This window comes from Oncorhynchus mykiss, chromosome 19 (assembly GCF_013265735.2).
Source record: "Oncorhynchus mykiss isolate Arlee chromosome 19, USDA_OmykA_1.1, whole genome shotgun sequence".
NCBI classification, from domain to species: Eukaryota; Metazoa; Chordata; class Actinopteri; order Salmoniformes; family Salmonidae; genus Oncorhynchus; species Oncorhynchus mykiss.
The window spans coordinates 22,329,599-22,401,687 of record NC_048583.1 but is presented as its reverse complement, the minus strand read 5'-3'; the positions used below and the strand labels follow the sequence as shown (position 1 = coordinate 22,401,687).

General features: G+C 42.0%; 3 protein-coding genes across 4 annotated transcripts; 1 reads left to right on the top strand and 2 right to left on the bottom strand.

The window, feature by feature from the left end:
• Positions 1-872: 872 nt before the first annotated feature.
• LOC110497499 (storkhead-box protein 1) lies at positions 873-7,182 on the bottom strand. The gene is made up of 2 exons (XM_021573631.2): positions 5,906-7,182; positions 873-1,325 (listed from the first exon to the last, which is right to left on the bottom strand). The coding sequence occupies exons 1-2, from the start codon at positions 6,225-6,227 to the stop codon at positions 1,318-1,320; spliced, it is 330 nt and encodes a 109-aa protein (XP_021429306.2). The 5' UTR covers positions 6,228-7,182; the 3' UTR covers positions 873-1,317.
• A 12,768-nt stretch (positions 7,183-19,950) lies between these two features.
• LOC110497502 (pre-mRNA-splicing factor ATP-dependent RNA helicase DHX15) lies at positions 19,951-35,896 on the bottom strand. 2 transcript variants are annotated; one of them, XM_021573633.2, is made up of 14 exons: positions 35,709-35,896; positions 34,110-34,446; positions 33,214-33,407; positions 32,449-32,608; positions 31,078-31,296; positions 30,666-30,833; positions 30,285-30,371; positions 24,158-24,307; positions 23,773-23,881; positions 23,355-23,546; positions 21,551-21,673; positions 21,002-21,192; positions 20,675-20,844; positions 19,951-20,470 (listed from the first exon to the last, which is right to left on the bottom strand). In XM_021573633.2, the coding sequence occupies exons 1-14, from the start codon at positions 35,768-35,770 to the stop codon at positions 20,353-20,355; spliced, it is 2,280 nt and encodes a 759-aa protein (XP_021429308.1). In that variant the 5' UTR covers positions 35,771-35,896; the 3' UTR covers positions 19,951-20,352. The 2 variants fall into 2 exon arrangements, with proteins under 2 accessions (XP_021429308.1, XP_021429309.1); XM_021573634.2 differs by having other exon boundaries at positions 35,818-35,836.
• Positions 35,897-43,294: 7,398 nt separating this feature from the next.
• Positions 43,295-70,611, top strand: LOC110497500 (uncharacterized protein C4orf54-like). Its single transcript, XM_021573632.2, has 2 exons — positions 43,295-48,331; positions 68,050-70,611. The coding sequence occupies exon 1, from the start codon at positions 43,677-43,679 to the stop codon at positions 48,309-48,311; it is 4,635 nt and encodes a 1,544-aa protein (XP_021429307.2). The 5' UTR covers positions 43,295-43,676; the 3' UTR covers positions 48,312-48,331; positions 68,050-70,611.
• The last annotated feature ends 1,478 nt before the right edge of the window (positions 70,612-72,089 follow it).

Sequence of the window (72,089 nt, the reverse complement as noted above, 5' to 3'; positions counted from 1 at the left end):
CCCTGCCTTATCTCAGCTCACTGGTCACCATAGCAGCACCCACCCGTAGCATGCTCTCCAAGCAGGTATATCTCACTGGTCACCCCCAAAGCCAATTCTTCTTTTGGCCGCCTTTCCTTACAGTTCTCTGCTGCCAATGACTGGAACGAATTGCAAAAATCACTGAAGCTGGAGACTCATATCTCCCTCACTAGCTTTAAGCACCAGCTGTCAGAGCAGCTCACAGATCACTGCACCTGTACATAGTCCATCTGTAACGGTCATCGTATGAAGAAGGTGTGGACCAAAGCACAGCGTGGTAAGTGTTCATGTTATTTTTTATTTAAACTGAACACAAAACAAAATAACAAAGATAATGACCGAAACAGTTCTGTCTGGTGCAGACACAAAAACAGAAAACAACTACCCACAACCCATAGTGGGAAAACAGGCTGCCTAAGTATGGTTCTCAATCAGAGACAACGACAGACAGCTGTCCCTGATTGAGATCCATACCCGGCCAAAAACAAAGAAATACAAAAACATAGAAAAAAGAACATAGAACTCCCACCCTAGTCACAACCTGGCCTAACCAAAATAGAGAATAAAAAGCCTCTCTATGGCCAGGGCGTGACACCATCCAACTTCCTCATCCCCATACTGTATGTATTTATTTATCTTGCACCTTTGCACCCCAGTATCTCTACTTGCACATTCATCTTCTGCACATCTACCATTCCAGTGTTTAATTGCTATATTGTAATTACTTCGTCACCATGGCCTATTTATTGCCTTTACGTCCCTTATCCTACCTCATTTGCACACTGTATATAGGCTTTTTCTACTGTATTATTGACTGTATGTTTGTTTATCCCATGTGTAACTCTGTGTTGTATGTGTCGAACTGCTTTGCTTTATCTTGGCCAGGTCGCAGTTGTAAATGAGAACTTGTTCTCAACTAGCCTACCTGGCTAAATAAAGGTGAAATAAAAAATAAAAATAATTAAGCATGTTTCTGGACGGTACCCAGTCTTAAGTTGCAACCCTAGAGAGGAATTCCTCTCAACGCATCAGTGGGGCTCCAACCCACCTCTTGGGAAAATCTGTCAGACTAATTCCTGTCACCCTTTTGGAAATACAGCCAGAGTCATTCCTGTTACCACTTGGGATATACTGCCAGAATAATTTCTGTGATGTCTATCGTTTCCCCCAATTCTCTCTTCCAGGCCCCTCCTCTTCCTTCCATCGGGGAGAGTGCTTCAGTGTTTAGCATGGTTCCTTTCCTGAACAGACACTCGACTTTCCTTCCTGCATGGGACACTTCTCGTAGCCCCTCTGTTAGAAGCCTGTAAATGGAAACAAAGGGCTTTCATTCAATTAAACTTGTAACCAGATTTCCAGTTGAAATGTTGAAAAACAACAGGCTTTCCACACAACGAGAAAAAGCATGTTTCAATCCACTAACAATAGTTTTCTTTTGGTTTCAATCTGAAAACATTGTTTCTTTGAGTACAGGAATGCACATTTTGTTTTGGATGTTGTTTTTTGACTTGACCTGGAAACCAGTTAAAAGGTTTAATCGAATAGGGCCCACAGTCACAGCTTCTATTGGGGTTTCCTGCTGAGGTGGGACGCACCTTTCCTTCCTCAATTCAACGGTTGTGTGTGGGTTTTAACCTTGAGAAAACCAATGACAACATTCTTCCACTATCTCTGTCAAATTGGGACAGATAAATAGAGTCGGAAACGAAGGGTACCTACCCACTGGGCACACACTGGTTGAATCAATGTTGTTTCCAAGTAATTTCAATGAAATTACGTTGAACCAATGTGGAATAGACGTTGAATTTACATCTGTACCCAGCGGGTATGCACATGGAGCAGCTGCATCAACTACGCTCCTCGTTACTCAGTGACTACCACAATGACATGTCAACAGATGCACACACATAATAGCAAAAAACAGTTGCTGCCGGATGCTGCAATCGACAAATCAGATTACATGCAAGAGCTTTGACATTCAAAGAAACACAATGTCCTCTTGGGTGGTATTTAGTTGTTCAGTAGCTTACCAATTCCAGACATGGTTCAGGACTGACGACATCTCAACCCTACAGCAATTTATAAATCAGCCGAATACCATATGACAAACAATTGGCATCAAATATACATTTCAAGTTTTGTCTGGTTAAAGCGAAAATGTAAAAACAATAATTGATTTTCGATCTTCTACAAATGGCAAGCCCACCCCACATGGCTTAAACCCCACATCAACTTAAACCCTTTGATTTTCAGGCCTTCAAATGTCGAGTGCATGGACATCTAATCACATCACCGGTAGGACAATTGATCCTTGATCTGCATCTAATTATTATTGGCCTATTAGATTTATTTGATGTCTGACACGACTATTGTTCACAATTGCACCTAACAGAAACTGACAAAAACAAAAACTCTGGCAGGTGAGATAACCCTTGTTAAAGGGATACTTCAGGATTTTGGCAATGATTAAAAATGATCTACTTCTCAAGAGTCTTGTGGATACCATTTTTATATCTCTGTGTCCAGTATGAAGGTAGTTAGAGGCTGTTTTGCGAGCCAATGCTAACTAGCGTTAGTGCAATGACTGGAAGTCTGTAGGTATCTACTAGCATGCTGTGTGTGTTCAGAATGGAAAGGGGGAGGAACAAGCAGACCTCAGATTTACATGTACAGTGGGGCAAAAAAGTATTTAGTCAGCCACCAATTGTGCAAGTTCTCCCACTTAAAAAGATGAGAGAGGCCTGTCATTTTCATCATAGGTACACTTCAACTATGACAGACAAAATGAGAAAACAAATCCAGAAAATCACATTGTAGGATTTTTAATGAATTTATTTGCAAATTATGGTGGAAAATAAGTATTCAATAACAAAAGTTTATCTCAATACTTTGTTATATACCCTTTGTTGGCAATGACAGAGGTCAAACGTTTTCTGTAAGTCTTCACAAGGTTTTCACACAATGTTGCTGGTATTTTTGCCCATTCCTCCATGCAGATCTCCTCTTGAGCAGTGATGTTTTGGGGCTGTTGCTGGGCAACACGGACTTTCAACTCCCTCCAAAGATTTTCTATGGGGTTGAGATCTGGAGACTGGCTAGGCCACTCCAGGACCTTGAAATGCTTCTTACGAAGCCACTCCTTCGTTGCCCGGGCGGTGTGTTTGGGATCATTGTCATGCTGAAAGACCCAGCCACGTTTCATCTTCAATGCCCTTGCTGATGGAAGGAGGTTTTCACTCAAAATCTCACGATACATGGCCCCATTCATTCTTTCCTTTACACGGATCAGTCGTCCTGGTCCCTTTGCAGAAAAACAGCCCCAAAGCATGATGTTTCCACCCCCACGCTGCACAGTAGGTATGGTGTTCTTTGGATGCAACTCAGCATTCTTTGTCCTCCAAACACGACGGGTTGAGTTTTTACTAAAAAGTTATATTTTGGTTTCATCTGACCATATGACATTCTCCCAATCTTTTCTGGATCATCCAAATGCTCTCTAGCAAACTTCAGACGGGCCTGGACATGTACTGGCTTAAGCAGGGGGACACGTCTGGCACTGCAGGATTTGAGTCCCTGGCGGCGTAGTGTGTTACTGATGGTAGGCTTTGTTACTTTGGTCCCAGCTTTCTGCAGGTCATTCACTAGGTCCCCCCGTGTGGTTCTGGGATTTCCGTTCTTGTGATCATTTTGACCCCACGGGGTGAGATCTTGCGTGGAGCCCCAGATCGAGGGAGATTATCAGTGGTCTTGTATGTCTTCCATTTCCTAATAATTGCTCTCACAGTGGATTTCTTCAAACCAAGCTGCTTACCTATTGCAGATTCAGTCTTCCCAGCCTGGTGCAGGTCTACAATTTTGTTTCTCGTGTCCTTTGACAGCTCTTTGGTCTTGGCCATAGTGGAGTTTGGAGTGTGACTGTTTGAGGTTGTGGACAGGTGTCTTTTATACTGATAACAAGTTCAAACAGGTGCCATTAATACAGGTAATGAGTGGAGGACAGAGGAGCCTCTTAAAGAAGAAGTTACAGGTATGTGAGAGCCTGAAATCTTGCTTGTTTGTAGGTGACCAAATACTTATTTTCCACCATAATTTGCAAATAAATTCATTAAAAATCCTACAATGTGATTTTCTGGATTTTTTTTCTAATTTTGTCTGTCATAGTTGAAGTGTACCTATGATGAAAATGACAGGCCTCTATCATCCTTTTAAGTGGGAGAACTTGCACAATTGGTGGCTGACTAAATACTTTTTTGCCCCACTGTATCCCAAGTAAACAGAAACAACTTTCCTAGACTTCTAACTAGTCTAAGTAACCATGGCCATCCCACACATCTATGGGAGAGGTTTATGCAGAATAAAGTACTGAATGTGATACGTATTGTGGGCTGAAGTACAGCCCACACACACAACACTATCAGAAAATGTCCAACAGAGCCACATACAAAATAGAATGACTTACCATTGGAATTAGAAATATTTGTAAAATTCTGTAATCTGTCAGTGATTATAAACCCCATCTTAGTTTCTCCAGACATGGGAGTATTAGACCAGCTTACTCCAACCAAACGAACTTAATAGGTTAGACCAACTTGTGACTCTGAACTTTGCTATCCAAAGCCAACCATTGTTTTCCATTTCAAAAGCTCTATTTCCTCACCTTTAAGTCAAGTCAATGTGCGTGTGATTATTGACTGTTGTGAATATGAATTCAACTTCCAGCACTCAGTAAGACATGAACCTGATACAGTATGACTGTGTTTTGTCAGATGAAAGGTGTGTCAGCACACAGTCTTCCCCATCCGTAGTATGTTCAGCACTGCGCCGGCCAAGCAAGACTATTAGCACTAGCAACTTGCATGAGCATTAATATAGAGACCTCATTAGATTAGAGACTGTATTTGTCTGTGGATATTTATTAGCTATCAGGGAAACATTCCAAAGCTTAACAGTGCTTGCTGCTTCGATGGTAAGGTCAGGGAGGGCATGGTATCCCCATCCATGGACAAATAAGCACAGAATATCCCACTTTTTCTCAATCAATATTTGACTGTTTGGCAACTTTCCCATCCCTTTGAAATTGTTGATGTGGTCGAGAGAGTGAGTAAGAGAGAGAGATATGTTTACATGGTCCTGAACTTTGTCTCTTCCCAAATCCTGATTTGAGTTAGGAGCAATTGTAACAAAGCAATGGTGTTTCCCGATAGGTATTTGTTTTCTTGCTTACAGTGCATAAAAAAAACACACACAAATAGTCTTACTCTCCCTAAAAGCAGATTTTGTTCAGACTTTCAAAGCATTTATGAGTGAGCGACTAGACACAACCTTGAACTTCACATGTCCCCAAACGTCATCATATACACACACACACCACTGTGCATATCTACTGCTCTGATTGTTTAACTGAAATACAAACATATCTCACTAATTTCAAGACAAACTCCAAAGTCCCATCACACATATTTCCCATACTAGCTGAACAATGGTGAGGAAAGTGGGAATTAAGCAAACCACAGGGAGGGCTATATATTCAAATGTATTTTTACTCTTCTGTTGGTTCTGTCACCCCTCATAGGCGCCATGAGTCTTGCACATTCCATTTGATCACATCCCAATGGGCACAGATGTCAATTCGACCCTTATTCTACAATTACGTGGAAACAACGTTGATTCAACCAGTGTGTGCCCAGTCACAAAGGCCTACTGTTATCCATTAAAGTTGAGCCGCACTATCCTATTGTGCAGAGTGGATCACCACAGTGTTCAGATGACCTGAAATGTACCTTTAGCTACTCAATAAACCAAACAAACAAGTGACAACCTGCCTGGATGGATATTATGATGATAATCACTGGTAGCCTTTAAGATTCATTAAGTACAGTCTTACCGATGCACTTGATCTCGAACCCTCCGGGCGGTTTGAGGGCCCGCCTCGTCCATCCATCTCTGAGCCCCTCGAGGTGGTGTTCCTTCCCTTGGATTAGCAGGACATCCTGGTCAATCCAGCCTAGGAAGAAAGTCTCCGATATCGCATCGGTCACTTTCTTATTCCAGAAGTGCTGCATGTTGACGGCTTTGAAATCGGCAAATATCTCGTAGCCCGTGTGATGTTGCTGGAGCTTGTCAGTTACCGCGGGCGACTCCTCGGCGCCAACCCGAGACAGCACTATGCCCAGGGAGTGAGGCGCGATCTGCAGAAATTTATCCATGTCTCAAATTGCTTCGTTCTCCGCTACACCATGAATGACAACAACGTCCAATTTCTCAGAGCAACATGTTTTACAGTATGTTTTATTCCGTACTTTGATATATTTCCAAAACGAGCACATCTTTCTGATGTTTCAATCTTGATTTAGGTCTATTGAAAACTGTAGGTTACCACACAAACCTGACAGCACACATTTGATCTGCATCACGCAAAATGGAAATGTAGGCTATAGCCTATTCTTACAATAAATGTTGTCACTATCTGTGTCCAAAAACGAATCTCAACATGTCAAACGTTTTTATCAGGCGACAGTAGCATACCAATTGAACAGACAAATTAACTCTCAAACCCAAGCTTTCACATATGGCCTTTCAAAGAAAATAGGTGAACCGATTATTCCATGACCCACTTCCCAAAACGGTGAGAACCCCTCATCTGTGTGTGTACATCGATCGATCAGTGCACAGAGATTATAGCTGCAAGTGCAGGCGATGACTTCATCGTTCTGCCGTTCATGACTTCATTTGGTGCGTAAAGGCAGCCTCCCTCCCATTCAACGAGGGCGCACCGCGTCTCCGCATTCATCCAAAAAGGAATAAATAATCCAAACTGGGTTACACTTTCTTCTGTTCTGTGTAAAACGCCTGACACATAGCCTAGTGTATACCATTCTCATTCAACCCCTCGGTTCTTTGAGAAGATAGAAGCCAATTCGAAGAGGAACAGGACCACCAAATATTTGACCGTAACTCCACCTACAGCCAACCCTCTGAACATGATGAGCTCCATACCGGGGTATTGCAACAGGTGAACATAAAAATATTTGACAGTCAAATGACAGGCGATGGAAGTATAGACTAGCTGTGTAGGCAGACTGGTCTCATAGACTAGACGTAACATAGTAAATGTAAATGTGATATGTTACCGTAGGTATGGTTACATAAAATACAAAATATTTTTATAACTAACCCAAGATAGACCAGATCCTGTCATTTCCAATGGGAGTAAATTAATCATAGTGGGAAGAACAAGCAAGGAGGTGGGTAGAGCCAAGCACGAGCTAGTGAGATCCTATGAATGCGTTCTAGTCTTTATTTGCGAATTTCCATTAGGGAACGCCTACTCTGTGAAATGTGCACGTGCACAATTCGCCCTTGCACTCCTTCTAAACAATGCCTTTTTTAGATACTTTGGCAAAGGGTAAAGTCTACAAAACCAAAACGCGGTATCCTCTGTTTGATACAGATTCTAGTACTGGAAACATTAAATTGTTTGGATATCAAATGTTTAATCTATAAAACAAAATAAATGGCAGAATGTTAGCCAAAATCCATTTTGCTCCATCTTCTCCCACTGCTGGCCACTGGGTTTCCTCTCATCTCCATATTTGGTAGTGAGTGGAAATGCCAACCAGATGATTCACATTTATACATCTGGTGAAAAATCCGTTGCTCTGATGAGGTCATAACTGACCAAATGTGTTAGCCTATATGGCCGAAAATAAAAAGGTGAAATGAGGGAACATCTTTTTGTCATTTCTTGAACTTGGGATTTCGTTTCTTGAACTTGGGATTTCATTTTAAGTTATTGTCATATATGGCAGAGCGCCCAGCTATTAAAGCGAGAGAGCGCACCTGTTACTCACTCCCTAACCTTAGCCCTTTTAGCTGCTAACCCTAACCTTAACCTTAACCCCTTAACCTTAACCCCTAGAGAATGTTAGCCAGCTAGTTAACGTTAGTGACCTAGCCACCTATCTAACGTTAGCCACAACAAATTGGAATTCGTAACATATCATACGTTTTGCGATCATATGAAATGTATATCATATCATATGAAATGGATGATGGACATCCACAATTAATACAAAATGGAGTGTCTCGGATTTACATACAGAATCATATGAAATGCTCTGATTCCATGTTGGTGTAAGCTATGTAGGCTAGTGATGATGTTTACTTAGTAGGCTAGGCTACTGTAGGCTAGTGATGATGTTTACTTAGTAGACTAGGCTACGGTAGGCTGGTGATGATGTTTACTTAGTAGGCTAGGCTACTGTAGGCCAGGCTACTGTAGACTTAGTAATTGCTTGCATATTTGAGCAGTTTTGTAGGGCTACACAAGTGAACTAAGGAATAGTAGGCATATTCCTCTTGTGGAATTACAAAACACAACTCAATTATGCAATTAAAAAGCAATTACTCAACTGAGCAAATTGATCAATATTAGTAGTGGCCGGCCATAATTAATAGCAATTCCATCTATCTGGTCTAAAGAAAAAAAGGTCAAGCTAAAATGCTGAAATATCTGCAGCACTACAGAATTAATGCCTTTGTACGTGAAGGAATTTAATTCCTTGAGAGAAAATATTGAAAAATGGAACATGAAAATGGTGTTTGAAAGTAAAGTTCCTTATTTAAATAAAGGTAAAATAAAATTTACTGTCAGAGTCCACGCCAACCCAGACACTCTCCATTCAAGCAACTGCTTATTCCTGATTCTCTATTGGTTATTGTCCTAGAAATTCTAAACAATATAACAATATTTCACATCATGACCAAAGTTAGAAAGAAGTACTTGCCACTGGCATTCAGGTAGAAAGTATTAAAAAAGTATTCAAGGGGTAGGCTTTATTTCAATAGTTGAGAGTATTTAATACAGTATCTTACAGACGGCATATTTAAAAAGGGATAATTCTTACAAATGCATGAAGTAGCCTCAGGTCACCAGATACGTTTTTAATGAGTTAGGGTTGAAAAAGAAGGAAAGTGTCACTTTGTCCAAAATGTATCACTTCGTTCTAACTTTTTTATGTTAGGTGTGTTCACACATCCCAAGCCTAAGAAATGTTATGTCTCACATTGTGTTTCGACAATACTGTGACCACAACAGCTTATTATAACTTGAAAATCAACAATACAATAGCAATATACTGTATAATAATGTTTATGTATTTAGGTGAAACTCATAGATTATACAATTGGATTGCATTGCATTTATATATCACTTTTCACTAAGTTCCAAACCTTTTATTATTGTAAGAGAGGGACTCTCGTAGTGTAGCGGTCTAACGGTGGTCTAACGGCGATCTAACGGCAGTCTAACGGCGGTCTAACGGCGGTCTAACGGTGGTCTAACGGCGGTCTAACGGCGGTCTAACGGTGGTCTAACAGCGATCTAACTGCAGTCTAACGGCGGTCTAACGGTGGTCTAACGGCGGTCTAACGGTGGTCTAACGGCGGTCTAAGGGTGGTCTAACAGTGGTCTAACGGCGGTCTAACGGTGGTCTAACGGTGGTCTAACAGCGATCTAACGGCAGTCTAACGGCGGTCTAACGGCAGTCTAACGGTGGTCTAACGGCGGTCTAACGGTGGTCTAACGGCGGTCTAAAAGCGGTCTAACGGCGGTCTAACGGCGGTCTAAAAGCGGTCTAACGGCGGTCTAACGGCGGTCTAACGCAGTCTAACGGCGGTCTAACGGCGGTCTAACGGCGGTCTAACGGTGGTCTAACGGCGGTCTAAAAGCGGTCTAACGGCGGTCTAACGGCGGTCTAAAAGCGGTCTAAAAGCGGTCTAACGGCGGTCTAACGGCGGTCTAACGGCGGTCTAACGCAGTCTAACGGCGGTCTAACGGTGGTCTAAAAGCGATCTAACGGTGGTCTAACGGCAGTCTAACGGCGGTCTAACGGTGGTCTAACGGCGGTCTAACGGTGGTCTAACGGCGGTCTAAGGGTGGTCTAACGGTGGTCTAACGGCGGTCTAACGGCGGTCTAACGGTGGTCTAACGGCGGTCTAAGGGTGGTCTAACGGTGGTCTAACGGCGGTCTAACGGTGGTCTAACGGCAGTCTAACGGCGGTCTAACGGTGGTCTAACGGCGGTCTAACGGTGGTCTAACGGCGGTCTAAGGGTGGTCTAACGGTGGTCTAACGGCGGTCTAACGGCGGTCTAACGGTGGTCTAACGGCGGTCTAAGGGTGGTCTAACGGTGGTCTAACGGCGGTCTAACGGTGGTCTAACGGCGGTCTAACGGCGGTCTAACGGTGGTCTAACGGCGGTCTAACGGTGGTCTAACGGTGGTCTAACGGTGGTCTAATAGTCTAAGCCACTGCATCCAGAACACACACTCTCTCCTCTACCTTTCCTCTCTATATCTATCCTATCCAATAAACAAAACAAAGACATGTGACGAGTGCTACTTTCACTGCCAAAAAGAAGCAAAAAAGAAGGGGACTCTCATTCAAAGCAGGAATGTCATTGTGTCCTCAAAAGGAAATAGAGAATATCAGTTGTTCAGTGTTTTGTTTGTTTATAGTAGTGTGGAACCTGATCGTGTTCCTTTTCAGAGTGCTCCTTTTTTGGGGCCACAACAAAAACATGTACTGTTGGGGGAACACTGATATAGAGTGTTCATCTTCCTTTGTTTAGTTTTTTACGTTGATGGTCAGTAGGTCTGCCCCAGATTTTAAATCAGACATACTGTAACTAAACATTCATAACTGTTGTTATTATCTGATCTAACATAATTCATCTAACAATTGGTAATGTGTGCTGTTTTGAAACAAGATTTGAGGAGGGAATAATGATTTGTCAGGTATGATATACACTCAGTGAACAGTAGGATCAAGTTACCTCTGAATAAAGCTGTGGAATGTTTCTCCCTTGATGGACCTTTTTTTTACTATTATTTTTTAATATTAGATTAGTTTTAATATTGCAGATATATTGTAGCTTCCATCAATGTAATTGTCTGCATCACTTCTAATCCACCATTTATTTTTTGGCAAATACAGTGCCTTGCGAAAGTATTCGGCCCCCTTGAACTTTGCGACCTTTTGCCACATTTCAGGCTTCAAACATAAAGATATAAAACTGTATTTTTTGTGAAGAATCAACAACAAGTGGGACACAATCATGAAGTGGAACGACATTTATTGGATATTTCAAACTTTTTTAACAAATCAAAAACTGAAAAATTGGGCGTTCAAAATTATTCAGCCCCTTTACTTTCAGTGCAGCAAACTCTCTCCAGAAGTTCAGTGAGGATCTCTGAATGATCCAATGTTGACCTAAATGACTAATGTTGATAAATACAATCCACCTGTGTGTAATCAAGTCTCCGTATAAATGCAACTGCACTGTGATAGTCTCAGAGGTCCGTTAAAAGTGCAGAGAGCATCATGAAGAACAAGGAACACACCAGGCAGGTCCGAGATACTGTTGTGAAGAAGTTTAAAGCCGGATTTGGATACAAAAATATTTCCCAAGCTTTAAACATCCCAAGGAGCACTGTACAAGCGATAATATTGAAATGGAAGGAGTATCAGACCACTGCAAATCTACCAAGACCCGGCCGTCCCTCTAAACTTTCAGCTCATACAAGGAGTAGACTGATCAGAGATGCAGCCAAGAGGCCCATGATCACTCTGGATGAACTGCAGAGATCTACAGCTGAGGTGGGAGACTCTGTCCATAGGACAACAATCAGTCGTATATTGCTCAAATCTGGCCTTTATGGAAGAGTGGCAAGAAGAAAGCCATTTCTTAAAGATTTCCATAAAAAGTGTCGTTTAAAGTTTGCCACAAGCCACCTGGGAGACACACCAAACATGTGGAATAAGGTGCTCTGGTCAGATGAAACCAAAATTGAACTGTTTGGCAACAATGCAAAACGTTATGTTTGGCGTAAAAGCAACACAGCTGAACACACCATCCCCACTGTCAAACATGGTGGTGTCAGCATCATGGTTTGGGCCTGCTTTTCTTCAGCAGGGACAGGGAAGATGGTTAAAATTGATGGGAAGATGGATGGAGCCAAATATAGGACCATTCTGGAAGAAAACCTGATGGAGTCTGCAAAAGACCTGAGACTGGGACGGAGATTTGTCTTCCAACAAGACAATGATCCAAAACATAAAGCAAAATCTACAATGGAATGGTTCAAAAATAAACATATCCAGGTGTTAGAATGGCCAAGTCAAAGTCCAGACCTGAATCCAATCGAGAATCGGTGGAAAGAACTGAAAACTGCACACAAATGCTCTCCATCCAACCTCACTGAGCTCGAGCTGTTTTGCAAGGAGGAATGGGAAAAAATGTCAGTCTCTCGATGTGCAAAACTGATAGAGACATACCCCAAGCGACTTACAGCTGTAATCGCAGCAAAAGGTGGCGCTACAAAGTATTAACTTAAGGGGGCTGAATAATTTTGCACGCCCAATTTTTCAGTTTTTGATTTGTTAAAAAAGTTTGAAATATCCAATAAATGTCGTTCCACTTCATGATTGTGTCCCACTTGTTGTTGATTCTTCACAAAAAAATACAGTTTTATATCTTTATGTTTGAAGCCTGAAATGTGGCAAAAGGTCGCAAAGTTCAAGGGGGCCGAATACTTTCGCAAGGCACTGTATATATACACTGCTCAAAAAAATAAAGGGAACACTAAAATAACACATCCTAGATCTGAATGAATGAAATATTCTTATTAAATACTTTTTCTTTACATAGTTGAATGTGCTGACAACAAAATCACACAAAAATTATCAGTGGAAATCAAATTTATCAACCCATGGAGGTCTGGATTTTGAGTCACACTCTAAATTAAAGTGGAAAACCACACTACAGGCTGATCCAACTTTGATGTAATGTCCTTAAAACAAGTCAAAATGAGGCTCAGTAGTGTGTGTGGCCTCCACGTGCCTGTATGACTTCTCTACAAAGCCTGGGCATGCTCCTCATGAGGTGGCGGATGGTCTCCTGAGGGATCTCCTCCCAGACCTGGACTAAAGCATCCTCCAACTCCTGGACAGTCTGTGGTGCAACGTGGTGTTGGTGGATGGAGCGAGACATGATGTCCCAGATGTGCTCAATTGGATTCAGGTCTGGGGAACGGGCGGGCCAGTCCATAGCATCAATGCCTTCCTCTTGCAGGAACTGCTGACACACTCCACCCACATGAGGTCTAGCATTGTCTTGCATTAGGAGGAACCCAGGGCCAACCACACCAGCATATGGTCTCACAAGGGGTCTGAGGATCTCATCTCGGTACCTAATGGCAGTCAGGCTACCTCTGGCGAGCACATGGAGGGCTGTGCGGCCTCCCAAAGAAATTCCACCCCACACCATGACTGACCCACCGCCAAACCGGTCATGCTGGAGGATGTTGCAGGCAGCAGAATGTTCTCCACGGCGTCTCCAGACTGTCACGTCTGTCACATGTGCTCAGTGTGAACCTGCTTTCATCTGTGAAGAGCACAGAGCGCCAGTGGCGAATTTGCCAATCTTGGTGTTCTCTGGCAAATGCCAAACGTCCTGCACGGTGTTGGGCTGTAAGCACAACCCCCACCTGTGGACGTCGGGCCCTCATGGAGTCTGTTTCTGACCGTTTGAGCAGACACATGCACATGGTGTTCTCTGGCAAATGCCAAACGTCCTGCACGGTGTTGGGCTGTAAGCAAAACCCCCACCTGTGCAAAATGACCTCCAGCAGGCCACCTGCTGGAGGTCATTTTGCAGGGCTCTGGCAGTGCTCCTCCTGCTCCTCCTTGCACAAAGGCGGAGGTAGCGGTCCTGCTGCTGGGTTGTTGCCCTCCTACGGCCTCCTCCACGTCTCCTGATGTACTGGCCTGTCTCCTGGTAGCACCTCCATGCTCTGGACACTACACTGACAGACACAGCAAACCTTCTTGCCACATCTCGCATTGATGTGCCCTCCTGGATGAGCTGCACTACCTGAGCCACTAGAGTGAAAGCACCGCCAGCATTCTAGTGCTGGCAGTGTGCTACCACTAGAGCGAAAGCACCGCCAGCATTCAAAAGTGACCAAAACATCAGCCAGGAAGCATAGGAACTGAGAAGTGGTCTGTGGTCCCCACCTGCAGAACCACTCCTTTATTGGGGGTGTCTTGCTAAATGCCTATAATTTCCACCTGTTGTCTATTCCATTTGCACAACAGCATGTGAAATGTATTGTCAATCAGTGTTGCTTCCTAAGTGGATAGTTTGAAGTGTGATTGACTTGGAGTTACATTGTGTTGTTTAAGTGTTCCCTTTATTTTTTTGAGCAGTGTATATATTACACTGTACATACTGTATACATACATACAGTTGAAGTCGGAAGTTTACGTACACATCGGTTGGAGTCATTAAAACTCATTTTTCAACCACTCCACAAATTTCTTGTTAACAAACTATAGTTTTGGCAAGTCGGGTTAGGACATCTACTTTGTGCATGACACAATTCATTTTCCCAACAATTATTTACAGACAGATTATTTCACTTATCATTCACAATTCCAGTGGGTCAGAAGATTACATACACTAACTTGACTGTGCCTTTAAACAGCTTGGAAAATTCCAGAAAATGATGTCATGGCTTTAGAAGCTTCTGATAGGCTAATTTACATAATTTCAGTCAATTGGAGGTGTACCTGTGGATGTATTTCAAGGCCAACCTTCAAACTCAGTGCCTTTTTGCTTGACATCATGGGAAAATCAAAGGAAATCAGCCAAGACCTCAGAAAAAAAAATGTAGACCTCCACAAGTCTGGTTCATCCTTGGGAGCAATTTCCAAAAGCCTGAAGGTACCACGTTCATCTGTACAAACTTCCGACTTCAACTGTACATACATGTACATACATACAGTGCCTTGCAAAAGTATTTGTCCCCCTTGGCGTTTTTCCTATTTTGTTGCATTACAACCTGTAACTTAAATTGAATTTTGTTCAGATTTCACGTAATGGACATACACAAAATAGTCAAAATTGGTGAAGTGAAATGAAAAAAATAACTTGTTTCGTTAAATTCAACAAAAAATACACCGGAAAAGTGGTGCGTGCATATGCATTCACCCCCTTTGCTATGAAGCCCCCAAATAAGATCTGGTGCAACCAATTACCTTCAGAAGTCACATAATTAGTTAAATAAAATCCACCTTTGTGCAATCTAAGTGTCACATGATCTGTCACATGATCTCAGTACATTAATACCTGTTCTGAAAGGCCCCAGAGTCTGCAACACCACTAAGCAAGGGGAACCACCAATCAAGCGGCACCACCAATCAAGCGGCACCATGAAGACCAAGGAGCTCTCCAAACAGGTCAGGGTAAAAGTTGTGGAGAAGTACAGATTCGGGTTGGGTCATAAAAAAATATCTGAAACTTTGAACATCCCATAGAGCACCATCAAATCCATAATTTTTAAAAATCGAACGAATATGGCACCACAACAAACCTGCCAAGAGAGGGCCACCCATCAAAACTCATGGACCAGGCAAGGTGGGCATTAATCAGAGGCAACAAAGAGACCAAAGACAATCCTGAAGGAACTGTAAAGCTCCACCGCGGAGATTGGAGTATCTGTCCATAGGACCACTTTAAGCCGTACACACCACAGAGCTGGGCTTTACAGAAGAGTGGCCAGAAAAAAAGCCATTGCTTCAAGAGGAAAATAAGCAAACACGTTTGGTGTTTGCCAAAAGGCATGTGGGAGACTCCCCAAACATATGGAAGAAGGTACTCTGGTCAGATGAGACTAAAATTGAGCTTTTTGGCCATCAAGGAAAACGCTATGTCTGGCACAAACCCAACACCTCTCATCAACCCGAGAGCGCCATCCCCACAGTGAAGCATGGTGGTGGCAGCATCATGCTGTGGGGATGTTTTTCTCTCTGGTCACCCCCAAAGCCAATTCCTACTTTGGCTGCCTCTCCTTCCAGTTCTCTGCTGCCAATGACTGGAACAAACTACAAAACTCTCTGAAACTGGAAACACATCTCCCTCACTAGCTTTAAGCACCAGCTGTCAGAGCAGCTTACAGATGACTGCACCTGTACATAGCCCATCTATAATTTAGCCCAAACAACTACCTCTTCCCCTACTGTAATTAGTTATTTTGCTCCTTTGCACCCCATTAATTATATTTCTACTTTGCACATTCTTCCACTGCAAATTTAACATTCCAGTGTTTTACTTACTATATTGTATTTACTTCGCCACCATGGCCTTTTTTTGCCTTTACCTCCCTTATCTCACCTCATTTGCTCACATTGTATATAGACTTATTTTTCTACTGTATTATTGACTGTATGTTTGTTTTACTCCATGTGTAACTCTGTGTTGTTGTATGCGTCAAACTGCTTTGCTTTATCTTGGCCAGATCGCAATTGTAAATGAGAACTTGTTCTCAACTTGCCTACCCGGTTAAATAAAGGTTCAATTTAAAACTAAATATAGGTTAAGAACTTTTGTGAAAGAACACAGTTTGAAAGATATGGCAAATAGAAATCAAACCGGATGGACATCAGAAATAGATGGGAGAGGTTGAGGGTAGAGGAAGGACAGGAGTAAAAACAAACATAATAGAACTATTGTAAAATAGACTGTGACCATAAAATGTATACAGTATGTATAAGCTGGAAGTAAGAGGCCTAAGTGTTGTTGTTCACTAGTTTACTTCAATTAGGGGAGGGGTGGTAGGGTTAAAAAGTAATAAAGGAAAATATATATTTTTAAATATATGTATGTACATGTATTTATTTATATGTATGTATGTACATTGGCTTGCGACAGTATTCACCCTCCCTTGGCATTTTTCCCATTTTGTTGCCTTACAACCTGGAATTAAAATGGATTTTGGGGGGGTTGTATCATTTGATTTGCACAACATGCCTACCACTTTGAAGTTGCAAAATATTTTTTTATTGTGAAACAAACAAGAAATAAGACAAAAAAACAGAACTTTAGCATAACTCTTCACCGCCCCGAAGTCAACACTTTGTAGAGCCACCTTTTTCAGCAATTACAGTTGCAAGTCTCTTGGGGTATGTCTCTACAAGCTTGTCACATCTAGCCACTGGGATTTTTTCCCATTCTTCAAGGCAAAACTGCTCCAGCCCCTTCAAATTGGATGGGTTCTGCTGGTGTACAGCAATCTTTAAGTCATACCACAGATTCTCAATTGGATTGGGGTCTGGGCCAAGAAATTGAACCACTCAAGTGTTGCTTTAGCAGTATTCTTAGGGTCATTGTCCTGCTGGAAGGTGAACCTCTGTCCCAGTCTCAAATCTCTGGAAGACAAACACGTTTCCCTCAAGAATTTCCCTGTATTTAGAGCCATCCACCATTCCTTCAATTCTGACCAGTTTCCCAGTCCCTGCCAATTATTATTATTATTTATTTTTTTTCACCTTTATTTAACTAGGCAAGTCAGTTAAGAACAAATTCTTATTTACAATGACGGCCTAGGAAAAGGGACTCCCAATCACGGCCAGTTGTGATACAGCCTGGAATCGAACCAGGGTCTGTAGTGACACCTCTAGCACTGAGATGTAGTGCCATAGACCACTGCGTCACTTGGGAGCCAGTTCATCACCTCTAGCGTACCTACACCGTGGAAATACAATACTGCATTGTGCCTGTTCCCAGTGGAAAGAGAACCCCCCAATGGTTTTTAAAAAGGCTCCACACAGGCTATTATTTTTAAGGAAGCTCCTTTGATGTCTGCTCAAAAATTGTCAAAATGTATTTTAATAGTGTTGTGGCTAGTGTACTGTTTTATTGTGTAATCTGCTGGGGGGGGGGGGTTAAACACTAGAGAGGATGCAAACAGGCTAAACAAAATCATCAAGAAGGCTGGATCTACCATCAGGACCAACCAGGACAAACTAGAGCCCATGCTGGAGAAGCGGATCCTCAAAAAGCTTAGAAGTATAGAGGCCAACACTAGCCACCCCCTCCACAGTAACTGGCTGGAACATCGCAGTGCGATGGCAGGCAGATTTATTTTACCCAAGGCTAAAACAGAATATTTATACAGATCCTTATTACCATATGCCATGAGGCTTTTTAACACAAACACCTATTTTTTTTAAATATCCATTGATGATGTGCTACTTTTAATGTCTGTGTTTTATGGTGTATTTACTGGTAATTATGTATTGGTTGGTACAATTACATTTCCCCCCTGGGGGATTAATAAAGTACTATATCATCAGCTGCTGAAGCCCTATTGGGTTCATCACAGTGACGTCCACTGTAATGGACCTTCTCATGACAGTACAACGTTTCGTAATCCCAGACACTCAACAACGGGAAACGCTAGACAGAGAGCAGATGAGGGACACATAGCCATGGAAAAAGGTAGCGGCATATATGTTTTATTGGAAAAAATTACTTCTCCGCTAGTTGTAGGTTACTATTCAAGATACATTGAAATAGCAAAGACACCCATAACCACATCAATGGATTACAGTACATTTTTGCAAGTGGGCGTTGAGGTCCTGGTTAAAGAGAACACTCCCCAGTTCTCCGCAAGATCCATTTGCCGCAGAATGACTTCACACGTGATCAGTAGCCAATACCACACACAAAGCATCATTGAGGCCAAGAGGGCAGTGAAAAACAGTCAAGGGACTGTTGAAAAAGAACAAGGATCCGTACAGGGCTGTTAGCTTACAGGGTCACAGCACTGCATCATGGGACATTGCCTGCCGAGCTCCCTATTGCCTGTCTCGCCAGCTCAGCTCAAACCCTAATGGCCTAACTGGAAGGCCTTCGCTAAGAGGGTCAAACAGCTGAAACCAACAAACTGTAGACTTTAATCGGAGACACCAGGCTGCGAGAAGGTCAACGTGTGTGGATTACAACCTCAAAGACACGAGCACCAGTGCTGCAGAAAGCAGATGCACCACACTTCCATGTGGTGGACACAGGCTCAGCGGAGGAACTAGACACACCTCTGAGCCCTTCCAGACTCAGCCAACACAGAGGGGGAAGGAGAGAGAATGCTCAGAGCCACGTGAATAGAATATACTGTTGGGGGGGGGGGGACCTATACCCAGCAAAAATAAAGACTATACAAGAGTTCAAACTGTAATTTCATGCTTTCATACAGTTTCTGGACATGAAGTAGCATTGTTAAACACTTGTTTTCAAATTGCATTGAAGTTATTTTTCAATGTTATAAATGTTGACTTCTTGTTCATCGGAGGGGGGAAGATGTAGTAGTTATAACATGCACAGACTAAACTAAGTAAACATGCCGAAGCTAGAACCTTGTGGTGACATTTTTTATACACAGGGAGCATCAATGTACAAGTTTAGGATTAAAATGTCATGTTCAGTAATGCTAATGTAAGGTATACTCAGGAGTGAAATTTAGGTGGTATGGTCCGGTGTCCCGGCGGAATAAATAGTGGGGGTACACCATACCAGTAAAATATAAGCCTATCACAATAATTAAAACAAAATGTTGAGAAAACTATAGTCAATTGCGACATTATTTAACATTACCGCATGTCAGCTGCATGAAAATGAGCAAATCTATTTCAAAACGTGCGATAAACTCTCCCAATTGCATGGTGGTTCTACGAGAACACTGAAGTGTTACCAAAGGAGATATGGAGACATGTGGCCCAGACAGTGAAGTGGACGCATCAATTCATGCTGTAAGTGTAGTGAGCCTAATGACAAATCGCTGAATATCAATGCACGTTAATGTTTTACTAACAGATGCCAATTTCCATTCATCAAATTGCGGGTGCACAGTGCACTGTTTGGATGCTGGTTATTATTATTATTATTATTATTATTTAGTGAGTGGACAAAGGTACACGGGTAGCCAACAGGAGAGTCTTCTGAAGTGATCCACTTTCACCCCTGGGTATACATAATGTTATTTACAGGTTATTCATTTATAGTTAACAAACAAATATTTTAGACAATCAAAGACATTGTCAACGACCATGAGCTATTTATTATTCATTATTTTATTCAAGTCGAAGCTCCTTTATTGAAGAAACAAGGACAACCTAGGCAAGTACACTTTTTTTCTCAGGGTTCACAATTTCCTAGAGGAACATCAACAATATCCACATGAATGCTCATGCTTAACATGTTAACTGTATTCCTTTTGAAAATCTCTAATCAGAATAGTCTAATATTTCACCATTGATATCAATTTCATAAATGCTTACAGTTATACACATTGCTATTGAATGGACAGAAAAACAACAAAAAGTTAGAAAAATCATATCTTGAATCGAGAGAAACATTAAGATAGGATACAAACTTTAAAGTATGAATTGTGCCAAGCTCTTTCAAGGATGTCTTCCTCTCTCCAGTCGCTGTTAATCAGTACTGGGAATACTCCTTGGTCTGGAGTTTGGCAACAATTCGCTCCAACTGCCTCTTGGCTTCACACTGTGGGAAGTTGCCCATTTCGTAGTACTGAGGAGCAACCTTCACCAGCCTGGGGAGACGAGATCAATTAAATCAAAGTTGCATAATACAATCAAAATATCCAATAAAAGCATTAATTAAAAGCCTAAGTGTTAACGAGTAAGTCATAAGACATGAGTATTGAAACGTTGACGCTTATCAAAAACCCTTGTTATTCGCTAATCGTTTTGTTTGTGTGGACATTTGAGTTAAGACTTCATGACCACAAACGTACCATTCCGGTTTGATATCCGAGCAGGTGCGAATGTAGTTCTTGGTGGTGAGGACAAACTCATTGTAGAGCACCCACTCTGGCTTGTGGTCCAGGACGGTAGACGGGTGTAGCTGGACCACCTGGTTGTCCTTGACTGTGAGGTAATGGCCCGTGCGCTCCAAATGAGCCACCTAAGCAAACAAGAAAATATTATATCATTTCAGAAAACACGCACACAATGTGAGATAAATCGCATTTGTTCACTTAACGATGAATATCAGGGTTAGGCTCAAGTCCATTTCAATTCAGAGAGTTAATTGAAATGGAACCTGCCCTGCACCGACTGACCTGCATGAAAAAGCCTGTGACGAGCGCTCGGCGGATGTTGATGTAGTAGTCTCTGCTGGTGAATTCGGTGCTGCGCCGGGGCAGGTTGAAGCGGTCCATGATCCGGGACAGCTGCGAGCGCACGTTGTCGGCCGACATCAGCGAACGGTAGTTCACAAAGTTGTCGTAGCACCACTGTGTAGACTCGTGGTCTGAGAAACGACAACACCGATCAACCAAAGTTACAGGCAACGGCAAGTAAGCCTCATGTTTCACAAAGTGACTTAAAGGGACATTGCACCTAAAAATCACAATTCAAAAGTGAGCCTTCTGTTGAGAAGTCCATGGCCATATCCGATTACCCATATTTGCGCCATGTTATTTCCAGATTTGTGGTGCTTATCTTTAGACTTTTATTCATTAGGGTTGGTCCACACAACCCATGGCGTAGGATGTGGACTCACTTTTGAGGTCTGAAACATATGACAAACCTTGATTTTGGAGTCTAATCTGTCCCCTTGATTTTTTTTAACCCTATTAAAATAAAATGTTTGTGGCACCCATGCTTACTTTGTTTGAAGGCGTGGTAGACGTTGAGGAGCGTCAGGTGGTCTCCGTCAATGTGGGCGAACCGCATCTTGGACTCGTCCGCCGCCTTCTTAGCCTCGGTGGGGCGGACGAAACACTGCGGGACTAGACAAGGTTGGTATGGGCCCCAACACAGACGCCCATAGGGATAAGTCAAGCATTCACAGAACAGAGGAACAAGGCCTATTGTAGCTAGACAACTTCACAGAGAGCATAGGGGGGCAGGACCAAGTGGTGTGTTTATGAGGGGGGGGGGGGGGGGGGGGGGCTCTTCCGACTGCATGATGACTGGCTACTAGCTTGTCAAGGGGGTCAACACCTAACCACATCTGCAAAACAAAAGAGGTTTCACACACCTGCAGAGCGTTAAAAGAGCATTGAATTTGAGAACAGTGTACTGTATATATAAAACATTCAAGAGAATCCAAGTCCATTTCACATTCAAGTCAATGGCTACATAAAACTGCCTTGACATTATAAAAGGGAAATAGATGTCCTTATATGATGTCACTACCGACATACAGATTTACGTGGAAGAGGAACATCAATACGTCCAAATTGGGAGTTTTTGAATCATTGTTCATACATGTTTAAAATGTGTATTTGACATTCAAAGTCGTCATTTCACATTCACAGACCAAATTCAACAGGAATTTCAGGAAACATTACAAGAATCAAAAAATGTATGGCCTTTGTATTGAACTGGGATTTCTATGAATCTCCTAAATTGATATTGAATTGATCACAACCAAATCACAAATATGTATGAGTAAAGCACGAGGGGAATGCCAATTTGAAATACTGTGAAAAGTCCAAACAATGAACATTCTATATGACAAAAACAGAAATCTTGCCATATTGAACGCAAATAGTTTCCCCCCCAGTAGTAAAACCAACACCAACACTGGCCAAGAAAGCTTAAATATAGCCTAATCAACCACCCACATGCAGATAACAAATAATCCTGTAAAATGTGAAACCTCACTTAAAACAAAAATAAAAACCAGGCCTTGATGAAAAATTATTTTGACGAGTAAGAGCATGACAACATCTTGACGATAAAAAATAACATTGCATCGTGTACTGCCGGTGCAATTGGGCCAATAATGCATCAAAGAGACACCATTAAAGCAGCCATAGACAAACCACTAAACAAATGCAAAGAGGCAATGTTTTAGACCCATCTGAGAACACAACATTGAGGTGGCTGCCCTGCACAATTGCACTAAGGATAAACACTCCCAGATTTCAAGCAGTTGGAAGAAACCTAGTCAACTTTTCAATTTGATACGGAATACAATTGGTTTTCAGTTAACTTTCCCCATCAACCATTAAATTGCTAATGGTCATTATCAATCAAGGATCTAACCAGTAAGCCATCCAAATCCTTTGTGTAGACCCCAAAAAGAGTGTATTTTTCCCTGGGGACCGCTAAGGCAGAAGTTTCCCACCATTGGCTTTTTGTCATCTCAAATTTTGATTTGAGAAATACTCCTTAACTTGATCCCTCCATATAAATCAAATACTTTCTAGCATCTTTGCTAACTAGACCTGCAAGCCCCCTTAACTGGGGGCCACATCTTTACTTTTCAACAAAAAAAAGAATTAACTCGTCTACCATTAGGAATTAACAAATATCATTAACAAAGCACTGAGGAGACGATAAATCTAGAGATCTCCATCTTGCATTAAATTGGAACCCACAGTGTTAAGAGGGTGTCAACTGGTGCCAAGGGAGGGCACTGGGCGACTTTGGATGCCAGCCATCCCGGCCCTGGGCCATTACCTGACAGCATGGCGGTGATGGAGAGGATCTCGTTGGAGCAGTTGAACTCGCAGCTGGCGATCACCATCTTGGCCAGCTGGGGGTCCAATGGGAACTCTGCCATCATGGAGCCCAGCTCTGTCAGGTCGCCGTCGTCGTTGAGCGCCGCCAAGTAGTTGAGCAGCTCCAGCGCCCGCATCAGGGTCTCCGGGGCTTGAGAGCACAAGGGAGGAAGCAAGAGGAGCAAGTGATCAGTACCGCATGTCACTTTTACTTTTGTCTGTTAAACAATCAATCAACAAATTATATTTTATGATAACCTGGTTGGTCAAGAGGTAAATCAAGAAAGAAGGCTGCCAGTCAGTTTCAATAGAAACAGTTTCAAACTAAAGTAGCACTTCCAACAGGCAGGTATTCCAGCCAACACTTGGCTCCCCACCTGGTGGGTCCATGAAGTCAAAGTGCACCAGGTCATCGATACCCAGCTTCTTCAACTGCAACACGACAGAACCCAAGTTGGACCGGAGAATCTCGGGATACGTGTTGTCCTGTAGTGGAATGGAAAACAGTCAGATCTGTAGAACATGAAGCCATTCTACTGGTATCATATCATCCGTTGTGTAACATGTGTTTAACAAGAGCTGAGCGTATTGGCCAAAACAGGCTTCTGTAAAATGCCCAGCACCACACGAGATACTTTAGACTATAAACATTTCCTTAATAAATCCATTGTCCTCAACATTACCCATAAGATAACAATTTATTCAATAGTCCATTCAACCATGTACTTTGCCTCAACATTTCTACAATCCAGGACAGTTCACCTGCATCTCGGTCTTGTAGGCTTTCTCAGTGTATAGACGGAAAGTCTTCCCTGGCCGTGTCCTGCCAGCGCGGCCCGCCCTCTGTTGCGCCGAGGCTTTGCTGATCGCCGTGACCAGGAGAGACTCCACCCTGATACGAGGGTTGTACACCTGTGGGTTACAGAGTAGACAACATTCTCACTCAAGTCTTATTTTATTCAAATTGGTGGATGTGGATTCCACGTTGGTTAATGTTAACTCAAAATGACAACTAGGTTCCAGTTTAACAACGTTTACTTCACCGTATGACCACAGTACATAGTCACCATCACACTGAAGCCAGGTCCATCTCCAGTGAGACTACTGCGCAGGCGTACTAATAACAGTGATAGGACCGTATTAACAGAAATATAGGGACACCGTTAAGCTCATGTTTTAAATCTCCCACCTTTTAAATCTCCCAAAAAAGTCATAAGTAGTATTTAAGTTCCCCATTACAAATGGATTGTTTGACAAAGTTTTTATTTGTATTATGCAAGCTGCCACTTTCCATTACAGAGTGCCTTTAGGAACACAAGACCGGATGCTCCCTTTTTAGTTAGACAGTCAGCAAGCGGTTCCTTTGTGGCAGACCGGGAAAACAGCTTTGAGGTGTGGAATCACAGTTCGCTCTTAGCTTCAGGCGGAGGTCAGATGTGAATGTCCCTTGACAGCTGTTTCCCTGCAAAAATGCAGATTTGATGTCTATGGAATGAAGTTTCCATTTTTTCTGGCAGATCACTGTCAGCAGCAATCTGAGTGACTGAGGCGCATGTCGTGAGTCTTTTGGGAGTTCTTTAGCAGCCAGCTCCTCAAAACCTCTAGCCACTAGACGTGCTTTAGGCACTATTCCATCTAAAGATTCCTTGATGAGACATATTTTTGGCCAATGTCTTTGACTTCCTCAAACACACCTCCAATTACTGAGCTCATCTAGTTTAGCTGTCAAATGACACGTCCTTTGTTTCAAGTACATCATAATTGAAAGTCATTCTGTTTTTCTAAATGTTCTATTGGTTCAATTCTGAGATTATCTACAAGTGCCAGGTCAGCTGACCCTGTTGTACCAGAAAGTGCAGCATGTTCAGAGCACTCCCGTTTTTGTACCAGTTCTGGTGTTTTCTGTTGGCTTTCCCTGCTCGTCTAAAGACTGTTGCTGTGTGTGGAATACCACTTTCTCTGTCCATGTATTTAACAGTTTCCCCAGTTTTCAGATTGGAACAACCATGTTGTCTTAACATGTGGCTGTTGAATGTTTTCCTCATTTGAACACAACATTATTACCCGTGTCATGGTTGAAGGTCTCTGCTCCATTTCCTGTGTCAGTTTCAGTGTTCACATCATTGGATGTGACATCTGGTAGGTTTGGGTCTGTTAATGTGTCCTTTTTGTCATTTTCAGTAGGAGGCTGATTCTCAGCAACAGCCCCTCGAGCTTGTTGATCATTTACATTCTGCAATCTTGAGTGATGCACCCTGACGATTGTGCCTCACAAATATCGGCACACCATCTTGGCCAATGACTACTCCCGGTCCTTTCTACTCTTGACAGGCAACTCGTTTGTGGTACACTTTGTTTCCAGTCTCGTATTTCTCATCTGTGGGTCGAAGCTGTTTACAAAGAGCCCTACGAATTCTATCTGAACTCTGCTTCAGTGAATGCTTTTCTCGCTGCATGTGGTGCTGAAAAGGTGCTGTCCCACCCATGCACTCAAACTGGTCCCTTCTAGTGCTGGTGGCTTGTCAACCTGTACAGAGGGAAGATTCGGGTTTTGCCCCAACACTAGTTGTCATGGGCTGTAGCCATTAATATTGTGCATTGAGTTTTTTGCCATCAAAAGCCCAATCTAGGGCTGTTTTCCAGTCACATCCATTGTCTTGATTCACTTGCAGCATAATCTCTATGAGTGTCTGATTAGGTCTCTCCAGAAGTCCATTTCTCCATGGACTGTACACAGCAGTTGTCTTTACTTCCATGTTGAATTTCATTATTATTGAATTCTCCTCCATTGTCTGTACAATTTCTGGGGCGGGACATGCACACTTATCCAGGAATGAATGACGTGCTTGACGATTTCACTGGGTTTCTTTGTATTCACAATGCTTCCAGCACTGACGCGTGTGAAGTGGTCGATTATGTGAAGGTACCACACACTTGGTCCTAGCTCAAGTAGATCTACAGCCACCGTTTCATTGTACTTGGAAGCCATTGACAAACCAACAGCTGGTCTGGGCAGCATGTCTCACAACTGTTAACTATCTACCATTGAATGGAAATACTCTCATCAACATTATTCCCAGAACTGCCAAATCATTTTTGAAGTCTGTCAACTGTAGCATGTCCAAACTATTTGTGAAGGTTTAACAATACTTTGTGTTTTTCTCTGTGGTCATGTTCTCTGTGTCATTCAGAATCTCATTTTTACATGGACTCTGTGTGATGTCTTTGTCTAAAATGTTTACACAATAGTGGCCTGAGGTAGTAAGTTCAAGGGTCACTGGTTGTTTAAACATTACTGCCTTGTCATTTATGTCTAGTACAGCCCTTGCCTTCTTGAGGGAAGCTTTGCTTAATAATAAGGGGATATCTGCAGAGACCACCTCGGTTTCAATGTGACACTGGGGTCTGACCAATTTTTGCTGGTATCTTGACTCTTGGTAGAATGGACTCTTCCCATCTCCAAATTTGAAAGCTCCGTTGCTTGGTGTGTCAATCATATTTTGTACTTATTTCATATTATTTAGTCCACTGACATAGCGATTCAAGCCATTTTGCGCCACAAACGGTGCGTGTACATGCAGTATCAAATCACAGCAGATCATAAGAATTCAACCTATAAAGACCTCAGAAGCAGATTCATTTGAAAACAGTGTAATGTTACACTGCTCCATCTCTGTGTTTACATTTTCCTCTGTTAAGAATGAACTAGTTTAAACCTATGGAGAACAGTCTTTAATCCAATGGTAAGTGCTTTGACAAATAGCACATTTTGATCTCCTTCCATATTTGTCCAGTGTATTTGTGCCAGGCTATGGCGCCCTCTTCTGGTCGTCTTGAGAACGTGATATGTTGGCGCCTTTTCTCTGCTGCACGGTGTAATACGCCGCGTCACTCACTTACATTACATCTGTTATTGGCCGGACAGACTTTAGTGCTGACTTCACTGACGCAAAAGCACTGTAGGCGCAGTAAAGCCAACTGTTTCTCCCTACCACCCATACAGGCAGTATCTAGCAACTTGAAAGCTAACACTGCATCTGGGAGAACCATATCGTACTTGCGCATCCTATTGTACCTCTGTCTCTGGTAACAACTGTCAAAGTTTGAATATGCCTCGTTGTCACGGTCTTTCTCTTCTTTAGGAAACACAGAACCCAGTGCTCTGATCAAAGTTATCATACCGTCATCCTTGTTCAAATCCTCAACGGATATTTCCAGTGCGGTGTCTCTCGCTACAACCGCAAGTGCTTGCTTTTTCACGTCCAGATTAGAAGTTCATTTTCCCAACTTTAATGACCTCTTCTCGCCGAAGCATGGTGGCGCATTTGAACGTTAGTTATTAGCCCTCCTCTGCTACCAATGTTAACTCAAAAGGTTTCAGTTTAACAACGTTTACTGATCAATCGCTTTAAATTTCGAGGAACGATATTTCTTTAGCATGAATTGTCTTCAAAATATTTAAGTGCGATTTTTTTTCTGAAAGGATCATAAAAGGGCGATAAAGAACAGAAAACGTAAACAGAGTAGTGGTTGATATGTACTTTTAAAACAGTATTACCATTTCTAAAAAAAAAATGTTTTAAAGATTGTGCTTTCGTGATCCGTATTAAGTTCAAATTGCACTCAGCGCCTTGAGCAGCGCTCTCCATTGACAGACTAGGGAGAGCAGAGTGCCGACCACTCTACTAAAGCCAAGGTTGGCGGAGTAAAAGTTTGAGGGAAACGCCACTCACCTTGATTCTTTCAGCGCTTGCCAGTCTTCCCTGCTACCACTTCAGTCATGGTGATCTGCCGCTGCTGTGGGAACTGTTCTAACATTCTCATATGCTTTGCTGATTTGAAGTGACTGTTGATTTTCGACTTTCTCGTGTTCCAGAACAACGTCGCATGGAGTGCAAAACAATTTCCCCCCACTTTCATGTAAAACATTTGGAAATTGTTTTGCATGGTCTTTAGCTGTTGTTTTTGTTGGCAAAAGAGATTGATCTATGTTCATTGTACTGCCTGCCTGCCAGCAACCTGCCATCAACTTCGCACGTGAAAACGCTGACAGGCCAGTTGGCTTGTGGTTGGATTGGACCATTTTCCACAGTAACAGTGCATTAATTGGTATAAATTACGAACCCCCCTTTCTTTGGACCATTTTATGCGCTAAGAGTGCGGGGATTGGTCCAAATTGCGAGCTCTCGCATAATATGCGCCAATTGCGAAATTCAATGCAAAAATCAACCAATAGCAGAATCCTGGAGGGACTGGATAATACAGAAAACTTGCCCAATATGGTTTGGGCCATGCTCTACAAACAGTTTGCTGAAATTGGACAGGTAGGTTATATGCTAAAGCCAGAATTTTTATTTGATAATTGGCAGCCAAGCAAACCGGTCATCATGTCACCAGCATTATTCAAATGATAGCATATCCTTGATATTTAGTGGAAATTTGCATACGTTAATCATAACTTCATAATGCGATCCAATTCATCCAAAAGGTGTTCGATGGAGTTGAGGTCAGGGCTCTGTGCAGGCCAGTCAAGTTCTTCCACACCAATCTCGACATACCATTTCTGTATGGACCTCGCTTTGTGCACGGGGGCATTGTCATGCTGAAACACGAAAGGGCCTTCCCCAAACCGTTTCCACAAAGATGAAAAAACGGAATTGTCTAGAATGTCAGTGTATATTGTAGTGTTTATATTTCCCTTCACTTGTACTAAGCGGCCTAGCCCGAACCATTAAAATAGCCCTAGACCATTATTCCTCCTCCACCAAACTTTACAGTTAGCACTATGCAGTCGGGCAGGTAGCGTTCTGGCCGTCGACAAACCCAGATTTGTCCGCCGGACTGCCAGATCATGAAGCGTGATTCCAGAGAACACATTTCCACTGCTACAGAGTCCAATGGCAGCGAGCTTTACACCCCTCCAGCCGACACTTGGCATTGCGCATGGTGATCTTAGGCTTGTGAGCAGCTGCTCGTCCACGGTAACCCACTTAATGAAGCTCCCGACAAACAGTTCTGGACAAACAGTTCTCATGCTGACGTTGCTTCCAGAGGCAGTTTGGAACACGATCGTAAGTGTTGCAACAGAGTGTAACAGTATTGGTTCCGTCCCTCTCCTTTACCCATCGCTCCACAAAAGCCGCAGCCCTTGCAGAGCAAGGGAAACAACTACTTCAAGGTCTCAGAGCGAGTGACGTCACCGATTGAAACGCTATTAGCACTCGGCAGTCCCGTTGTCATTCCTAGACTTTTCCACTTCATAATAACAACACTTACAGTTGACCAGGGCAGCTCTAGCAGGGCAGACATTTTACAAACTGAGTTGTTGGAAAGCTATGACGGTGTCACGTTGAAAGTCAGTGAGCGCTTCAGTACGGGCCATTCTACTGCCAATGTTTGTCTATGGAGAGTGCATTGCTGTGTGCTCGATTTTAAACACGGGTGTGGCTGAATGGGGTGTCCACATACACTTCATGGCCAAAAGCATGATGTTTTTAAATCAATATTTGCACATAAAAGTATTTCCACTGCAATTGTTGTGAAATCTATTTCAGTAAAAAAAAAGATCCCATCTTGTCTTGCGTATTTTGTTTTGTTGACATTGGGAAACTTTACTGATTCTGTTTCTCATTCTGTTTCTCGGAGGTCTGTCATGAGTTGTTTAAAGCGTCAGGTAATTAATCCGCATTGAATGGTTGGATGAAAACCTGGTTACTACTATCATTTTTCTATCTGCATTGTGCTTAGATTGTGGACTACAGAAAGTTCAAGTGTTACTTATTGAAAAAAAGTAAAAGTTTTTAGTACTGGTGCCAGGTATTCCCTCTGGGTTTGAGGGAATACGAGGTAAGGTAAAACAATTATAGAGGGAGAGGAGTAAGTAGCCTACCTTTTGCTTGGCAAAACCGGGATCAATCACAAACACCACTCCGTCAATGGTAAGGGATGTCTCAGCAATGTTTGTGGAAACCACAACCTAGGGAACATGCATTGGGGTTAGCACTAGCAGACAACTGAAAGACTTTCTATACAAACTTACATCATAAGCCATTGGAAATCTTTGGTGATAAATGAGCACCAATGTATGGAATCTGGGTTGTATTCAGTAGGGCACCCCATACCAAAACATTTTGAAACGAAAAACTAAAATCTGTGTTCTGATTGTACAAGTTCAGGAAGTACCTTCCCATTTCACTCAGTTTCAAAACTTTTTCTTCCTACTGAACACAACCCTGTTTTTATACTCCGGGCATGTTCTGCTGGTCAGTACCTTTCTTCCTATCGCACCGCTGGGCTTCCTGGGGGGTGCGGCCTCAAAGATTCTTTGTTGCTGCTGGGGAGGCAGTGTGGAATATAGTGGAATGACTTTGATGTCTCCGACTTCAGGTCCCAAGTCGTCGATCTCCCGTTTGATCCGTTTACAGGCCTCGTCAATTTCCTGATAGTTCAGAGTCAGACAATATTCATGTTGAGCAGCAGACAGGTACCCTGAAAGTTAAACCTCCCCCAACCATTCAACTTATATTCAGGTGACAACCTTGGTGTTGTCAGCATCACACTTCAACACTGAACTGAACCGTCTTGACTGCATATGAGAAGGGGTAGAGATATAGCCCTTGACTAGTGTCCAGTGAACCAACTCAAACTATCTGGATTGCATTTGAGAAGGGGTGGAAGTATACCTCTTGTCCAGTGAGGAAGAGCAGACAGTCCCCCTCCTCTTCCTCACACATGTGGATCTGAACGACCGTGCGGATGGCGGCTTCCAGGTAGTCCCGCTCCGGCTCAGGGGTGTAGAAGATCTCCACGGGGTGTGTGCGTCCGGGAATAGTCAGCAGTGGACAGCTGTCAAAGTACACTTGGAACTTCCCGGCGTCTAACGTAGCGCTCATCACAATCACCTGGCAAAAAACATATTCCTGTTAATGCTTTGTGGTTAAGAATTGTTGCAATGCCACTTTGTGTACAATAGTGAAATCATGACTATGGGACCCAAAGAGGGACACATCTACATTTGAATAGGGATCTAAGATGGATGAGCAAATAACTAGGCTAAATGACATTGGGACTAACTAAGGTAAGTGAAAAGCAATCCAAAAACATAACCCTTAAAGAGCGAATGCCTTTAAAAAGCAAATAAACCCCTTTGAAAATAGCCTCTGACATCGATATGAGTCAGAAACAGTTATTCTAGTGTTGTCTAAAACAGTTTGGATAATCCGTGCATCAATGGGTAAACGAAGGTTGGGTTTTGATTTGACAATGTCCCTTTGCCCACTAACATGGGGTGAATAGCTGTGGTGATTGCTCTTGATCCAATAGTATAGACAGTGAGACAGACATACCCAACAGCTCTGATGTTGTTTACATAGAACACGGTGTACATTTTTTTATTGACAATTACAGCACAAACACCTTAGTTAGATGTAAAATTGCGCAACTGAAGGATCCTCTGCAAAAAAAGACAATGAATGAACAGATTTCTTGAGTTACAGTATCTTAGAGTCATTCTGGGGATTTTGCGGATATTAAATAGGCTTCAGTGTCTATAGTGTCTCATAGGCGACAAACATTAACCAAAACGCAGAATCTGTCAGGAAACACCAAGACAGAAATCTCATTTTTTCTAATGAGCAACAGAAAAACACATGTGCCAATCCTCATATTCAGTGGCTCTTTAAGGCCTTTTTGTACATTCATGGGGACTGGGCTACACCAGGGGTTATTTTTGGACTTGGAAATAGTTAGCGGTAAAGCAACATTTATAATTCACATGTGATATTTTATGTTCAATACCATTTTAACTGCATCCAAACACAAGCAAATTTAGATTAAACTAATGAATCAAATTAATCTCCAGAATTGACTAAATGCAAATGATAAAGATATCAACCTTGGTATATGCCCTCTTTCTCATTTGTCTTTCCTTAATTCCCCACCGCTTTCTCAAAACACAGAAGATTCAAATCAAGGACATGAGGAATCGATGAAAGACTTGAGACACCACCACCCCCCCCCCCCCCCCCCCCCCCCCCCGGACTCAGAGGCTGTACCTTGAGGTCTGACCTCTGTCGGACCACCTCCTTCAGAACTCCCATTAGGATGTCTGTGGCCAGAGTTCTCTCGTGGGCCTCATCCAGGATGATCACGCCATACCGCTCCAGCAGGGGGTCGTTCATGGCTTCCCGAAGCAACATACCGTCTGTCATATACCTTAAAAGGGGAAAGGATACACATGGTTTGAAACATAGCAGATGCTGACCTAGTGATGGCTTGAACTCCAAAATGTGTGTTCATTGATCTTACGCCTCCTCAAAATGAATACATAAACAAACAACCTTTGCTCCCTTTTAGTCTGCAGCTGTAACACTATACCAAATACTTTTTGACCACAGTAGTCTAAAATAACTTCATTCTTATTAAAGCATGTCCAAATAAATTTGACTGAAGCCGTGTGTGTTGAATTGAATTAACTGGCTATAACCCAAATGCTTGGATCGTGTATTGTGGGGGTATTCAATTACAGTTCTGAAGGGCCAAAATGCTAGGTTTTTGTTTTACCTATGTTGTGTCCAGTAGGCACAAAACAGGAGAAAAATCTTGAACTGAGTGAAACGGCAATTGGTACCATCTGAAGTTCTCCAATAACAAATGCTCATTTTCTAATTCTGTTGAATAACGTCTTGCAGCGCTTTGCTACAGGTGTGCCCTAAAAATGATGATCCTGGTAGTAGGCGAGAATGAAAACCAGAAGTGTTTAGGCCTGGAATTGAATAACCCTGATGTAGCCTCTACTAACCAGACAAGCAGTTGCTTACTTCAGTATGGTCTTGGCGGAGCTGCAGTCCTCAAATCGTATGGAGTATCCCACCTCTTGGCCCAGCATGACGTCCATCTCGTCGGCCACCCTCTGGGCCACGCTCATGGCTGCCACCCTCCTGGGCTGGGTACAGGCCACTGCCTTCTTGGGGCCACCCAATCCCTTCACCATGTCCACACACCACTGGGGGATCTGAGGAGGGGAAAGGGAGGGCATGTTATGGATGGTTCTGTCTGCTGAAACAACAAACATATTCCAAGGTGCATTGGTTTGGAGGGGATGGGGAGAATTGACTGGAATGCCAAATTACAAATCACCCCTATACGCTACCTCTTCTGTGTTTGCAGATCTGAGGGAACAAAGTAGGTGTAAACACAGTGATGTAATCACTTGGCCTTCAATGGCATGTGGAGGGAGGGGGGGGGTATTGCTTACTGTACACCTATCTGATTCCATCAGAAAACAAACAGAGGGAACAGGAGATCAAACTAAAAGTCAACCCAAACTGCGTTTTCAGTTTCAAGCGTGAAGATTTGCCAATGCAAAAATGCAAACTAAGCACTTTTGCAAAGTAGAAACACAGAAAAATTTAAGGCTGGGGTTGACATTAAGGGTTTCCCTATTTCCCAGGACAGGTGACCTGAGCAGTCACGCCAGTTTCCCCAATGTGCAGAAGATAGTTTTTTAACCGATAACCAAAATGCTAAGAATTCTAGTAGTTTAGTCTTTCTGATTCCTCCCATGTGTAGGTGAAAATAACTTCATATTTTCAGGGGCAAGTGATCGTAATCTTTCGGCCAACCCCCCAAAAATACTCCTGTCTTACCCAATGGGCAAGAGCCTTTTAGCTCTTAATGTCAATCCCTGTTTAAGGACCTTCAAACAGAACTGTACCTGTGTGGTTTTCCCGGAACCCGTCTCTCCGACAAGCACGAAGCTCTGGTGGCGTGCCAGGATGTCGTTGAAGCGCTCCTTGTACTCCCACACAGGCAGCTGCAGCCTCTTCTTCAGGATCTCATAGTAGCGCGGCGTGTGGGGCAGGTTTGTGAATGGGTTGATCTGCTGCTGCATGGCTGTCTGCTTGAGAGGCAGCATGCCTCCCCCGGCCATCATGGTGTTGGGGGGCTGGACAGAGGGCTTCACATCCCTATCTCGGTCCCGGTCCCGATCTCTGTCGCGGTCCCTGTCTTTAGAGCGTTCGTCACGGTCCCTGTCGCGATCTCGGTCTTTCCTAAAAAAAAATATGAATATACATAAGTCAACGATTGTATATTACTTGAAATAAAGTACACTTTAATGTAGTGGGACATTTACAACATGTGCATAATGACAAAAACAAATTCAGTCATATTTCGGGTTATGTCTATAAGAACTATTACTCAAGAATCAGTGGATTTATATTATTCATTGACCATTCTACAGCAGGACATTAGAAATCCAAATATTTAAGTGTTTCTCCTGGTCACCAAAATACTATTGTATGTAGATTAAGTGATAATGCAAGTTTGATGCAATATTAGAAAACGCAAGTGTTTGTTATTTGGCTATATTGCAGCTGAGAGGCTAGTTCCTGAAATTGAGATAGGCTGGCCAATTAATTGGCAAATAAAACCCAACTCCATGATTAAACCGAAACTCAACCCCTCTGAATCAGAGAAGTGCAGGGGGCTGCCACATTGGGCACCTGTTGTTGTGGGTGATTAATTGCCTTGCTCAAGGGCAGAACGGCAGATTTTCACCTTGTCGGTTCAGGGATTCAAACTGGCAACCATTCGTTTTACCTGCCACCCAGCTCGTGTACATAAACGGAGTTGAGCGGGGACGTGGGCTGACTGGAGCTCCAATGACAATGTGTCGCATATTTCTATTTAACTCGACAAGTCAAAGTCAGTTAAGAACAAATTCTTATTTACAATGACGACCTACTCAAGCCAAACCCTTAACCGCTGGGACAATTGTGCGCCGCCCTATAGGACTCCCAATCACAGCCGGTTGTGATACAGACTGGAATCGAACCAGTGTCTGTAGTGGCGCCTCTAGCATTGAAATTGGGTGCCTTAGACCGCTGCGCCACTTGGGAGCCCAATTAAGGGCTATTTTTGGGGTACCATGGTTTTTTATAAAAACTCGATTTTATATAACGTCGGAGCTCCAGTCCGCCCACTCAACTTCCTTGATGTAAAGACATCGTCGAATCGAGTTAACGTTACTTGGCTAGCCAGTTTACTCTGTATAACGTCAGCGCTAGGCCGCAGAACATCAACACGTGTCTTATCAACATGACTACACGAGCGTCACAAGCTGATTAACATAGGAAGCTCGCGGATATGTAGCTAATCGTTCATCATCGCCACAAAGTAGTCAGCTAATAAATGATAACTAGCAAGAAGAAACATTAGCCGGTTGATAGCTAGCTAAACAAAACAAGCTAGCCGTTCGCTAGCAGCAACTTGCTACCCGAAAGAGAGTAGATGCATGAAACGAGAAGCTTACCCATCAGATCTCTTTTTATTTGAGTAGTCATCGCCTAAATCTAAACGGTGTCTTTTAGACATGATGAATAAACATAGATTAAAAAATAAGGGTATATTTAGCTACTTTCCTTACAACCGGCTAGCTACGGTGATCCGCGCGAGGAAGCAAATTCGGGTAACCCGGAAGCAGTTTGTTTTAGCTCGCTGGTTATGGTTCTGCTGAGGGTAAATCCACAGATAGATGACACAAATATTTCACTGGATGTATAAATGTGAGACATCCGGTTGGCGTTTCCTCTCACTACCATATTTGGTAGTGAGAGGAATCCCAATAGCCGGCAGTGGGAGAAGATTGAGCTAAATGGATTTTGGCTGACATTCTGCAAATTTTCTCATAAATTAAACATTTGATCTCCATACAGTTTTCTGTTTCCAAAACTATAATCTATAACAATCAGAGTTAGTTAATCTCATACAGATGTTACTTTAATAAGAGAATACAGATCCTGGAAAATAAGCTGTCAATATCACAACAAAAAAACAGGCAAATGCAAAGTAGGCATGCTGCAAGACTAAAAGCCACCAAAACCAAGTACATCATCATCTTATAGATTGGAAAAACAAAAATGGAGTACATAATTGACAAAAACCTTAACAGTCTCTGGCAAAAACTGGCATTGAGTAAGGACTAAGAGTCCTCTTACTTAGATCTAGTACCTTTGATTGCATCATGGAAGGCCATGTCGAGCGCGCCTACCCCCTCATACAAAAAATGATAAGGAAATGCACTATGTGTAGAATGCGAGCACAGCTTAGAAAAATACATGGTGAAGTTAACGAACCAAAAACCATAGCACAACGAAAACAGAAGTGTTTCACTGGATAGTACTTTTCTTTTGGTGCCTGCAATCTCAACGCTGTGCGTTACAGGGAAGACATCTTCCTCCCTCATGTGGTACCCTTCCTGCAGGTGTAACGGATGTGAAACGGCTAGCTAGTCAGCGGTGGTGTACGCTAAATAGCGTTTCAATCGGTGACGTCACTTGCTCTGAGACCTTGAAGTAGTTGTTCCCCTTGCTCTGCAAGGGCCGCGGCTTTTGTGGAGCGATGGATAACGATGCTTCGAGGGTGACTGTTGTTGATGTGTGCAGAGGGTCCCTGGATCGCGCCCGGGTATGGGCGAGGGGACGGTCTAAAGTTATACTGTTACACAGGCTCATCCTGACATAGCCCTCCAGCATGTCAATGCCACCAGCCATACTGCTCATTCTTTGCGTGATTTCCTGCAAGACAGGAATGTCAGTGTTCTGCCATGGCCAGCGAAAAGCCCGGATCTTAATCCCATTGAGCACGTCTGGGACCTGTTGGATTGGAGGGTGAGGGCTAGGGCTATTCCCCCCAGAAATATCCGGGAACTTGCAGGTGCCTTGGTGGAAGAGTAGGGTAACATCTCACAGCAAGAACTGGCAAATCTGGTGCAGTCCATGAGGAGGAGATGCACTGCAGTACTTAATGCAGCTGGTGGCCACACCAGATACTGACTGTTACTTTTGATTCCCCCTTTGTTCAGGGACACATTATTCTACTTCTGTTAGTCACATGTCTGTAGAACTTGTTCAGTTTATGTTTCAGTTGTTGAATCGTATGTTCATACAAATATTTACACATGTTAAGTTTGCTGAAATTAAACGCAGCTGACAGTGAGAGGATATTTCTTTTTTGCTGAGTTTTATATACACTACCATTCAAAACTTTGGGGTCACTTAGAAATGTCCTTGTTTTTGAAAGAAATCCTTTTTTGTCAATTAAAACAACATAATACAGAAATACAGTTTAGACATTGTTAATGTTGAAAAGGACTATTGTAGCTGGAAACGGCAGATGTTTTATGGAATATCTACATAGGCGTACACAGGCCCATTATCAGCAACCATCACTCCTGTGTTCCAATAGCACGTTGTGTTAGCTAATCCAAGTTTAGCATTTTAAAAGGCTAATTGATCATTTGAAAACCCTTTTGCAAATATGTTAGCACAGCTGAAAACTGTTGTCCTGATTAAAAAAGCAATAAAACTGTCCTTCTTTAGATTAGTTGAGCATCTGGAGCATCAGCATTTGTGGGTTCTATTACAGGCTCAAAATGGCCAGAAACAAAGCACTTTTTTCTGAAACTCATCAGTCTATTCTTGTTCTGAGAAATTTCCAAAAAACTGAAGATCTCGTACAACGCTGTGTACTACTCCCTTCACAGAACAGCTCAAACCAGAATACAAAGAGGAGTGGGAGGCCCCGGTGCACAATTGAGCAAGAGAACAAGTACATTAGAGTGTCTAGTTTGAGAAACAGACGCCGCACAAGTCCTCAACTGGAAGTACCATTAAATAGTACCCACATTTCCACAAACTTCAATGTTACCTTTCAAATGGTACCAAGAATATGCATATCCTTGCTACAGGCATAGATTTGGATATGTCATTTTAGGCGAAAATTGAAAAAAGGATCCGTCCCTTTTTTTCAATTTGTGGAATTTGTTTTCAATTTGTGGAAATGTGAAAGGAATGCAGGAGAATATAACACAATAGATCTGGTAAAAGATCATACAAAGAACAAAAACGTTTTTTTTTAAATATTTTTTTGTATCATCATCTTTGAAATGCAAGAGAAAGACCATAATGTATTATTCCAGCCCAGGTGCAATTTAGATGTTTGCCAGTAGATGGCAGGTTAATGGATAGAGGGCAGGTCGGGGAGAAATTACCCCTTTCTCCACAATAAGAGCAGAGGCCCAGATTCCTCCTTCTCCTACGCCTTGGGCAAATGTGCAGAGCCCACCTCCATCGGCTCTGGCCACGTAGCAGGTGTAGCCATGGGCTCCGGATTTCACGCAGGTCTTCGACAGGACGGCAGGAGGTTGTCCAAACAAATCACATCGCTGATGAGCTGATTGAGTGACAGGTTGTCATCACGGCAGGCTTTCTCCATCTGTACCTCCTCCTGCAGTCCGCTGCGGAACACGGTAACCAGAGCTGACTCGTTTCATCCGGTGGAGGCCTCGATCGTCCAGAACTCCAAAGCGAACTCCGACCAAAGCGAACTAGGACTCGACCTCGGGTCCGCCTGTTTCCCAGAACGCAGCACCCCAGTCCAGGGCCCGTCTGGTCAGTGCCGAGATGGCAACCCTGTCTCTCCTGGAGGCAGCCTCGGCGTAGCTAGTGAGGTACAGGTCACAGTGCAGAAAGAAGCCCTTGCATCTCGCTGGTGCGCCGTCAAAGGGACAGGGGTATTCCGCGGACCGGCTCAGGTGGGACGGAGGTTGGTAGTGGTGTGGGGACTGGTGCCGGAACCGGTGCTGGAGACTGGAGGGACTGCACATTCTCCTCCAAACGCAGAATGGTTGCCAGCACACTGTCCATGGCACTGCCGAGTCTGGAGAGACAGTCACTCTTGATGCTGGACAGTCTCTACGATGGTCGACAGCTCAGTCTTTCCTGCTGTCTCCATTTAGTAGGTTGGTTATTCTGTCACGCTGTAAAATGATAGGAGACAAGCGCAGGAATACGTAATACGGGCTTTTATTCTCTCCACCCAAACAAAAGAGCGAGGTGTAAACCTCTCAATAATACACGGGACGAGACCCGTAAAACAAGTACACAATAACACGTAGCATGGAAGCCCATACAACAGCACAGGTGCTCACACGACCAACGGACATGCTAACAATAACCGACAAGGACAATGGGGAACAGAGGGCACATATATACACATACTAATCCGTGACAACACCATAGAGACAAACTCAGTCAAGCCCCTACACCTCTCCCTCATGTTATCAAAGCTAGAGGGAAAGGAGGCGGGTGTCAAGATTTTAAATATACCCTATGAGTAACAGGAGCTGTTGTGCTCCCACATGCAGAATTTGGCCGTGTTCGAGAGCATCAAAACCGTGATGTATCATGGGTAAATTGTGACTGACTGATCTACAAATAATAATGAGTTGTTAGTTATGATGTAAGGTGATTTGTAGATCAGTCAGTCGGCAGTTGCATGCACTGGCGTCTGCCTTCCTTTTGCTTTCCCCCTTCACAGAACTGACCAGACAGTATAGGTGAAACCAAAGCAATATGGCGGAAACTAGGTGGTGCTATTGCATAACACCCACCTAGCTGTATCAAGGTTGTGATGACAAGTGAACGAGAGCAGAGGGGAGTGGGCATAGTTTGGAATGGAATGAGGCCTGTTTCTATAACCCCATGCCCCTTAGTTTGATGTCAAGTTAGAGGCACCAGGGGGACAGTCATTCCTTGTTACGAGGCTGTGCCTGTGCCTCATCTGCATATCCTGTTTACTTTCATTTATTGTGGTGTCATGACGTAACCTGGGGGGAGGATCATAGCCCCCTCCCCCTCTCTCGCCACAGTTTTATGACTTTACGACAGGTCATAAATACCTGGTAGAAACTGCCATGCAGTATTTAGGGAGAACGACAACAAATTCCTTATTTTGTTCAAAACTCCTATATCCTCAAAATGGGAGAACTAAACAATATTTATATTTTTGAGAATGTGGGAATGGTCCGGGGACACTTAAGGGACAGTTATGACAAGTGTGTTTCATTTGGTGATCTCATGGAGGACAGGAAACACACATAACTGTATCACTTAAAGTGTACATTTCCCAGCTGTCAGGTTTACATCTAAATATTGTGAAACGTATGTGATTAAAAATTAAACTATTTGTGAAAAGATGTAATGTGATGTTAACCTTCTAAATGAGAGTATGGGTTTTCATATAAAGTTAACCAAATCAATGGCCATGCCCACATGAGCATAGACATTAAATCGGCGTCATGGAACCTCCCTTTTCTACTCCAGAGTATAAGATCCCCCGTGACCAAATTTACATTTCATGCCAAAGAGACCCATGGTAAGCCGGGTTTCTCGATTGGTTAAGAACTCAGAAAAAGCTGGGACATCGTCCCCACGTTGGAATGGCTACAATTCTATACAGCTGTAGTTTTGGCTACACGGCTGGAAATGGTTAAACTCTGAGACTATTGATCACTAAGAGCAAGGAGTCTGCAGATAGAAATGACGTAAATCTAGAGTGAGAAAACAGACAACCGCTGAAGCATCTATTCTGTGACAACATTTCCAAATGGTACTCTGAAGTATCCATTCTAACCACCAACAATCACGAAAGACATTGTGACTTCTGAGAAAGTTAACTAGAGACTCTGATGAACTCTACAAGACGATCGAGTGTTTAACGGAGAGACAACAATGACATACAGGCGTAAATATGTACATTGCAATTTATTCTCGAATGAGCGGCCGTTCATGTGCAAAGGATTAGCATTCAATGAATATCATTATAGACTGTGTGTAGTGAATCCATTTTGTCTTTCCCCACCCCTTTCCTTTGTTTATCAAGCCGTCATATTGGCTTAGCCCACTAGGGACTTTTCTATCATTGTTAGTAACCAATATCTACTGTTTGTTTGTTCTGTAATTCTGTGTGATTATTTAGTTAGTTAGTAAATGAATAATTAAGCCAATTTGTATATCGCTGATTCATGATTTTGGCTAGGGTTTGTGCAGATATCCAAGGGTTTGCGACGTTCAGTAATGCACATTGAGGTAATAATAATAATTCATTCATAGAACACTAATTGATCAGATATAAAAAAAGTATAACTTTGTAATCTCAGCGTTTTCCGTGGTGCCCCGACTTCCTAATTAATCAATGTTTACATGATTAGTTTAATGTAATAATTAAACCTAGAGAACTGATTTGATATAAATAAGTCTTCACATTTAATGATAGTCACAGACACGACAGTGGTTTCGGAAAAATAAGAGGTGTGTGTGTGTGTGTGTTCACAAATTCTTAACAGGGCATTCTTAGCATCTTTATAAGCACTACATAAATGCCTCAGAAATCTTGTTTTGGAAAACAGCTGAGGGATGGGGCTGTAGAAATGCAGCCACTCTCAATTTCATAGACAGGGCTATGGATGCAAGCATCGACCATCCTGAGATCCAAATGATAGTTTCATCCTTTTAAAAAAAAAGTTAAACAGTACTTGATTGCAATTAGGCCTACATTGTTTACAAACAATGGTGTAAAACAAGCTTACATAATAGGGTAGACAGTTGAACTAAAGTCATGAGACATTTATAAGCTGTATTCTTCAAGAATCAATGGCTATATAACATTAATTAAAAAGCATCATTAATGTCTTATTTCTCCATTAGGCCTACTGATTCATTACTGACCTCTGGGCACCAGTCAATGATTGAAAAGTCAGAGGAAGACAGATCAACAAAGGAGCTACAACAGTAAAGCATCCATTCAGAAATCGTGCCAGTGAACATCAATGTTTTATATTTGAATAATGGTTATTCTGCAGAAATGTGTGTTTGATGTCCACTGTCCCAGATAATGTTTTTTGTCCATACATACTGTATAAGATGAGAAAAACATATACCATTGTTGACGCATTGGATTTGGGTGAGTCTCAGTCCTTGCAGTGAGTTCCACGATAGAACCTATCGGACAACCTTCCTGGTTCTCTCTATTAAGAGTTTGCAGCTGTTGGAAATCGTGGGTGGAGCATTGATAACATTCAGCTGTCAAAAAATATTTTAAGTCCAATGTATTTGCAGCTACCACATAAGGCCGGTTTGGTTTGGGGCCAACTGATCTATTTCATGCTCCTTTCCAATCAATCATATTGTCTGAAAATAAGAGCAGAAAGATATTGAACTATTCGGGAGTGGTATTTATCAAGCAGCATGTAGCTGTTTCGGCTTCTAGTAGCCTAGCAATTATGTTAATTTGTTAGAGACATTGATGCTATGCATTTCTGATTTAAATCAGCTACCTTGCCCATGAATTAACAAATGCACATCTTCCCTTTCTTTAGAAAATCTTTCCTTCCGAAATGTATTTATTTATTTATTAGGTATTTATTTAGAAAGTATAGAACGAAAGAAAGAAAGATCTGGATAGAAGTTTTCGCTGTTTTCTAGGAAAATGAGCTGTTGTTCTAGGAAAGGTGACGCACATTCCATGTCCTTAACTGCATTTCGGAAGCTACAGTAGCTGATGCGACAATTCTCTTGAAAATACGAGGCAGCTAGCGTTGAACCACTTTAACATACTTCTAAAATAGTTTTTTAATTAGGAGTTAAATTAGGACCTAATATTGTTCCAAAAGAGTACTATGCAGTCATCGAGTGCCTGTGCTGTGCGGCACTGAGGTTTAGTCCCGTGCACGGCTGATAAAAATAGGCGTCTTCCATTCCGTTATCTTTTATTTCCTATTTGTTACATATGCAAGTGTTTAAGGCAACACTATAGAGTTTGATTTTTACGTTTTAGTATCTAATAGACTGCATGGGCGCATCAAATATTTACTAGAAAATACAGTAACACGTTGTGCGTAAGTAAATCGCTGTGCGTAATTTATTGTAATTTGGCACAAGATAGATCCTGTTCACGCGCATTCCATGAGGGTCGTTAAATCCACATAGTCATTCGTCTCTCTCTCTCTCTCTCTCTCTCTCTCTCTCTCTCACTCACTCACTCGCTCTCTCTCTCTCAACTGCGCAATTGATTGTGCACCGCTACGTTATCAAAGAGAGTAGCATCAAGTAGATTAGCATGTAGACCTAAAATCGCACTCTGTGACGAAGGTTTGACCCCAGCCTTTGCCAATGTAGCTGACATGTCATCCGAAATGTCACTCGAGCGTTAAACAGACAACTGTCGTCGAGTGAAGCGGTGAAGAGCAACAACTCCATGTGCTGATTACGGACGTCGGAATATACAACAGAGAGTGCACTGGGGATTTCGAGGGCGACTAGACGGACCCCCTCTCACTCTCCCTCCCTCATTCCAGTCTCTCCCTCGCGCAAAGTTTTCCGTCCTGTGACAGGATAACATCGCTAACAAAGAGCATTTCTGGCAGTAAGAAACCGCACAAATGGAAGCAGTTGAGAAAACTCTCACTTACCGAGACGACACCGGACCTTATAGAAAGCTGCTTCCTGGAAATGAAGACAAAAACCAGTGCAACACTAAGGCAAAAAGTGACGAATCCAATTATGTTGATTTGGATGATTTACTTGATATGAATTCAGAGTGCACAAAAACTGTTAAAGTGACTTTCACCGGTGACGGTAACCAGCTTGCAGTTTTCAAATGCAACAGTGATACGTCCGGAGAGAGGAGCCCCGGGGTTCGCGAGATTGATGACAATGTGGATCAAATCTATGAGGAAACATCGAAGGACAGGTGGGCAGATAGGCCTGTCTTGGAAGACCCCCCCATGGACACTTATTTGACAGAATTTAACAGAAATGTGGACTTGGGGAATGACAATACGACAGAATCCCAGAGCGAAATTGTGCCTCGTGATTATAATGTCCCTAGCGAGTGTGAGGAGTTACAATACACAGACATGTATTTGAACAGTAAAACCGAATCGGACGACGGTGAGAGCGTAGTATTGTCAGACCATTGTGCGCCTGATACGGTGATGGACGAATCGCACTACATTACAACGCACGAAATCCAACTGACAGAGCTTGACCATGATGTCGATTATGATTTTGGACGGGGAAACTGTTGGGATATTGAGGACGATAATCTGGTTTATTCATTTGTGGATTATGCCTCTTTTGAAAGCGATGAAACAACGGAGGAAACTTTGATAGGCCTAGTGGATGGTAGGAGCCAGGCGAAAGTAAAAAGCAGCAAGGCGCAATGTAATGTGCACCAACGTGTTTCTGGTTGTGCAGTTGTCAGCACTGAGAGTGAGTTTTGTGACTCTGACAAATGCCCCAGCTCAGATGAAAGCATTTGTAAAAAACAAAACAGTTGTGGGAATTCGGCGGGGCAAATTCACCTGTCAATCAAGACGTCATCAAGAGCAATAAACGACTCTAACAATATCATTGAGAATGAAAACATTTGTTATAATACCAAGCACATGGGAAACAGGAGTCACTTCTTTTTTACAAGCACTGACGCCAGAGCTGAAGCCTTGTGCGATAGATCCCAATATTTTATCCCAGCCCCGGGACGTCAACACTTTGCAACTAAATTAAGAGGGAAAGATGTTAACGAATATTCCAGCGGTGCGTCAAGTTCGATTAGTGAACTGGACGACGCTGATAAAGAAGTGCGTAATTTAACCGCCAAATCATTTAGGAGTTTAGCATGTCCCTATTTCGATGCTATAAATTTGAGCACTTCAAGTGAGTCTTCAATGTCAGAAAATGGGCTTGGCTTAAACAAGTGGTCAGCTTTCGTTGACCTTAAATATGGTAATATGTCACATGGCAGAGAGCAAAATCTAATCGCCCATAAGAGTGCAACTGCAACTTTTGAAATGAACAAGAACGCAGACTATAAGAGTATACATGGTATTGCCATAAGCAACAAGAAAGTACCCCAAACCAAGATGTTTTCTTTGAATACAAAAATATCTAGTCCACAACATGCATCTTCCTCTACCCAAAACGTAGAGCTTACAGGCCCATTTGAACCAGGCAGTGAGGTTATCACTTTGACAAAGACATTGAATTTTCGCTGTAATGTTGAAGCGGGGTCACCTGAACCCGGGAAGTCTCCCAAATATTCAGAAAATGTGTCAGGAGCACGTTCCATGGATGAAGTTACCGGCACCTTGCCAGCCAAGCCAGGATATGAAGTGAGCTACCAACACAGTGACGCGGGTGATAGCATGGAAGGCACACATAAGAATGCAAGTTTCGCATCAAGTCTCTTAAAAAATGTAATTTCCAAAAAAATGCAATTTGAACAGGAGCGTAAGATGGAGAGGGGGGAGATACGGGACACGCATCCCACGCACTCCCCATGCTTTCAATGCAAGGATAATGATGGGATAAGGGAGAGGGATACAGAGAGAGGCGTGCATAGTCAATCCACAAAATCGGGTTCGGGATACACAAGCAATTATTCGGATGAACAAGGGGCTGTGGACAGTAGACCTAATTCTTGTGACCCCAAGGAAGAGCGTACAAGAACATTAGCAAGCTTTCAGCCCATAAATGAGGCAAGACTAGATTCTCAAAGGGATGCATGCGAGCCGACAAGAGGATCCCTGAGCCATAGCCAAAACAGCGCATTCAAATCATGGAGGGATGGTGAGCCAGAGCCCCAAGATGAACATGAAATTCGTACCGTTTTAGATGGGACACACTCCACAACAGATAACACGGGGGAAAGGGAGTTAGACACGAGGTCTGTAAGTAGCAAGCTAACTAAATTGTCACACTTGTTTGTTCCAAGTTCCCATCGTCTCCCTAAAGATACGGAATTGAAAGAACAGGTGTCAGACAGTACTTTACTCGGTGCGCAAAAAGAGCAACAGGGGGACAGAGAGAGAAAGTTAAGACCTGACAACAATGCAGGAATCGTGAAAGGGTCAAAGGCACCCGAGATAAAAATACGCCTGAGGAGCGTAAAAGAAAACAAATGCAATCCGCTAAATATTGACAACTTGTTAACCCCTAATATAAGTTATCCAATAAAGTCAGCAGGTGACTCCAAATGTCAGGTGCTGCCAGCGTCAGACAGAGTGCCACACTTTACGGTTAGGGATATAAGAGACAATAAGTGCAAGTTTCAGACGCCAATTCATCAGGTAAGAGACGTACGTAAATTGGTCAAGAGTTCATATCGTTTAGTCTCAGTGGATAACAGCGAGAGTAAAGGCGCAGTCGCCCCTGCAACTGCCTCATTACGCGAAGATAATAAAGCTTCTAAGAAACTACCCGGTAAAAAATCGCCTCCCTCTTCAATTGTAATAAAATGTCAGTCTGTAAATACAAATAGCAGTACTAAACAAGGTGTGCTTGTAACCGAGGCTCCAAAGCAGAGACAAATTGAGAACGATAGGTCATCCCCAAAACCATCTCCAGACTGTGCCAAAAATGAACCCACGTCGCTGCACAGGGCGACGGGCAGACCTCCAATTGGCTTCGCTAAACACCCCAACACAGATCAGTCCGAGGCTAAACAGAAGCAGGAAAAAATGGTCGAGGCAGGTGAACGCAAACCGGAGTCGAAAATACCAAAACAGGTGGCGTTAGAGAAACTAAAGGCGGCCGTTAAAACAATGGAACAGCTTTATGTTTTTGACAGAAATGAATGGAAGCGCAAGAGCCAGGCTCCCTGGCCTATTACAGACAGTCATGTTCTGCCACTCATTGCTAAAGAGGAGCATGGTGGCCCGGAGGAGCTAGGTTCAGCAGGTGACAGAGAGAGGCTTATTACAGAGACAAACACAGACAGGTTGCCAGAAACATGCAACATTCAAGAAGAGAAAGGTTGTCTAAGAATAATCCATGTCCCATTCACAAAGAACACATTTAAAACCCAGTCACAACAAAGTAAAATGTTTAGCAACAAAAGTGTGTTTCATTTGGGGAACAGCATTAAGACAGCTGTCAGTAGCAGCAGCTTTGCTAGTAGGAATGGGCCACAACCCTGTTCTCCATCACATGCAACCTCTATGGTGAAAAGCATTAGCACTAAGACCCCGAAAGCTCCACTCTCATTGAAAATATGCCCCTCAAAACGAGCGCTGGAGGACAGGGGAAGGTTCAAAAGCAGCTCCACCACAGAGACAACACCACAGCCCATCAAATCTGGCAACCCAGACTCTGAAAACTACTTAACAATACCTGTAGAAGGCCGGTGTGTCGGTCAAGTGAAACTGCCCATTCAAGAGCAGATATTCCCAAGCAGCCCTGCTGCCAGTCAACCTGGCATCACCGACACCAAGAGATCCGAGCATAATTCTATCCAGTTTCTCAAACGGTCCCCTGTTGTCATGGAGACGCGGCCCCCGGATACCCCCACCATCCCCACTACCGCCACCATCTACCACCACTCTCTACCAGTGGTCAAGCAAGGAGCCCCCCAGCCGCAGGTGTTCTGCTTCTCCCCGTCCATTGCCCCCTTGCCCACAACCCCTTCGGGGGGAAACCCCTTCCAGCCTACCCAGAGGAAGATGCTCTTTGATCCCACCACCGGACAGTACTACCTGGTGGACACTCCGAGTGAGCCAGTCACCCGGCGTCTCTTCGACCCTGAGACGGGCCAGTATGTGGACGTGCCCATGCCTATGCCTATGCCACAGCTGCAGCCAGTGACCCCCATGTCGGTGTCCCCCCTGGCGCTGAACACGGGAGGGGTGTACTCACCCAACTACATGATCTACCCGGGGTTCCTCTCACCCATACTTCCTGCACAGACAGTGATGACACCCCAGGTCGCATCCTGCGTGGCATCCCAATTGGACGACGAGAGCGGGAATACTGCTCACAGGAAATACACCCTGGTGCGTGGGGGGGGACAGGAGGGTAACATGCCGGGGGCAGAGAGCCCCTACTACAGTGCTACTGGAGGGTCAGTGCCAGCATCAGTGCCCGTCACCTTGGGCCACCACGTCACCACCCGGGGGAGTGCGGCCTTGTCAGAAGGGAAACCACCGGTCATCAGCATCACGTCCCAGCAACGCCCGAGAATCATTGCACCACCCTCCTTCGATGGGACGACCATGAGCTTTGTGGTGGAGCATCGGTAACCACCAAGGGAATATACACAGTGAGTCACCTTGAGTGTTTCCTTCTCACTCATGCTTGTACCATATCTAAGCTGTACAGTCTGTGGCTGGAATACAACCTTAAATTAATTGTATAAATATTGACAACATGCAAAGACCCCAATCTGTATTGGAATACCACCAAGCATGCCATTAACATGTTTACATAGTGTCTTTGTTTACAATCTACAGCCCCTTTAAAATCCCCTTTTTGACAGCATATACAGCAGGTGAGTATTATCTCTGTATGGCCCTGATTCCGATTTAGGAAATTAAGCCTTTCTTACGCATGCCTTTCCTACGTACTTCTCAGTAGTTGGTATTCAGATTTACTTTATCGTAACGTGCTTTGCAGGTGTGGTTCCCTTGCGCATGCTGAATAAATGTAATTCAACCGCTGAAAACCCTCCGACTTGCTGGCCAACAGATTTTCTCTTGGAGTTTTCATTCAGTAGGGCTTTCAGGTCATTTATCTTAAACCGTCCCTTTAAATACGGTGTTCCTTGTAGTTCGAATTTTGTCGACACTCAATAGAATATCTAGAGATTACGGGTTCAGAATATTACGGATAAATGAAAGAACACCATCTAAATAGGCTATGTGTATTCAGTCTCAGTTTCAGCACCAATTGGTAGATTAAAAAAATACTCTGATCTTTAGATGATTTAGATTTAGGAAAGTATTTATGAATCATAAAAGGCTTGGAGATTCTTTACTCACGAAATAAAGAAAACGATGGTTTGATTAAACATGCTCTGCCATTTCCCAACTTCTCAGAGCATTTCTCAGAGCATTGCGTATTATTCTGTATGTAAATCCGAGACACTCCATTCAGTATGATATGTTAAGTTTGGTATGGTTGCGTAAGATAGATGGTTAGTTTAGGCAAAAACTAAAGTAGGGTTGTTGGTCTATAACTCGAATGTTTAGCAACCCAAAGGACAACTTTAGAATTTTTAACTACTTACTACTTTTTAGCTACCTTGCAACTAATTACCTTACCTAAACCCTAATCTTAACCCTTTTATCTAACCCTTCACCTAACCCCTAACATTTTTAGCTAACCCTATCATTCGTTGTGCAAAGTCGTAAGATATTGTACGTTTTGCAATTCGTCACATATAATACAAATTGTAATTTGCAACATATCATATGGAATGGGTGATGGACATCCACAAATTAATACATACCATATGAAACATTACATATCATACATATCATATGAAATGCTCTGAGACCAAGTTGCATTACCTGGTTGTTAAAATTCTAATAATTTGGCTAATTTAAGTTTATGTGACATAGTGTAGAGAATCATTGTACCATTTAAACCACTTTAAAATATATTTTCCATAACCAAAAATATTGTATTTTCAGCTCTTTGAAACGGGTGTACAAAACCGAAAGAAAAAGACACAAAAACAAAACTTATGAACTGTAAGCATAAGAAATAGCACACATAGAACATGTACCACTTCTTAGACTTGCTTTCAATGAGAATGACAGATCAATAACACACCTGTTTATGTGAATTTGGTCAGGTTGCCCAAAAAGTTACACATTGCAGCTTTAATTCTAAAAATTGCCACATTCAGTTTTTCAACCCATGATAATGTTGAAATATTAGTGTACATAGAATTATAATAGGGAGAATAGTGTACAATAGTAGGCTATTGCCTGCAGTAACCATGGAACTGTGCAATGGCACGGCCAAGTTATAACGAGTGCGCTGAGAGTCGAGAAGCAAGTTCAGTGAGTGTTTTAATAAAATAAACGGAAAATAATACAAAACAAGAAACACACAGCACACAGAGATGAAACAGAAACAATAACACCTGGGGAAGGAACCAAAGGGAGTGACATATATAGGGAATGTAATCAGGGAAGTGATGGAGTCCAGGTGAGTCTGATGACGCGGTGGTGCGCGTTACGATGGTGACAGGTGTGCGCCATAAGGAGCAGCCTGGTGACCTAGAGCCCGGAGAGGGAGCACACGTGACACAAGTATTGCGCAATACTTGTGTTCAAACTGTTACGGCTTGGTCTGTGCTCCATACCATAGTATTTTAATTAGCCTACATGTCTTTTTTTTTTACATTATGAACTGTGACTAACAACCACCCCGCCATGGCGAATGAAGATAAACCAAACAATGTAATTAAATGGAATGATAACGTAGGCTTTACCAACTGAAGGGAACTAACGGTAAATTGGCAGTTGAATATGTGTGGTTATTAGGCCTACTGATGGTTGATACTGACAGTGGCTAAATATTTAACATGATAGAAATAGGAAACAGAGACAGTCAAGGTAGCCTATAATTTAGACATTCATGAGTGCCCATCCCTGAAAGTTAAAAGGCTGTCAAATTTAAATTCTGCATAATGGCCCAGCATTTCATAAACCTTTCTGTGAGAAAGTTGATATGTTTATATGATTCAATTTGCTGCCTTATGACTGGTGTCACATTTGTCTCCAGCGATTATAAGTTAAAATAGATCTAAAACAAGTGTAATTTATATTTACAATTCCCTTATTCAAACGGATTACTTATTTACCAAGCTATATCAAGTTGTAAATTACAGTGCATGGAGAATGCTGTTATTTCTATTGGGAAAAAATCTAGCAGATGCTATTTACACTTGGAACCATCACATTCGCTCGACCTTATTCATGGTTTCCGTGCGCGTAAAGGTGGTGTAATTATGAGAGAATTAAGTCAAGGACAAAATACGATGTATCTGTAGACACAGCTCCGCAACACCTCCATTTCTTAGAGCTCCACCCCGAACGAATATCAGGTGAATAGCATTCTATACTCATGCTTAAATTCAAGTTCAGAATATGCATAGAGAGAAAAGTGCATAAAAACGGAATTACGGTACATTTATGCGCACTTAACTCGGGTCGGAATCAGGCCCTATGAGATTTGTATTTTTTTTAATCCACCACCTGAGAAATAATGGTTAAGATTTGGTTTGAGATGTGTGTTGTGAAATGAAGAAAATTCATAACTTTCATTATGAGCCAATTTACAATTACCAACAAGTGGATTAAAGAGATTGAACGAAATATTAAGCACTTACACATTTGTAACATATTATACGAATTGGAATTCGTAACATATACAAATTGCAGGGGGGGGGGGGGGGTATTTTTTTACATTTAAATTGTAATTTAAAAAATTGGTAAGTGGGTTTGCGACAATTTTCATAAAGCCTTTCATAAAGAATTGAATTAATGCTCCATTATTGCATTAGTATTAAAAGTGCCACGTCCCCCCTCACCCCCTCCCATCTACTTGGAAATGTAAGAAGAATGAGGAATGCTAGATTAGGAATTAGTATAATGAATGAGGAGACCAGATTGACTTGGCACAAGGAGCATCCTGTTCCCTTATGATGAATGACGATCTTATTAACCTTTTTTACACTTGTCTAATGATACAAGTCCCCTGAATTGTATTTTGATTTTACGTTGCTGTCTCCAGTCAGGCCTTTCAAGTTATCGAGTTTGTTTATTGAAATAAGACACAGACAGGTGAGGAAATGTCAATTGTTTTGGATATATTTGACCTTAGGATCGCTGGAGACAAATGTGTAGCCAGCCATATGGTAGCTAACTGAAGCATATCAACATTTCAACTTTTCCACAGTGAAGTTTATGAAATGCTGGGTTTATTACTGGCAAGGATGACATTTGGAGACCTAAACTATAGGCTTCTGTAGCCACGCGCAAATTATATTAAAGGGGCAAACCTACCGAGTTGATTTATGATTTCTAGTATGTTTTAATTATATCCCTGGGCTTTTTACTGTATTTTTAAAAAACGGTATCAGGCTAAACAATTAGCCATTTTCGGTAGCCACCATCAGTTATACCCACATACTGTATATTTATAACTGTCACTTTAGTGCTAATTTCCTTACATTTTGCATCATTCCATTACATACTTAGTTTACTTTTCTTTCCTCTGTCACATTTGTGTGGTTGGAACAACCAGGAACTGAGGATCACCGGCAATAGTGGCTCATGTTAGTCTAATGTATTACAAGTTGTGCAGTCATTTAGGACTTGTAGCTCACATATGTAGCAGTTTAAACTTGTAGCCAGCCTGCGCACAGTTCATGACGACTGGACCGTTGTCATCACAGTTCCATGATTAGTGGGTATTATTAGGGTATTATTAGTGCATAAAGGCTTTCCAAACCTGTTTTTTATTATTATTCATGAATATTTTCCTAACGCTAAATAAATAATATACAATATCAGAGTATTTTTAAATCTACCAATTGGTGCAGAAAAATAGACGAATATGCATGTATTTAGGCCTACATGGCTTTCTTTCATTGATTTGATTTATTATTTATTTAACCTTTATTTAACTAGGCAAGTCAGTTAATTAAGAACAAATTCTTATTTACAATGACGGCCTACCCCGGCCAAACCCGGACGACGCTGCGTCACCCTATGGGACTCCCATTCACGGCCAGTTGTGATACAAATCAAATTTGATTGGTCACATACACATGGTTAGCAGATGTTGTTAATGCGAGTGTAGCGAAATGCTTGTGCTTCTAGTTCCTACAGTGCAGTAATATCTAACAAGTAATCTAACAATTCCCCAAGAACTACCTAATACACACATATCTAAAGAGGTGAATGAGAATATGTACATATAAATATATGGATGAGCGAGATGGCCGAGCGGCATAGGCACGGTGCAGTAGATGGTATAAAATACAGTATATACATGTGATATGAGTAATGTAAGATATGTAAAACATATTAGTGACATTATTTAAAGTGTCCAGTGATTGGGTCTCAATGTAGGCAGCAGCCTCTCTGAGTTAGTGATTACTGTTTAGCAGTCTGATGGCCTTGAAATAGAAGCTGTTTTTCAGTCTCTCTGTCCCAGCTTCGATGGACCTGTACTGACCTCGCCTTCTGGATGATAGCGGTGTGAACAGGCAGTGGCTCAGGTGGTTGTTGTCTTTGATGATCTTTTTGGCCTTCCTGTGACATCGGATGCTGTATGTGTCCTGGAGGGCAGGTAGTTTGCCCCCGGTGATGCGTTGTGCAGACTTCACTACCCTCTGGAGAGCCTTACGGTTGTGGGCGGAGCAGTTGCTGTACCAGGCTGTGATACAGCCTGACAGGATGCTCTCGATTGTGAATCTGTAAAAGTTTGTCAGGGTTTTGGGTGACAAGCCAAATTTCTTCAGGCTCCTTCAACCGAAGAGGCGCTGTTGCGCCTTCTTCACCACACTGTCTGTGTGGGTGGACCATTTCAGTACATCTGTGATGTGTATGTCCAGGAACTTAAAACTTTCCACCTTCTCCACTACTGTCCCTTCGATGTGAATAGGGGAGTGCTCCCTCTGCTGTTTCCTGAAGTCCACGATCATCTCCTTTGTTTTGTTGACGTTGAGTGAGAGGTTGTTTTCCTGACACCCCACTCCGAATGCCCTCACCTCCTCCCTGTAGGCTGTCTCGTTGTTGTTGGTGATCAAGCCCACTACTGTTGTGTCGTCTGCAAACTTGATGATTGAGTTGGAGGTGTGCATGTCCACGCAGTCGTGGGTGAACAGGGAGTACGGGAGAGGGCTGAGCACACACTCTTGTGGGGACCCAATGTTGAGGGTCAGCGAAGTGGAATTGTTATTTTCTACCTTCATCACCTGGGGGCGGCTCATCAGAAAGTCCAGGACCCAGTTGCACAGGGCAGGGTTGAGACCCAGGGCCTCCAGCTTGATGATGACCTTGGATGGTACTATGATGTTGAATGCTGAGCTGTAGTCAATGAACAGCATTACATAAGCATTAGTTTTTGTCCAGATGGGATAGGGCAGTGTGCAGTTTGATGGCGATTGCGTCATCTGTGGACCTGTTGGGGCGGTATGCAAACTGAAGTGGGTCTAGGGTGGCGGTGATATGATCCTTGCCTAGTGCCTTAGACTGCTGCGCCACTTGGGATCCCTAATATTCTGAACCGTTTTCTCCATATATTGTAGTATCGTCCGCGGAGAAAATTCTAATTAAAGGCACACCAAATTTAAAGGGATGGCTTTAGATAAATGTACTGAAAACCCTATAGGTTCAAAATGTTGGTTGAAAATACACTAGCACTTACGAGCTTAGATGGTTCTCGAATTAATCAGGTCTCTGCATATAAATACTTAGGGACATGTTTGGATGATAAACTGTCTTTTAAAATGCTTGTTGATGAACTTTGTAAACGGCTAAAAATCAAACTAGAATTCCTCTATAGAAACAGGGCATGTTTGTCCTCTACAAATAGAAGACAAATTGTGCAAGCTACTTTTATGTCTGTTATAGATTATGGGGATATTATTTACATGCATGCTACGGCATCAACACTTAAATCTCTGGATGCTACTTATCATTGCGCACTTAGGTTTATTACAGGTGCTAGCTACAGAACTCACCACTGTGTTTTATATCAAAATGTGGGTTGGACTTCGCTGTCCGTGAGACGAGAACAACATGCTCTCGTGTTTGTCTATTAAGCACTTCTGAATAAACTACCTTCTTATTTATCATCACTCATCAATATTAGAATTAGAATTCATAAAACCAGGTCTCAAGCATGGATTACACTTGAGGCCCATGCGATTTCCACAGAGTTGGGTATGGCTGCCTTTTCCTGTTAAGCTCCTTGCCTATGGAATAGCTTGCAGACTAAACTTAAACTTGAGACTCTTGTCCCCCTTGCCCATTTTAAATATTTATTGGAGGATTGTTATTGTGGTATTGCTTGTAACGGTTTCGTGTAATGCAAGTTCTTGTGCTGTTAGGGTAATACCTTTTGTGTTATCTGTGATCGTTTTGTTTGTGTTGTTTAGTGTGTAAAAAATGTGTAAACATGTATACACAGGGCCCAGCTGTAAAAGAGACCTTGGTCTCAGTCTGTGTTCCTTGTTGAAATAAAGGTATAATAATAATACTGAATGAATACTCCACGAGAAAATCTGTTGACCAGCAAGCGGGAGGGTTTTCAGCAGTTGAATTACATTTATTCAGCAAGCGCAGGGGAACCACGCATGCAAAGCCTGTTACTCACCTACATAGGGTAAGTCTGAATACCAACTACTAAGAAGTACATAGGAATGGTGTGCGTAGGGAAGGTGTACATTTCCTACAGTAAGTCTGAATCAGGCCCCAAATTAGTTATCTGGTATTATAGTTTATCAGTGCTTCTAAGTAATCAGTCACAGACTGTACTTTATGGTAGTATTTCCAGTAGTTACCTAGTGTTTACTAGAAGATTATGTAGTAACAATACTTTCTGGTACTTTAAATAATTATACACAATTGGAAGGCCTACTTGATGTTGCTTGTTTTAGTGAATTCTAAAGAAAGAAAAATTGTATTTCTGTGTAATGTTTTCAGTTTGTCCTATACTTTCGAAGTAACATATTCAGAAAGCATCTCAGAGTAGGAGTGCTGATGTACAATCAGTTTCTAATTTAGATCAACATTTTTAAAAATTACATTGACTGGGAGGACCTGATCCTAGATCAGCACTCCTACTCTGAGACACATTGTGAAAAAAGGCCACTGTCTGTACCGTTAGATACAGTGCCTTACTACTGTCTCGTTGATGGTAGGTAATGAGTGATAACAGAGATTCCTAAAGGGATAGTTCACCCAAATTACAAAATTACATATTGGTTTCCTTACCATGTAAGCACTCTATGGACAAGGCATGACCACCATGCTTTGGTTTTGTCTACCTGATCACGGGGCGGCAGGGTAGCCTAGTGGTTAGAGTGTTGGACTAGTAACCGGAAGGTTGCGAGTTCAAACCCCCGAGCTGACAAGGTAGGTTTCTAATTTAGATCAACATTTTTAAAAATTACATTGACTGGGAGGACCTGATCCTAGATCAGCACTCCTACTCTGAGACACATTGTGAAAAAAGGCCACTGTCTGTACCGTTAGATACAGTGCCTTACTACTGTCTCGTTGATGGTAGGTAATGAGTGATAACAGAGATTCCTAAAGGGATAGTTCACCCAAATTACAAAATTACATATTGGTTTCCTTACCATGTAAGCACTCTATGGACAAGGCATGACCACCATGCTTTGGTTTTGTCTACCTGATCACGGGGCGGCAGGGTAGCCTAGTGGTTAGAGTGTTGGACTAGTAACCGGAAGGTTGCGAGTTCAAACCCCCGAGCTGACAAGGTACAAATCTGTCGTTCTGTCCCCTGAACAGGCAGTTAACCCACTGTTCCCAGGCCGTCATTGAAAATAAGAATTTGTTCTTAACTGACTTGCCTGGTTAAATAAAGGTAAAAAAATAAATAAATGCAAAATGCATTTGTGGCTCAAATCCAATGCAAGTCAATAATATCATATTATCATTTTCACTCTTCATATCCAATCAAGTATTAAAAAATGTATTGTGGAACTCAATTAAGTTACATATAGTTTCAACAGAAACTGAACTGATAAATAATCATACAGGATAGCACATTGTATGTCCAGTGTTGGCCCGAAATTATTGGCACCCTTGATAAATATGAGCAAAATTGACTGTATAAAATACATAATTAAATTATGGTATACTCCAAAAAAATGTTACAATTATATTATTTTATACTAATACAATTTCTCAGAGAACAAGATTTTGTTTAACACGTAATACTTTTTATCTCAAAAAGGTAGGGGTAAAAATGATTGACACCGCTGTTTTCAATGCCTTTCAATACCTCACCTTGTGAGGTTAATGACACTGAGCCTTTTTCTATTGGGATGTATCAAACTGTCGCATGCAACATATACCCATGTTTTCATTGATAAATCAGAGCCATATTAAATTTTGCGGGAATACTAGGCACACGCAAGGTCCAAGTACACCAAGACAGTCGTGAAGAGGGCACGACAAAACCTATTCCCCCTCAGGAGACTGAAAAGATTTGGCATGAGTCCTCAGATCCTCAAAGGTTCTACAGCTGCACCACTGGTTGCATCACTGCCTGGTATGGCAACTGCTCAACCTCCGACCGCAAGGCACTACAGAGGGTAATGCGTACGGCCCAGTACATCACTGGGTCCAAGCTTCCTGCCATCCAGGACTTCTATACCAGGCGGTGTCAGAGGAAGGCCCTAAAAATTGTCAGACTCCAGCCACCCTAGTCATAGACTGTTCTCTCTGCTACCGCACGGCAAGCGGTATCGGAGTGCCAAGTCTAGGTCCAAGAGGCTTCTAAACAGCTTCTACCCCCAAGACTCCTAAACATCTAATCAAATGGCTACCCAGACTATTTGCATTGCCCCACCCCCTCTTTTACGCCGCTGCTACTCTCTGTTATTACCTATGCATAGTCACTTTAATAACTCTACCTACATGTATATATTACCTCAATTACCTCGACTAACCGGTGCCCCCACACATTGACTCTGTACCGGTACCCCTTGTATATAGTCTCGCTATTGTTATTTTACTGCTGCTCTTTAATTTCTTGTTCCTTTTATTTCTTATTCTTATTCGTATTTTTTAAACTGCATTGTTGGTTATGGGCTTGTAAGTAAGAATTTCACTGTAAGTTCTGTTGTATTCAGCGCATGTGACTAATACAATTTGATGCAATTTGATTTGATTTAATTTGATTTAGAGTATTTTTTTGTGAGCACACACCTTTGATAAATGAGGCCCCAGGTGTTTACATTTGTTTGATTACATGGAAATAAATATTTTGGCCATGCATCCCAGTGATGGGTTTGGCATCAAAATGAGACTGCATGAGCAGAAAATAACCCATTCCTACTGTAAAATATGGTGGTGGTTCTTTGATGTTATGGGGCTATTTTGCTTCCACTAGTTCTGGGGCACTTGTTAAGGTCAATGGCATCATGCACTTTACCCAGTACCAGGACATTTTAGCCAAAAACCTGGTTGCCTCTGCCAGGAGGCTGAAACTTGGCCGCAAGTGGATCTTCCAGCAATACAATAACCCTAAGCCACATGAAGTACAGTAGGGGTGCTGAGGGTACTGCAGCACCCCCTAATCTTTTTTTAAAATGTTATATATTTTTTAATACAAAAAAAAACTTGTACTTGTTAATCAATCTCTTTCTCTGAGCAATTGTATTCGTATAAAATAATATAATTTCCCAAATATTAAGCATACTTTATAGCTCAGTATCTGAATAGTATTTATTTAATAATAAGTATATGAATAGCCAGATTGCTAAATAGTCAATGAATAGTCAATGAATGGTACCCAAACTATCTCCACAGACTCTATCTCCACTGACTAGCTAACTGCTAGTCCTTGCTAACTGCTTGCTTGCTAACCCGGTCTGCTAACTGCTAGCTTGCCTGCCCGGTCTGCTAACTGCTAACTCTTGCAAACTGCCTGCTTGCTAACCCGGTCTGTTAACTGCTAGCTTGCCCTGGTCTACTAACTGCTAGCCCATGCTAACTGCTTGCTTGCTAACCCAGCCTTCTAACTGCTAGCTTGCCCTGGTCTACTAGCTGCTACTTTGTTTAGCTCCGGCCTACTAACTGTTAGCTTGTTAGCCCCAGCCAGCCCAACCACTCACTGGATCCATATGTTCACTTGGCTACGCATGCCTCTCTCTAATATCAATATGCCTTGTCCATTACTGTCCTGGTTAGTGATTACTGTCTTATTTCACTGTAGAGCCTCTAACCCTGCTGAATATGTCTTAACCAACCATGTTGTTCCACCTCCTACATATGCGATGACATCACCTGGTTTAAACATCTCTAGAGACTATGTCTCTCTCTTCATTACTCAATGCCTAGGTTTACCTCCAATGTACTCATATCCTACCTTACCTTTGTCTGTACACTATGCCTTGAATCTATGCTATCGTGCCCAGAAACCTGCTCCTTTTACTCTCTGTTCTGAACGCTAGAGGGCCAGTTCGTATAGTCTTTAGCCGTACCCTTATCCTACTTCTCCTCTGTTCCTCTGGTGATGTGGAGGTTAATCCAGGTCCTGCAATGCCTAGCTCCACTCCCACCCCCCAGGTGCTCTCATTTGTTGACTTTTGTAAACGTAAAAGCCTTGGTTTCATGCATGTTAACATTAGAAGCCTACTCCCCAAGTGTGTTTTACTCACTGCTTTAGCACACTCTGCCAACCCAGATGTCTTAGCCGTGTCCGAATCCTGGCTTAGGAAAACCACCAAAAAACCTGAAATCTCCATTGCTAACTATAACGTTTTCCGCCAAGATAGAACTGCCAAAAGGGGCAGTGTTGCAATTTACTGCAAAGATAGCCTGCAGAGTTCTGTATTACTTTCTAAGTCTGTACCCAAACAATTTGAGCTTCTGCTTCTAAAAATTCACCTTTCCAGAAACAAGTCTCTCACTGTTGCCGCTTGCTATAGACCTCCCTCTGCCCCCAGCTGTGCCCTCGATACTATATATGAACTGATTTCCCCCCATCTATCTTCTGAGCTCGTGCTACTAGGTGACCTAAACTGGGACATGCTTAACACCCCAGCCATCCTACAAACTAAGCTTGATGCCCTCAATCTCACACAAATTATCAATGAACCTACCAGGTACAACCCCAAATCAGTAAACACGGGCACCCTCATAGATGTCATCCTAACTAATTCGCCCTCCAAATACACCTCTGCTGTTTTCAATCAAGATCTCTGCATCCGTAATGAGTCTGCGACCAAACCACCACCCCTCATCACTGTCAAACGCTCCCTGAAACACTTCTGCGAGCAAGCCTTTCTAATCGACCTGGCCGGGGTATCCTGGAATGACATTGACCTCATCCCGTCAGTAGATGATGCCTGGCTATTCTTTAAAAGTGCCTTCCTCACCATCTTAAATAAGATTGCCCCTCTCAAAAAATTTAGAACTAGGAATAGATATAGTCCTTGGTTCACGCCAGACCTGTCTGCCCTTGACCAGCACAAAAACATCCTGTGGCATTCTGCATTAGCATCGAATAGCCCCCGTGATATGCAACTTTTCAGGGAAGTTGGGAACAAATATACACAGGCAGTTAGAAAAGCTAAGGCAAGCTTTTTCAAACAGAAATGTGCATCCTGTAGTACTAACTAAAAAAAGTTCTGGGACACTGTAAAGTCCATGGAGAATAAGAGCACCTCCTCCCAGCTGCCCACTGCTCTGAGGCTAGGAAACATTGTCACCACCGATAAATCCGCTATAATTGAGAATTTCAACAAGCATTTCTCTACGACTGGCCATGCTTTCCACATCGCTACCCCTACCCCGGTCAACTGCCCGGCACCCTCCACAGCAACCCGCCAAAGCCCCCACCATTTCCCCTTTACCCAAATCCAGATAGCCAATGTTCTGAAAGAGCTGCAAATCTGGACCCCTACAAATTAGCCGGGCTAGACAATCTCTTTCCAAAATTATCTGCAGAAATTTTTGCAACCCCTATTACTAGCCTGTTCAACCTCTCTTTCGTATCGTCTGAGATTCCCAAAGATTGGAAAGCTGCCGCGGTCATCCCCCTCTTCAAAGGGGGTGACACTCTAGACCCAAACTGCTACAGACCTATATCTATCCTACCCTGTCTTTCTAAGGTCTTCGAAAGCCAAGTTAACAGATTACTGACCATTTCGAATCCCACCATACCTTCTCCGCTATGCAATCTGGTTTCAGAGCTGGTCATGGGTGCACCTCAGCCACGCTCAAGGTTCTAAACGACATCATAACCGCCATCGATAAGAGACATTACTGTGCAGCCGTATTCATCGACCTGGCCAAGGCTTTCGACTCTGTCAATCACAACAATCTTATTGGCAGACTCGACAGCCTTGGTTTCTCAAATGATTGCCTCGCCTGGTTTACCAACTACTTCTCTGATAGAGTTCAGTGTGTCAAATCGGAGGGCCTGTTGTCTGGACCTCTGACAGTCTCTATGGGTGTGCCATAGGGTTCAATTCTCGGGCCGACTCTCTTTTCTGTATACATCAATGATGTTGCTCTTGCTGCTGGTGATTCTCTGATCCACCTCTACGCAGACGACACCATTCTGTATACTTCTGGCCCCTCCCTGGACACTGTGTTAACTAACCTCCAGACGAGCTTCAATGCCATACAACTCTCCTTCCATGGCCTCCAACTGATCTTAAATGCAAGTAAAACTAAATGCATGCTTTTCAATCGATCGCTGCCCGCACCTGCTCCTCCGTCCAGCATCACTACTCTGGACGGCTCTGACTTAGAATACGTGGACAACTACAAATACCTGGGTGTCTGGTTAGACTGTAAACTCTCCTTCCAGACTCACATTAAGCATCTCCAATCCAAAATTAAATCTAGAATTGGCTTCCTATATCGCAACAAAGCATCCTTCACTCATGCTGCCAAACATACCCTCGTAAAACTGACCATCCTACCGATCCTCGACTTCGGTGATGTCATCTATAAAATATCCTCCAACACTCTACTCAACAAACTGGATGCAGTCTATCACAGTGCCGTCCGTTTTGTCACCAAAGCCCCATACACTTCCCACCATTGCGACCTGTACGCTCTCGTTGGTTGGCCCTCGCTTCATACTCGTCGCCAAACCCACTGGCTACAGGTTATCCACAAGTCTCTGCTAGGTAAAGCCCCGCCTTATCTCAGCTCACTGGTCACCATAGCAGCACCCACTCGTAGCATGCGCTCCAGCAGGTATATCTCACTGGTCACCCCCTAAGCCAATTCCTCCTTTGGTCGTCTTTCCTTCCAGTTCTCTGCTGCCCATGACTGGAACGAATTGCAAAAATCTCTGAAGCTGGAGACTCACATCTCCCTCACTAGCTTTAAGCACCAGCTGTCAGAGCATTTTACAGATCACTGCACCTGTACTTAGCCTATCTGTAAACAGCCCATCTATCTACCTACCTCATCCCCATACTGGTATTTATTTATTTATTTTGCTCCTTTGCACCTCAGTATCTCTACCTGCACATTCATCTTCTGCCGATCTACCATTCCAGTGTTTAATTGTTATATTGTAATTACTTCGCCACCATGGCCTATTTATTTCCTTAACTTACCTCATTTGCACTCACTGTATATAGACTTTTTGTTTTCTTTTGTTCTACTGTATTATTGACTGTATATTTTGTTTAGTCCATGTTTAACTCTGTGTTGTTGTATGTGTCGAATTGCTACGCTTTATCTTGGCCAGGTCGCAGTTGCAAATGAGAACTTGTTCTCAACTAGCCTACCTGGTTAAATAAAGGTGAAATAAAATAAAATATCTTGCACTGACCCTACGCACACTCACTATTTTGACACTCCCACTTAAAGCCAACACACATTCAAATAGACTACGCACACACACATAACACAACACAAACACACATACATACACATTACACACACACTTTTAAAGTCATCATTTGCTGCTGCTACTCTGTTCTTTATTTTACTCTTATTATTATCTATCCTGAGTCGCTTTACCCTGCCTTCATGTACGTATCTACCTCAAATACCTTGTTCCTCTGCACATTGATCTGGTACTGGTACTCCCTGTTTTTAGCTCCATTCTTAAGTATTTTACTGTTATTCCTCGTGTTTGAATTAAAATACTATTTGAATAATTATTTTTCAACTGTGCGTCATTGAGAAGGGCTCGTAAGAAAGCTTCTTTTTTTTTTTTTACCTTTAACTAGGCATGTCAGTTAAGAACAAATTCTTATTTTCAATGACGGCCTAGGAACAGTGGGTTAACTGCCTTGTTCAGGGGCAGAATGACAGATTTGTACCTTTTCAGCTCGGGGATTCGATCTTGCGATCTTGAAATTGAAATCTTGAAATTGCGATCTTGCAATTTAACGGTAAAGTCTACACCAGTTGTATTTGGCACAAATAACATTTCGTTTGAATTATTTATTTTATAAAGTCATCTTTATCAATTGTGTCAATCATTTTGGAACACACTGTATGTCCACATACAATCCACTAATGAAAGTCACAGTTCATTCCAATGTTTGTCGAAATGTTATTTACAGAATCCAGCCACATGCCTTGCCCAAATGAACTGTATAACATCAGAGTTCTATAATTGCCATGGCACCTAGTGGCAGCCTAGGCAAAGAGCTCATGTACATTTTGTACATATTTAATTGTTTTTATGTAAATACTTTTTACAAACTTCATTTTTCAACAGCTAAAAGCATGCAGATCAAGTCTTGATATCATGAATTGGAATCCTGCCTGTATCTTGATGAAAATCAGCAAGGCCAATAAGCTAGCTAATGCTAGCTCGCAGGTGTATGTTCCATTACAACACCTTTGGGTTGTTTTTCAACAATGGTGACCCAAGAGGAGGCTATGCATGCAGAGTTGACAGGGGGCCAGCTTTTTCATTGCTTAGGGGGTACTTCTGAAGTAAGGAGTGGGCTGTACTCTGTGAGGAGCTCATCACAGAGTCCCAGTAAAGAAGAGCTGCAAAAAGGCTGAGACGCCCTGCCAACAACTCCGGTCCCCACCTCCGCTGACTATCAGATCATCGGATCCTTCCAGATCATCAGATCCTCTCATGACTGCGGCTGTCCATCTTCTGAAGGCTTCAAGAAGCACTCAAACAGACTTGATCTAGCTACTGTTGTATAATTATTTTTAAATTGCTCGTTTATTTTGCTTAACAAGCGTTTTGAGATTCTGTCTGTAATGAAAAGAGTGAGATTATTTTCATTTGTCAAACAGCAGCCAAGCATCAATTTTTTTTTTTTTTACATTTTATTTTATTTCACCATTATTTAACCAGGTAGGCCATTTGAGAACAAGTTCTCATTTACAACTCCGACCTGGCCAAGATAAAAACAACAAAACAGAGTTACACATAAACAAACATACAGTCAATAACACAATAGAAAAATGTATGTACAGTGTGTGCAAATGTAGAAGATTAGGGAGGTAAGGCCATAGAGGCGAAATAATTACAATTTAGCATTAACACTGGAGTGATGGATGTGCAGATGATGATGTGCAAGTAGAGATACAAAAGAGCAAGAAGATAAAAAACAATATGGGGATGAGGGTGTGCTATTTACAGATTGGCTGTGTACAGGTACAGAGATCGGTAAGCTGCTCTGACAGCAGATGCTTAAAGTTAGAGAGGAAGATATAAGTCTCCAGCTTCAGTGATTTTTGAAATTTGTTCCAGTCATTGGCAGCAGAGAACTGGTCGAATAAGATCCTCGATATTTATTGGAAAGGAGCATCAAGATCATCACCTTGCACTTTCACCACCCTGTGAAGTTCATCATCATTTATTTAATCTGTAGCCTAATAAACATTCCCCGAGTCGTAGTCGGAAGACCACACAACATGTCATCATGTGACTCCAAGTTTACTTCGATATGATGGTTATTATATCAATATTTGCACATAAGAGCGTTTTCATAATGAATTTTACAGACACAAAAATATCCCACCTTGTCTAGCGTATTTTGTTTTGTCGACATTTGGAAAGTTTATGACAAATTTGCTGTTTCCATCAGGCCTGTCATACATTTTTTTTTATCTGGCATGTACTTTACGTGTATAAAAAGGTTGGATGGAAACCTGGTTATTGTGACAAAATACAGCTTAAATGTTGAAAATGTATTTCAGACAATTTTATCACTTACATCTACATTTAACTTAATTACATTTTCGTGGGGGAAATATACTCAAATTGGGGTTCCTCAATACTAAATGTATCATACATGTGAAGGGAGATTTCCATTGGCACTGTCCTTTGTGTATTGACTTTTGTGGATATATTGAAACTCAAAATCAATTCTTCCCTACGCACCCTCCCCTACCCCTTCTGTCCTCATCCTCTCTTTCACACACACACACACACACACACACACACACACACACACACACACACACACACACACACACACACACACACACACACACACACACACACACACACACACACACACACACGTGTCGGTGTACTGGGACGATTGCATGAGGGATACATGTCAGCTGGGTCAATGACTAGGGAGTCAGATGGGGTTGAGTGGTAGCATTGGGCACGGCTGGGATAGCGACGGGAGAGAAAAGGTCAGGCAATGTAAAGTATTTGTTGTGCTGATGCAGGAGGGGGACAGCTGCTGGGAGAGATCAGATGCTGGAGGGGGGGGGGGGGGGGTAGATTGGTGAGCGAGGCTTCAGCAGGTTCAACTTTTTATAGGTCGCCCCTCTCTCCTAAAAGTGGAGGAGGTGGACCAGCTCTTACGTAAAGGGGTTACATACTTTTACTACGTTTCACTCTATCTTTTAAGGGTCCCACTTTACATTGTTGCTCTTATTCCTGTATAATAACACCACACTGAACCTCACACCCAATATTTTGACCATGTCCACTTTCGCAATGATGGCGCTGTGAATTAAAGGTTAACACTTTATATGAAATGTTAGACCTATTTAATAACGATGTAATTACTCAAGTAATAACGTTGTGTTATCTTATATTATAAGTTAATATGGTAGTTGCTTTGTAATTGCATGGTTATGAAGTTAAATGACTATTGATAATGAATGACAAAAGTTGCTGAACTTGCTATCAGAAGGCAACTACTAAATAACTTTCATATGGGTGGGTCTAATCCTGAATGCTGATTGGTTAAAACTACATTCCAGCCAGTGTCTATTCCACAAGTTACCACCAGCTAAATCTATGACGTTAAAATGCCTCTTCCATCTTTTATTTAACTAGGCAAGTCAGTTAAGAACAAATTTGTATAAAACTTGCTGTCTCTGACATTTGCAACATATCAAAATTCAAATTCGATCTCCAGCTGTCCCATAGTAATGAACTTGTCGTGACGAGACAGACAGGCAGGCAGCTTTTCTCAGCCAGTCGAAATCATGAATCAGTATCATTTTTATGGATATATACAAAGAACAGTCAATAGAAAACAGGTCAAACGAAATGAAGTGTAGCTAGTTTGCAGTCTTTTCAGCGAACCGAAGTGATTGTGCTTGCTGTGTTGTTGGCTAGCTCCTCTGAACAGTGTCCTGACGAGAGAGCATTTGTTTTTTATGCCAGGTGAAATCGTGCATCATTAGCCCATTGTTATGGATGTATCCAAACAAATGTCACTAGAAAACAGCTTAAACAAATGCAGCTACCTTGTTATTCTGGCCACACTGTTTGACATGACTGTAAGTCAGCTGTAGTTGGCTAGCTAGCAAGCAAAGAATAAGAACGTTGCCAGCCAGTATGACAATAGAACGACTGGGTCGCGTCTATAGTTACAGAACAAAAAGACTTAATGACTGGGTCGTGTCTCCGGCAACCGAACTGATAGAAAAACGACCAGCCCGCTTGGGAATCAACCCTAGATATGTGTCAGCACAATATCTTGTGGAAGGATGAAATAGTATGATTTAAAATAATCAAAATAACTTTTAAAATGAAAATATGTAAATAAATGTTTTGAATATGTTGGTAACCTGTTGATTAAAAGTGATAATTCCCACAAAGACTTTGTCTCGGGCCTAACAACACCCGTGCCAATATATCCTCCAAACACTGGCTTCGAGGGCATTATCACTTAAATAACAGCATGCTAGTACGATGTTATTGCTGTAGCATGATGTACAACAGAAGTGGATCCCAACCTTTTTCAGTTACTGTACCACCAACTTAATTGTGCTCTGCCGGGAGTACCCTAGAAGTACCCCCTCTTGTGCATTTGACCAGTAGGCCTATGGTCTCCTGAGTCTTCTCAAGTACCCCCTGTGGTTAGGCCAAATACCCCCAGGGGTCCTAGTACCTGTTAAGGTTTTCTTCCATCGAAGGAGAGGAGGACCAAAATGCAGCGTGGTTATCTCGATACATCTTTAATAAAGATAATAACGAACAATACAAAACGTACCGTGAAAAACCAAAACAGCCCTATCTGGTGCAAACAAACACAGAGACAGGAACAATCACCCACGAAACACTCAAAGAATATGGCTGCATAAATATGGTTCCCAATCAGAGACAACGATAAACACCTGCCTCTGATTGAGAACCACTCCAGGCAACCATAGACTTTCCTAGACTACTATACTATACCACAATCCCATAACCTACAAAAAAAGCCTAGACAAAACACACCACATAAATAACCATGTCACACCCTGGCCTGACCAAAATAATAAAGAAAACACAAAATACTACCAGGGCGTGACTTCATAAAGGGCATCCCTAAAGCTAACATAGTGGTGTCCTATCTCTTTATCAATACAATTAAATAATGAACCTTGTCCAAGCCAAAAAAGCCCATAGGACAGGAGCCTATCTCCTGTTTCTGTAGCGTGAGGTAGCTTGGTGTACACCTGGACAGGATGCCAGTATATCACCGGGCCTCACCCCCAATCCATCTACTTAATGCCGAGTGCCAAGCATCGGGTCCCATTTTTTGAGTCTTTGCTATGACTCACTGGGATTGAACCCCCAACCTTCCAATGTCAGGGAAGACACTCTAAACACAAGGCCACTGAATTAGCCTCTGAACACAATTTATTGAGTAATTAGTATCACACAGGTATAATAGTTAATGTGAGTGTTTAATTTACTGCACCATTGTTGCAAAAGTGGATGTGGTCAAAATATTGGGTGTGAGGTTCGCCAAGAAAATAAAAACAAATTCAAGCCTTTTCAAATGAACCCTTATCATGATTAAGTTTTATTGCATGTGTCCTGACCCCCATCCTTTGTTGTTTTTCTACACAGGAGTGCTTCTTGAGGAGCCTGTCCTGTGATAAGTAGATGTTTCATGGTAATCTTCTCACACCCTTCTTCGCACCCAGTCCACCAAATTCCACCTGAACCCACAATGTTTCCAAGCCCAACCACCTGCCACCATCACCGCCCCATCCAACCCTATCCTGCCGGTGGTCTTTGCAGCACGTCTGTATCTGTAAAGCTATGCTTCATGCCTACCACTTGTTTGTAAGGTAGCTAATTGCTTTGTAAAAGTGCTTTCAGATCTGTATTTAGATTACAGAACATTCCTTTTGTTCAAAAGCAATTGGATTCAGGCACTGCAATATTGTGATTCAAAAGGAAATAATGTAGACTGTTTTCCAATTAAGATTCTATAAAAGTTACACACGTGCGCGTGTGCGTGCGCGAGTGTGATTGTCCCAACAAAAATATTTAATCAGTAGACGTACAATAGACCCTATTACACCATACATTGGAAAACATTTGCATTTGCAGGGGGGTTAATTCTAATTCAATGCATCATATAGATTGAAAATCCAATCCAGGAATTATTTTTAATGAGGGAGTTTTTTATTCTCTAAACTGAGGCGTTTCCTTTTTCTCTTGGCTCTTTGGTGACCTGGAGAAGTAGTAACAAGATCACACTTCTAGCTGCACCCTTTGTTTCCTCCTTTTGCAGCTAATAGCCACACAGTTATTGGATTGTATGATTTGATGTGCTTTTATATGACATTCGTATGGCACTCTCCTTGTATGCAAATACTATGATGATAGACTTAAGAGAAACACACTAAGTGTGTTGCTGAGAAAAGCTGGAGCCCTGGGACCTGCCACATATTTAGTGGTTGTTTAGAGTCAGAGGTTGGCTATATAGTATATTTGGGGCAAATGTTTCCCAAGTTGCTTTACTGTATGCTTAGGGGAGCCAGCTATAGTTGAGACATTTTATGGGATAACCTCCTCTATAGGTTTTGGCTAACTTTTACACTCACGTGTAAAAGGACAATGACATGGGTTAGGGTTAGTGTGTGTATGTACTGTATGTGTTTAGTAATTGTGAGGTATTATGCATTATGTGAACAGACAACAGGCTAGCGTGTTACAGAAGAACTCAGATAAATTAGAAATGCATCAGTCGATCATTCATTCATACATAAGCATTTTTTATTTAAGATTTCACAATGTTTTGGGTGGTTACCTACTTGTAGACAGGAACAGGAACAGGAACGGGAAAGGAATTGTCTTTCCCTTTGATCCTTTTCTTAAATGGCAATTGTTTAAAAAATAGTGGGTACTGCTATTTCATGCCCATTCTGAATACCAATTGTAAAAAATGCTTATATTCATATTCAATCAGGACCAGTGTTGGGGTGAATTCAAATTTGAATTCAGTCATTTCAGGTTATGATTTGAAATCAAATTAATTCATTGAAAATTGCTCATTATTAAAACAAATTGGTATGTGGACTTTTACATTTATTAATACAATTTCAGCTCACACCAGGGATGAATGAGCTAACATGAAATTGACTCCAAATTTAAAAAAATATACTAATCTCTTTCTTTCCTTTTGAACAATGTTGCAGTGCAACAATAGACACTCACGCTTAGAGCAATGGTGCTTTCTTCAGTTTTCATTTATTTTTTAAGTTCCATGTTTGAATATGCATATTGTAGGTTGCTGTTTTTCTTGTTTTACACATTAGAAAATGCATTAAAAGGTATTTTCAGCTGCTGGTCAGTCTTTGAACCTGAAAAATATATTTGAGTTTTCTGTCTGTGACAACGCACTGTATAAAAAAGTAACCTGTGAGTTGATTCCACTGTGGAAGAAAGTATAGTCACAGTACAACCCACTGGGCCATGGATCTATAACATTAAAAAAATGTTCACCTGTTACAAAAGGGTGGATTAAATTGACTAACGGTATTTCAGCTTTATCATGCAAACATTTGGATTCAAACGTCAAACATGATAACTTTCAAAATGTCAAACCAGAGAAGACAATTTATTTGTATTTTTATTTTACATATCATTTCTTGTGTTGTTGGTTTTTATGAAATGGTTCATATACTGTGGTATGTAAACTGAATTTCCTTCTTAAGGGTGTGTAATTGCTGTTGGGCACATTAGTGCACTTGGCAGGCTAGATACATTATTTTATTCACCAACCAAAAGCAGTGCATACTGTAACAGTTGAAGATTGGTTGATGATGTTTCTTGTCCTTCAAAAGGAAATTTGTTACGCATTAATCCTGATGAATTATTGAATAGTAGAATGAAGTCTAATTGAATCCTGACACAAAGTAGCACATTCTACTGAACAGTACATTCACACTACTTACAGTGCCTTCAGAAAGAATGGACTTTTCCAAAATGTTTGTTGTGTTACAGCCTGCATTTAAAATAGATTAATTTGAGGTTTTGTGTCACACACAATAGCTCATAATGTCAAAGTGGAATTATGTTTTTAGAAATGTTATTTTTTTATTTTATTATTGTCAATTACATGGCTCACTCTGTGTGCAATAATAGTGTTTAACATGATTGTTTGAATGACTACATCCTCTCTGTACCCCACACATACAATTATCTTTAAGGTCCCTCAATCGAGCAGTGAATTTCAAACACAGACCATGGAGTTTTTTTCAATGCCTCTCAAAGAAGGGCACCTATTGGTAGATGGGTAAAAAAAAAAAAAGCAGACATTGAATATCCCTTTGAGCATGGTGAAGTTATTAATTACACTTTGGATGGTGTATCAATACACTAAGTCACTACAAAGATACAGGCGTCCTTCCTTCGTAACTATGTTGATTTCACCATTAGGCCAATGGTGACTTTAAAACAGTTACAGAGTTTAATGGCTGTGATAGGAGAAAACTGAGGACAGATAAACAACATTGTAGTTACTCCACAATACTAACCTAATTGACAAGAGTGAAAAGAAGGAAGCCAGTACAAAATACAACTTTTCCAACAAGGCACTAAAGTAATACTGCAAAAAATGTGGCAAAGCAATGCCCTTTTTGTCCTGAATACAAAGTGTTATGTTTGGGGCAAATCCAATACAACACATTACTAAGTACCACTTTCCATATTTTCAAGCATAGTGGTGGCTGCATCATGTTATGGGTATGCTTGTAATTGTTAAGGACTGGGGAGTTTTTTAGGATAAAAAAGAAACGGAACTGAGCTAAGCACAGGCAAAATCCTAGAGGTTCGATCTGCTTTCCACCAGACACTGGCAGATGAATTCACCTTTCAGCAGGACAATAACCTAAAACATAAAGCCATATCTACACTGGAGTTGCTTACCAAGAAGACAGTGAATGTTCCTGAGTGGCCAAGTTACGTTTTGACTTAAATCTACTTGAAAATCTATGGCAAAGTCCTCAAAATGGTTGTCTAGCAATGCTTAACAACCAATTTGACAGAGCTTGAATAATTTTTGTAAGAATAATGGGAAAATGTTGCACAATCCAGATGTGGAAAGCTCTTAGAGACTTAAATAGAAAGACTCACAGCTGTAATCGCCACCAAAAGGGTTTCTACAAAGTATTTACTCAGGGGTGTGAATACTTATGTGAATGAGACATTTCTGTATTTAATTTTCAATAAGTTAGCAAACATTTCGAAAACATGTTTTCACTTTGTCATTATGTGGTATCGTGTGTAGATGGGTGAGAATTTTTTATTTATTGAATACATTTTGTATTCCGGCTGTTAAGAGGCACTGTGTAAATATGTGTATTTCATTTTGAAATGTTAGATGTTCTTGTCTAGCTGACTACAACAGAAATATGTGTAACAGTGTCATTAACATGTCATTACCTTTAAGTCTGTTCATTGTATTTCCAATTCTGAAAAATGACAACCTGTCAGTAGCTCAACTTAGCGGATGTTAGAATTTCAGAACTTACTGAGTTATAATTTGTCACTAACATAAAGAGTCATGATTTGACATTATATATGTTAAGTGTATGATATCATTATGTGGACTAATAAAGCTTAGTCAAAGTGATGACATCATTTAGTAAAGAGCT

Excerpts from the sequence above, each read along its gene's own strand:
- LOC110497500 (XM_021573632.2), top strand. The coding sequence starts at position 43,677 with ATGGAAGCAGTTGAGAAAACTCTCACTTACCGAGACGACACCGGACCT.
- LOC110497499 (XM_021573631.2), bottom strand. The coding sequence starts at position 6,227 with ATGGATAAATTTCTGCAGATCGCGCCTCACTCCCTGGGCATAGTGCTG.
- LOC110497502 (XM_021573633.2), bottom strand. The coding sequence starts at position 35,770 with ATGTCTAAAAGACACCGTTTAGATTTAGGCGATGACTACTCAAATAAA. Across the intron at positions 24,308-30,284 it reads CCGGTTTTGCCAAGCAAAAG|GTGTACAACCCTCGTATCAG; the intron begins GTAGGCTACTTA and ends TGTAACCCACAG. Across the intron at positions 23,882-24,157 it reads CCTACAAGACCGAGATGCAG|GACAACACGTATCCCGAGAT; the intron begins GTGAACTGTCCT and ends ATTCCACTACAG.